At 41.6% G+C, this 72,089-nt stretch overlaps 2 protein-coding genes across 3 annotated transcripts; both read right to left on the reverse strand.

Moving 5' to 3' along the window:
* Positions 1 to 19,272: 19,272 nt before the first annotated feature.
* LOC149298337 (cold shock domain-containing protein E1-like) lies at positions 19,273 to 37,014 on the reverse strand. 2 transcript variants are annotated; one of them, XM_089487459.1, is made up of 20 exons: positions 36,889 to 37,014; positions 35,052 to 35,174; positions 34,142 to 34,334; positions 33,385 to 33,494; positions 31,234 to 31,326; positions 29,399 to 29,496; positions 28,811 to 28,895; positions 28,332 to 28,460; positions 28,128 to 28,253; positions 27,080 to 27,292; positions 26,262 to 26,402; positions 25,840 to 26,004; positions 24,245 to 24,352; positions 23,056 to 23,231; positions 22,417 to 22,529; positions 21,932 to 22,055; positions 21,048 to 21,222; positions 20,570 to 20,733; positions 20,192 to 20,324; positions 19,273 to 19,320 (listed from the first exon to the last, which is right to left on the reverse strand). In XM_089487459.1, the coding sequence occupies exons 1-20, from the start codon at positions 37,012 to 37,014 to the stop codon at positions 19,273 to 19,275; spliced, it is 2,643 nt and encodes an 880-aa protein (XP_089343585.1). The 2 variants fall into 2 exon arrangements, with proteins under 2 accessions (XP_089343585.1, XP_089343586.1); XM_089487460.1 differs by lacking the exons at positions 31,234 to 31,326; positions 35,052 to 35,174; positions 36,889 to 37,014.
* A 14,627-nt stretch (positions 37,015 to 51,641) lies between these two features.
* On the reverse strand, positions 51,642 to 56,287 carry LOC149298338 (suppressor of IKBKE 1-like). The gene is made up of 5 exons (XM_089487550.1): positions 56,129 to 56,287; positions 55,613 to 55,718; positions 54,564 to 54,706; positions 51,838 to 51,951; positions 51,642 to 51,743 (listed from the first exon to the last, which is right to left on the reverse strand). Exons 1-5 carry the CDS (start codon positions 56,285 to 56,287, stop codon positions 51,642 to 51,644), a joined length of 624 nt encoding a protein of 207 aa, XP_089343676.1.
* Between the last annotated feature and the right edge of the window lie 15,802 nt (positions 56,288 to 72,089).

A 72,089-nucleotide genomic window follows, 5' to 3' on the forward strand; every position in this document is an offset into this window, starting at 1 on the left:
GCACAGCGACGGAGTCACGGAGAGTAAGGGGCGCCGAGCGGTTGCCGAGAACTTCACGAGCAACCGCTCGGCGCCCCTGACCGGGACTTAGATTTAAGCATCATTTTTTTTTTAAACTTTATTTAACATGAATGATGTTAAATAAAGTTTTAAAAAAAACACAAAAAAAAACAAAACGATGCTTTAATCTAAGTCCCAGTCAGGCGCCCCTGCAACCATGGCGCCCTGTGCGGTCGCACAGGTCGCACACCCCTAAGGCCGGCCCTGCCCCCAGCCATCCCCCTTATTGATTTTGTAATGCCACAACCCAGCTCCAGCTCCAGGACGTCCTCTGAGCGGAAAGTTTAAAACTCAGCACTGAGCTGTGCTCAGTGCTCAGTTATTGTGCCAAGTACAGCAGTTTAGTTCGTGTTTCGTGTGATCCTGATTTCTAGTGTACCGAACCCAGCTATTCCTTTGACTCTGCTGCCTTCCCTTGTCCTGACCTTGGCTACTAAACGACTTATCCTGATTTCTAGTGTACCGAACCCAGCTATTCCTTCGACTCTGCTGCCTTCCCTTGTCCTGACCTTGGCTACTAAGGGGCTTATCCTAATTTCTAGTGTACCAAACCCGGCTATTGATTTATGGACTTTGCTGAATTTCAGTGATCCTGACCATGGCTATGTGTACTGACCTACGCTTCATTAAGTGGATCTGGCCCTGTTTCTGCTTTGTGCCTTGGGTTATCCTGCATACTCGACTCCATCACCTCCCACACCTTACATAATAACCGAGCCCGCAGGACTAACCAACGCCATCACTACACTGACCCAGCAGGTGGCTGCCATGAACCAGACCCTACAAGAGCTCCAAGCGAGTCAGAAACAGCTGACACAACAGATGCACCTGCTTCAGTTACTACAAAATGTGCCAGCTCCTATCCTGGAAGGGACCTCAGCCCTCGAACCACAGGTTCCCCTACCGGAAAGATTCTCGGGCGACCGCAAAAAATATTGTTCCTTCATTACATCATGCCAGATACTATTTAATTTGAAGCCTAGGACCTATACCTCAGACTACATAAAGGTCCATACTGTGATCTCCCTCCTGTCAGACAAACCCCAAATGTGGGCTGTGACAGAATGACCTGTCATACAGGGCCCCAAGGTAGTCAGAGATGGCTCCAGCCTGGCTGCCAAACAAAGATAGCACAGGCAGGAACTCCATTGTGTTAACAAATCCCATTAAAAGGATTACTGCCAGTAGCTAAAGGGAGGTAAAGGTTGAGTAGTCTACATATACCTGTTTATTAAAGTTAATACAATTATGTGGATATATAAGGCTATGTTTTCCAACAATAAAATGTTCCATTTGTTCTTCACAATCATGGTGGTCGTGACAACTTTTGTGATCTAAGACAAAGATCCATCTATTAGCCTTTTGAGGCTGGAGACGATCCTGAGGGACAGACGAAGGATTCATAGGGTATCTGTTAACCTAACTAAGCAACCCATTACATGGGCACACCACCTTCTCCACAGCCGTAGCTCTCTCCTGGACTCCTGGCCTTCTTTCCATCACAACACCCTCAGCTATCGCTACCTTAAGGTCTCTTAAACAAGGGAGATGACCGGTAGAGGACTATATAACGGAATTCAGGCGGCTGGCCCTCGAATCTACTTGGAATGAGTCGGCCCTCCACGACCAATTCCGTTGGGGCTTATCTGAGATGGTCAAGGATGAACTAGCTCGCACTGCTATTCCTGTCGGGCTAGAAGACTTCATCAAGCTCGCCACCCAGATCAACCGCCGTCTCAAAGAAGACTAAAATGTCAATCCTTCAACACTCCCTGGACCCCTGCTTTGACCTTCACTACAGGATTTGTTCTTCCACTGGAAGAGCCAACGCAAATAGGCATCGTCCGAGAAAAAGAGCGACGCAGAACCTTGGGACTTTGCCTGTACTGTGGTTGAGCAGGCCACGCATTCAATGACTGCAGAAGTCGTGCTAGTTTTTCCAAGGTGGCGTAAGAGGTCCGTCAACCTCCTGGCGATGGTGGACTCTGGAGCTAGTGGCAATTTCCTTGACTATGATCTTGTGCAGTCACTCTACATTCTGAACTCGTTGTAAGAGACACCCTATCTCTATTCAGCTGGTTGACGGCAGTCCTCTGAGGACCAGTCCTATTATACGAGAGACCACCACCTTGCTACTCAAGATTGGAGATAGACATTTGGAGACTATCTGGTTCGACGTCTTACCTTCTCCCATATCTCTTGTCATTCTTGGCCTTCCTTCTATTAACTGGGAGACAGGGGTTTTCCGGTTCACTTCCACTCACTGTAACCAAACCTGTCTGAAGAAGACGGCTGTATGTCTCACCTACATCACCACCTCTCCTCAAGAAATACCTTATAGACGGTTTAAGGATGTCTTTGAGTCTTTGGGGGCTGAAAGACTTCCTCCTTTTCGTTCCTACGATTGTCCCATAGAACTGTACCCAGGAGCTGCCATTCCATTTGGCCGTATATATCCGTTAGCTGAACCTGAACTCACAGCATTAAAAGAATACATCAACGACAGTCTCGCTAAGGGGTTTATATGACGCTCTGCTTCCCCAGCAGGAATCTTTTTTGTCCATAAAAAAGATGGAGGACTATGACCCTGTATTGACTATCGGGAATTAAACAATATCACAGTAAAGAACAGATACCCTCTTCCACTCATACCAGAACAACTTGAAAGTGTGCGAACAGCCAAGGTCTTCACTAAAATAGACTTACGGGGGCATACAATCTAGTGAGAATCCGCAAAGGGGATGAGTGGAAAACAGCGTTTAGATGTCGTTATGGCCACTTTGAATATCTGGTGATGCCGTTCGGATTGCGTAACACTCCTGCCACTTTCCAACGTTTAATTAATAACGTCTTCCGTGACGTCCTGGATCACTATGTCATGGTATACTTAGGCGACATCCTGGTGTTTTCTCCATCCCTAGAGACACACCGAGAGCATGTCTGTCAAGTGCTCACGAGGCTAAGACAAAACAGACTATACACTAAGCTGGAGAAATATGTATTCAAGGTCCAAACCGTTTTTTGGCTACGTTTTTGGGCTACGTTCTTTCTCCCACAAGTATCCAGATGGATCCCAAAAAGGTTAAGGCTATTTTGCACTGGCCACCATCTACGGATCGGAAAGGGGCACAAAGATTACTACCGAAAGTTAATCAGAGATTTCTCCAAACACGTGCAACCTATCACTGCTCTTACCACAAAGAATACCAAGTTCACCTGGACTGATGCCGCACAGAGGGGGTTTGACTACCTTAAGAGTAAATTTGTCTCAGCACCCATTCTCCAGATGCCTAACCCTAAGAACCCTTACACCTTGGAAGTGGACGCCTCCAACACTGCTGTAGGTGCTGTATTGTCCCAAAGGCAAGAATCAGATGGGCAGCTACATCCAGTTGCCTACTTTTCTCGAACTCTCACCCCAGCCGAAAGGAATTATTCTGTAGGGAACGGAATCTATTGGAGATCAAACTGGCCCTGGAAAAATTGCGACATCTCCTTGAAGGTGCACTGTACCCTGTCACTGTATTCTCAGACCATAAGAACTTAGAATATCTCCCTTCAGCCTCAGAAACAGCCACTCTGATCATTAGGGATGTTTTCCGTCTGCACGGATTACCCGATAATATTGTGTCTGACCATGGTTCTCAGTTTACCTTGCGATTTTGGAAGGGTTTTTGTGAGCAACTTCATGTCCAGCGTTTTCTGTCTTCAGCCTTTCACCCTCAAAGCAACGGTCAAACTGAACCGGTCAAACACTTGAACAATATCCCCGGTGCTACACCACTTTCCTGCAGGATGACTGGAATCATTATTTAACCATGGCAGAACTTGCGTACAATAATCACATCCACCGTTCCATCAACATGTCACCATTTTTTTTTGCCACTTTCGGATATCACCTAACAATGCTACCCGGAGCACCAATACCCAGTTCAGTTCCCTCGGTCTCTGAACATGTTAGCAGACTCACCAAAACGTATCTGCTCTTACGTGACACCTTGACCAAGGCTCAAGAGCGCTACAAGTATTTTGCTGAACGCCATCATAGTGTCGCGCCTACTAACCGCCCAGGTGAGAAAGTCTGGCTCTCCACGAGACACCTCAAACTTACATGTCCCACGAAGAAACTAGGTCCTAGATACATCAGGCCATTTCCTATCTTGCGTCTTGTATCCTCCTCAGTGGTGGAATTGAAGATGCCCGGATCCATGTCCGTCCACCCTGTTTTTCATGTTTCTCTAGTCAAACCTTGGAATGACAACGCGTTTCCAGGTCGACATCCGAACCCACCTCCTCCTGTGCTTGTCAATGACACTACTAAATACGAGGTGGAGCAGATTCTGGATTCTCAATACCACTATTAGACTTGTGCATTCGTCTTCGGGCGAACATGAAAACGAGCACGAAGAGGCCGTTTTTTTGTTCGTTCCGAAGGAACGTAGAACAGAATACAGTGCCGGCAAACCGTAGGCGAAGACGAAGACTCACAATCACGAAGAATCGAAGATTCTTCGTGATCGTCTTCGTTTTTGCCGCGCAACCGCCAAAATTTCAAACAGGAGTGAGCTGATCCTCGTCTGTCCAATCAGCTCACTCTTGTGACGTAACGCTAAGGGTCTCGTCCAATGCCTGTGCTGCTGTTTTTTGAATTCTGAAGGCGCCTTTATAAGACCAGAGCTTGCCTGAGAGATCCATTCATTTTTCGCTGTGACTGCTTTGGCAACACTGCTGTGCTGCATCCGAGCGTTACAGAGAGAGATTGTTCTGTTCTGTGTGAGACTGGTAAGCCTTAGCCTGCCATTTCTCACTGTGTACTTCATCCTCACTTCAGTGCTACTTAATTAATATATTTAATAATAATAATTTGATTAATTTAATTTTTTTAAAATTAATTTGTCATCAACTTTAGTGTAAGTGCTGTTGAGTTGACAGTGCACCCAGTGCCTCAGTGGCACTGGGGTGCCCTTGCCCTGGGCTGGCACTAGTGCCTATTGCCTGTCCTGCTTAAATAAATTAAATAGAATTTATAAATTACAATTTAATAGAATCTATAATTTAATAGTTCATTATAATATTATATATATATATATATATATATTTGTCAGTCATATATATATATATACTATAGTATACTAGTGTAGAGTGTACTGTAGACATTCATCTACTAGTGTCTAATTTAAAATCAGTAATATTAATTAATATAATTAATAATTGAATTCATTATAAAATTATATATATATTTGTCAGTTATAGTTAGTAATAGTATACTAGTGTAGAGTGTACTGTAGACATTCAGAACATCTACTAGTGTCTAATCTAAAATCAGTAATATCAATAATTCTCTAATTCTTTCTTATCTTAATAGTTAATTAAATTAGCTATAAATAAAAGTAATAATATTAATTAATTACTACTAGCGTATAGTTCAGCTAATCTTATTAGTACTGGTGCTGCAGCTCTATAGTTTGTGCTTTGTTTTAGCAACAGTAAGAGACCAAGTCAATTTTTCTTAATTAATCTTTCATTTTATTTCATTTGTTTTGCTCACCTCAGTCCATCAGTGAAGTGAACTTGTTGGGCTAGTGAGTGCAGCCGCATAAGTGCTGTGTTTTTTTTTGATCAGCAAGCAGTGACGTTAACTGTTTTGCAAAGATTTTCTCATTTATTTTACATTTTATTTCAATTTTATTAAAAGTACCCTTAGTGTTTTGCTCACCTCAGTCCATCAGTGAAGTGAACTTGTTGGGCTAGTGAGTGCAGCAAGCAGTGAAGATAACCGTTTTGCTGTGACATTTTATTTTATTTCTAATTCTTTTCAAGAAAAATTGACTGTGACGAGCTGTACTAAGCAAAGCTTCAAGCTACTAGCTGTAGTACTAAAATAATTCTAATCTTCTTTAATCTTAATCTATAATATATTATAAATAATAATATTCTAATTCATAATCTATAATATAAGTAATTCTAATTCTAAATTCTAATTCATAATCTATATTCTTCTATCTATAATACATAATATATAAGTAAATTAGTTCTAATCTATTAATATTATATAACTTAATATTAATTAATAAATCATATACTGAATCTGATTTAACCTCACTTTAGCTTAGTGGGTTTGAGAGCGTCTGCCTAGAGGTAGACTTATAGTAAGGAAATATAGCTTTAGGCTAGCATAGTGGTAGGCTAAGCTCTTAGGCCCGTGTAAATTCAAATTAAAAATAAAATACTGCTAGTTATTAAATAGTTAATCTTGAGTTAATAATTTCAATAACTTTAGGATTTTGGCAGATTGCACACAGCACAGTGCAGTAGTGCATAGTTTTACTTTTTAAGCAGTAGCACTGAAGAGAACTTCCTCTAATTTTTTTGTCTTTAATTCGTTTTTCCTTTTTTTTATTTTTTTTTTTTTATTTTTTTTTTTATAGTTTTTTAAACACTACACTACACTACACTACACTACACACACAACACAAAATTTGAAATGGATCCTCCTTTTGGGACTAAGGAGGGACAAGCTCCATCTACCACCACCACCACCACCACCAGCACCACCACCAGCACCACCACCAGCTCTAAGATGCAGCCTTTGCGTCAGTCTAGTCGGCCAAGTAGGCCAAGCTCTCGCTTATCATTTGGGGAAGCATTGCTTGAAGGATCATCAAGTAAAGGAAAGGCACCAAAAGCAGGCAGTAGTAGTGCGGCTAGGCCCACAAGCTCTATGGTTTTTTACGGAAAGCTTAAAGCACCAGAAGCACGTTCAAAGTTAAAGGGTAGCACAAGTAGTACCAGCCCAGTGACTAAAAAGAAGTGCCTTTTGCCCCAAGCAGCATCTTCCCCATCCACCAGCAGCATGCAAGGTACCAAGCAGAGCCAAATTAGCAGCAAGACTCAGAGGGGTCCCAAACCAAAGCGATCTCATTCCTTTGTAGGGAAAACCACCACCACCACCACCCCCGCCTCTACCACCACTAGTGCTGCGCCTACTGTTCCCACTGGTACCGCCACGCCATGTCCTCCTAGTACCTCTAGCAAGCCACCAAGTCCTTACAAAATTTTTGTAAAGACAGTTAGAGAGAGGGCTACACATAGTGGAACTCCACCTAGCGAGGTAGCAGAGGAGCCTGAGACTGAGAGGCCAAGTGCAGAGTCTATTCTTCCTGCTCGCACTACTACTAGTCACGAGTCTCACGACGATATCAGTCTTAGCTCCAGCCTAGCAGGAATTCCATTCGATCTGGCTAATGAAGAGCTAGACTATGAGCCAGAGGAAGTAGAGGAGATGAGTGGTCAGGAATCAGATTCCTCAGGGAGCAGTGTCCAAATGACTAGTGCACAATTTTCCCCTGAGCCTCCACCTTCTCCGCTACAATCATCACCATCACCACCACCAGCAGCAGCAGCAAAACCTAGCAAATCTAAAGCAATTAGCAGTCCCACTATGGCCAGTACTGTTACCACCAGTCCCACCACCACTAGTTCTGCCTCTGTTCATCCACCCCGAGCAGTAAGAGCAGCACCCAAGGCACACTCCAAGGCTATGCGCGCCCCAATTTGGGAGCACTTTGAAAATGTTGAAGAAGGGCGCTATGGAAAGTGCAAACATTGTGGGAAGCTAATAAGCAGAGGGAAAGTGTCTGGCCATTTTACCAGTGCTAGCATGAAGCATCACCTCAGCACTCAACACAACGCTGTGCTATTGGGGAAAGATGCAGAGGTAAAACTTAGTGCAGGCAGCATAGCTGGTGGCCGTGGAAAAACCCCAACAGCTTCTTCTTCTGAGCCAATAGCAGCAGCAGCAGCAGCAGCAGCAACTAGTGCTGGCAGCCAGAGACCAAGGCAGGTTGGAGCACTGCATGCCCAGCCCACCCTGGAAGAATTTGGGGCATTCCACTCCAAGAGAACGATGCCCAAACAGCAGGCCAATAAAGTAACGCGACTTATTGGTCAGTTCATTGCTGTTGGAGGGGCATCCTTCTCCATGATTGAAGGGGAGCCTTTCAAACAATTGATGGCGGCTGTGGCTCCACAATACACAGTTCCGTCACGTTCCACTTTCAGCAGGAACATTGTCCCCTCGCTGTATCGGTCCTGTGTTGCAGCAGTGAAAGAGGAGCTTTCCAAGGCTGCTAGTCAGTGTGTTCATTTCACTACAGATTTGTGGAGTGCACCTAGCGCCCAGCATGCCTTTCTTTCTTTGACAGCACACTGGTGGCAGCCCGGTGTGTCTAAGGAAGTTGCTGCAGCAGGCTACCGATCATTCCTTCTCCATGCAGAAGTGATGGATGAAAAGCACACTTCCCAAAATATTCTGCATGCGATTAGGAAAATGTTTAGCCTTTGGGTGGGAGCAGAGGCGGGCACCAATGTTGAAGTTGGTTTTGTGGTAACTGACGGAGGTGCCAATATGGTGAAAGCGCTGCGAGATGGTCATATTGTTGGTGTGCGCTGTGCAGCCCACATCATCCATCTTGTAGTGAAGGCAGCAATGTCAGAAGGAACTAATGTGGCAGCAGTAGTTCTGTCCCGCTGCAGAAAGATCGCTGGGCACTTTCACCATAGTGTTAAGGCTAGCCAACTTTTGAGGGAAGAGCAAGAGAGGTCAGGTCTTCCCGTACACTGCCTACGTCAGGATGTCAGTACACGGTGGAACTCCACGTTAGACATGCTAGAGAGGATTTTGGAGCAGCAGAGGGCAATCCATAATCTTGCCTCAGAGCACAATATTGGGATTACCTCTCCATTGAATAGGGAGGATTGGACAGTGATCGCCCAGCTAGTGGCAGTCCTTAAACCATTCAGGGATGCCACAGAAAATTTAAGCTCAAACACTGCCAGTCTGGCCCAGGTAATCCCAGTGTTCTCCCATCTAGGCAGCAAGATGGATGTGTTCCTTGGAAACCGTGAGGCTGTTCAAGGTGGCACTCTACATCCTGACGTAGCAGCCATAGTCAGGAAGCTGAAGGATCTGCTAAAAGTACACCTTCGCAAGCGAATGGAAGAGAGTCCCGAAATGATGCTAGCGTGCCTTTGTGATCCAAGAATTAAGGGAAAGCTAGCTTTGAAATTCAATGTTCTCAGTAGCTACCGGGAGCAATTGGTCAACAAGGTGCGTGACTGACAGCGTAAAATGGGAATGCTGTCCGAGGAGGGTGAGGTGCAGGAGGAGGAAGAGATGATGTGGTCTGCTACCCCTAGCAGCAGCATCAGCAGCAGTGCCACAAGCAGCACAACACAGCTGAGTGGAGCAGCTGCGTTTTGGGAAGAGGCACTTGGCAGTATAGTTGGACCATCTGACAGAGCTAGCAGCAGAAAGGAGAGTAGCGCTGCTGAAATGGTCAAACTTTACCTCTGTGAAGTTCCTTCTGCTCCTAATGTTGATCCTCTTAGCTACTGGGATGAAAAGAAGAGTGTGTGGCCTGCACTCTCATGGGTTGCGCAGCAGCTTCTATCATGTCCGCCAACCACTGTTCAAAGTGAGCGCGTGTTTTCTATGACTGGAAACATACTGAGTCCACAGCGCTCACGCATGGCACCTCATCTGATGGAGCAGATTGCCTTTCTTAAATTCAATCTGCCCAAATTGGGTTACCCAGCTCTTAGCATGGAAAGTTAAATTTTTTCTCTCTAATGTTTAAGGTAGTTTCTCCCCCTGGTTGCACTTGCTGCGGTGTGGCAATGCCTGCTACCTCCGCTGGTGTAGCCAATTTACGCTAGGGCCTAGTGTCTGAGCTCTGTAAGTCCGCTCCCAAACGCCTAGGACTGACAGTCTTTGGATGCTTTGCCCTGGGGTGAAACAGGTGAGTGGGTCGTCAATTGCCCACTCATTCACCTTTTTCCGTTTCCAACGCTGCTGCTGGTGGTGGTGCCAGTATCTTTTGCCAGTTCGCTTCCTGGCTGAAATCATGCCTCAGATGTCCCTAATGGAAAGGGTAGTTTCTCCCCCCTGGTTGCACTTGCTGCGGTGTGGCAACGCCTGCTACCTCCGCCGGTGTAGCTAGCTTATGCTAGGGCCTTGTGTCTGAGTTCTGTAGGTCTGCTCCCAAACGCCAAGGACTGACAGTGCTTGGATGCTTTGCCCTGGGGTGAAACAGGTGAGCGGGTCGTCAATTGCCCACTCATTCGCCTTTCCCAATTCTGCTGCTGCTGGTGGTGGTGCCAGTGTCTCTCTTCAATGCCAGTTCGCTTCCTGGCTAGTGTCATGCCTCGAATGTCCCTGATGGTAAGGGTAGTTTCTCCCCCCTGGTTGCACTTGCTGCGGTGTGGCAACGCCTGCTACCTCCGCCGGTGTAGCCAGCTTACGCTAGGGCCTTGTGTCTGAGTTCTGTAGGTCTGCTCCCAAACGCCAAGGACTGACAGTGCTTGGATGCTTTGCCCTGGGGTGAAACAGGTGAGCGGGTCGTCAATTGCCCACTCATTCGCCTTTTCCAATGCTGCTGCTGCTGGTGGTGGTGCCAGTGTCTCTTCTCTGCCAGTTCGCTTCCTGGCTAGTGTCATGCCTCAAATGTCCCTTATGGTAAGGGCAGTTTCTCCCCCCTGGTTGCACTTGCTGCGGTGTGGCAACGCCTGCTACCTCCGCCAATGTAGCCAGCTTACGCTAGGGCCTTGTGTCTGAGCTCTGGAAGTCCGCTCCCAAACGCCAAGGACTGACAGTGTTTGGATGCTTTGCTCTGGGGTGAAACAGGTGAGTGGGTCGCCAATTGCCCACTCATTCGCCTTTCCCAATTCTGCTGCTGCTGCTGCTGGTGGTGGTGCCAGTGTCTCTTCGATGCCAGTTCGCTTCCTGGCTAGTGTCATGAATCAAATGTCCCTAATGGTAAGGGCAGTTTCTCCCCCCTGGCTGCCTCTGTCTGCGGTGTGGCAACGCCTGCTACCTCCGCCGGAGTGGCCAGCTTACGCTAGGGCCTAGTGTCTGAGCTCTGGAAGTCTGCTGCCAAACGTCTAAGACTGACAGTGTTTGGGTGCTTTGCCCTGGGGTGAAACAGGTGAGTGGGTCGCCAATTGCCCACTCATTCGCCTTTCCCATTTTTCAATGCTGCTGCTGGTGGTGGTGGTGGTGCCAGCATCTCTTCTCTGCCAGTTCGCTTCCTGGCTAGAGTCATGCCCAAAATGTCCCTAGTGGTAAGGGCAGTTTCTCCCCTCTGGCTGCGTCTGTTTGCGGTGTGGCAACGCCTGCTACCTCCGCCGGAGTGGCCAGCTTACGCTAGGGCCTTGTGTCTGAGCTCTGGAAGTCTGCTGCCAAACGTCTAAGACTGACAGTGTTTGGGTGCTTTGCCCTGGGGTGAAACAGGTGAGCGGGTCGCCAATTGCCCTCTCATTCGCCTTTCCAATTTTTCAATGCTGCTGGTGGTGGTGGTGGTGGTGGTGGTGGTGCCAGCATCTCTTCTCTGCCAGTTCGCTTCCTGGCTAGAGTCATGCCCAAAATGTCCCTAATTGTAAGGGCAGTTTCTCCTCCCTGGCTGCCTCTGTCTGCGGTGTGGCAACGCCTGCTACCTCCGCCGGAGTGGCCAGCTTACGCTAGGGCCTTGTGTCTGAGCTCTGGAAGTCTGCTGCCAAACGTCTAAGACTGACAGTGTTTGGGTGCTTTGCCCTGGGGTGAAACAGGTGAGCGGGTCGCCAATTGCCCTCTCATTCGCCTTTCCAATTTTTCAATGCTGCTGGTGGTGGTGGTGGTGGTGGTGGTGGTGGTGCCAGCATCTCTTCTCTGCCAGTTCGCTTCCTGGCTAGAGTCATGCCCAAAATGTCCCTAATTGTAAGGGCAGTTTCTCCCCCCTGGCTGCCTCTGTCTGCGGTGTGGCAACGCCTGCTACCTCCGCCGGAGTGGCCAGCTTACGCTAGGGCCTTGTGTCTGAGCTCTGGAAGTCTGCTGCCAAACGTCTAAGACTGACAGTGTTTGGGTGCTTTGCCCTGGGGTGAAACAGGTGAGTGGGTCGCCAATTGCCCACTCATTCGCCTTTTCAATGCTGCTGCTGGTGGTGGTGCCAGCATCTCTTCTCTGCCAGTTCGCTTCCTGGCTAGTGTCATGCCTCAAATGTCCCTAATTGTAAGGGCAGTTTCTCCCCCCTGGCTGCCTCTGTCTGCGGTGTGGCAACGCCTGCTACCTCCGCCGGAGTGGCCAGCTTACGCTAGGGCCTTGTGTCTGAGCTCTGGAAGTCTGCTGCCAAACGTCTAAGACTGACAGTGTTTGGGTGCTTTGCCCTGGGGTGAAACAGGTGAGTGGGTCGCCAATTGCCCACTCATTCGCCTTTTCAATGCTGCTGCTGGTGGTGGTGCCAGCATCTCTTCTCTGCCAGTTCGCTTCCTGGCTAGAGTCATGCCCAAAATGTCCCTAATTGTAAGGGCAGTTTCTCCCCCCTGGCTGCCTCTGTCTGCGGTGTGGCAACGCCTGCTACCTCCGCCGGAGTGGCCAGCTTACGCTAGGGCCTTGTGTCTGAGCTCTGGAAGTCTGCTGCCAAACGTCTAAGACTGACAGTGTTTGGGTGCTTTGCCCTGGGGTGAAACAGGTGAGTGGGTCGCCAATTGCCCACTCATTCGCCTTTTCAATGCTGCTGCTGGTGGTGGTGCCAGCATCTCTTCTCTGCCAGTTCGCTTCCTGGCTAGAGTCATGCCCAAAATGTCCCTAATGGTAAGGGCAGTTTCTCCCCCCTGGCTGCCTCAGTTTGCGGTGTGGCAACGCCTGCTACCTCCGCCGGAGTGGCCAGCTTACGCTAGGGCCTTGTGTCTGAGCTCTGGAAGTCTGCTGCCAAACGTCTAAGACTGACAGTGTTTGGGTGCTTTGCCCTGGGGTGAAACAGGTGAGCGGGTCGCCAATTGCCCACTCATTTGCCTTTCCCATTTCATTATTTTCCTTCTGATACACAACCAACCAAACATAACACACACAATAACACATATAACACATATAACACACAGTGACATCACACATAACACACATACACACACACTTACAATGCACAAAACACAAGGACCTTTTCCTTGTTATTTGCCCTGGCCTTCACTCACTAATAGCATTACATTAACACTATAACTCACACTTCACCCTATAACATTTTTCCATCCACATACCTGCCAACAGACCCAACTTTTTCAGGGACAGTCCTGCTTTTTTCCAGTCCTGTCCCATCTAATTTAGCTAAACTAGGTATGCAAAATGCAAATACACATAGGTAGTTATAGCTCGGTAGGTAACGCTACTATAAACATTTAATAAATATAATCAAGTACTAAATAATAAATCTAACTTTAAAATACATTTAAATAAACCCCTATTTTTTTTAAAAAAAAACCATTAAAATTAAATTATTATTATTTAGACATAATCCATCTTTAACCAAACCAGTGCACTGCTACTAATCTTAAACATAACCGTACATTAACCCTAAGCTATTTTTTAGTTCTTGTCCAACATTTTTCCATCAGCATACCTGCCAACACACCCAAGATTTTGGTGGACAGTCCTGCTATTTTCCAGTCCTGTCCAATAAGTAAGTTGGGTTGTTGCAAAGTATGCCATTGTAAATAGGTAGCAAATGTTAGGCATGTAAAGTGGTCCAAAATCAATTTAAAAATGTAAAATATTCCCTATTCTTTTATTAAACATCTATGGACAGTACACCTCGGTATGTGTGTGCAACTCTATTGGTCGTTTCGGCAGGGGGCTCGCCTGCCATCAACGAATGAAGTGCATTCTGCAGTTCTGCAATTCACTCGTTGATGCCAGACCAGCCCCCTGCCGAAACGACCAATAGAGCTGCACACACGTACCTTCACGGCAGCTGCTGCTGCTGTGATGTGTTATTAACCCTGTATTAACCCCTGCTAGGCAACCAGGAGGAAAACGAAGATTAAACGAGCACGAAGAATGTCCGCGAATATTCCCCCGAAGAGAAGACAGGAACGGGCGAATATTCGCGGAATACGAAGATTTTTTTTTCCCCGAAGACGAGCACGAAGACGAACACGAAGAGCCCCCTGGTGCCCAAGTCTAACCACTATAAGAAATTGGAGGGAATTTGAAAGGAAAATGTTCTGCCTGAATTACTGCATAATTTTCTGGATACACTGAAGGGCCTTGTTCATCTGGAGCCAAGATTTCCCTAAGTAACTTAAGTTTAAAAGATAGAATTGTGGCTTTTTTGGCGGGGTTTGGGTTTATTTATTTTTAATTAAGAAGGCAATATGCATTAAATAAATTGCTACCGTCTTGTACCATGTATTCGTTTTCCTGATAATGAGGTATGGCTGCAATAATTGATCGGCCAAATCCACTCCCCCCCATATGCCTATTGTAGGCCTTGATGCAGGTCAGTTTTCTATGGACCTGCGGTTTGCCCCAGACAGCAACAGGAATGGTGGCATCATCATGAATTGTCTTTAACATGCACACATCCCTCCTGTCCCTATATTTTACAGCCAAAATTTCTTCTTGGTGCAAAGCTAAGGATGCCCCAATTTATTATTTGGTTTCCCTAGGCTGTTTTGGGAACCCTCTTTTGTTTTGCCTTACAGTACCACAGGCCACGGTGTCCATGCAAAACAGCAACTTGAACAAAGGGACACTTGTGTAATAGTTGTCCATGTACAAGTGGTACCCTTTGTTCAGTAAGGGGGCAAACAAAGTCCCAGACAACTTTTTCACTTATGCCCAGATGGTCTGGGCAACCTGGTGGGTCAAGCTTGGCACCTTTCCCCTCATACACCCGGAAGGAATGTGTGTATCCACAACTGCTCCCACATAACTTAACCCCATACCGGGAGCATTTAAGGTTCAAGCAAAATGTATTGCTTGAATCCTAAGCAGCCTTTAAATTTCATTAGGGACTCATCAATACAAATTTCTTTCTGGGGGGTATAAACTGCAGCAAATTTACCTCGGACGTGAGTAAGGGTGCGAATTGCCAGCAAAGAGGGGAACATCTGGGAAAGTGCCAGCTGCAGAGATCAACTCTACAGAGGCATTCAGTGACACCAAACACTCACGTGCTGTGACAACTCTGGAGAGCGGTCACAACCGCCACTGCGAGTGATTTTGCCACTTGCAATATGGCGGCACGTCCTTTAAAAAAAATCTGGCTCCACTTGCAGGTTGAACACAGGTACTGCATTCAACTATGCAAGTCAATGGACCCCAGCTTTCTAATAACAATGTGATTAGTAAAATATTTTAAAAATAAAAAAAATTAAAAATATGGGAAAAAAGAAAAGTTTAAAAAATTGGTAGCATTTAAAAATGATTATGCATCAGAGGAACCATCCAGTTGCAGTAAAATGTAAAAAAAAAAAAAAAGGCCAAAATGTGGCCTTTTAACCCCAAACAAACCCATGCATGGATGGTATCACTGTAAAATAGTTTTCAAAAATATATGGTTTGACGAGGTAAATTGAATTAGCCGGCTTCAAAGATGGCCCTATTAGGACATTGGGGCAGTAAGACCAGATGTTAAAGTTCCAAGTTAAAAAATGCGCACTTCCTAAATGTGCTGTTTTACCTCCCAAACAACCCAACAAACCCATGCATGGAGGTATCACTGTACCCGGGAGATATTGCTAAACACATATTGGGGTTTTGTTTGAAAGTGACATATACCAGGAGCTGTAAACCCATACCTGAAGTGCAATTTTTGAGATAAAAAAACCCACAAAGTTTGACAATGGGTGGTAGCAGAATGAATGCATGGAAAGGGTTAAAATACCAGCATTTGAAATACCGTGGGGAATTTTCAAAAAGAAATGGTTTGACGGGGGTAAATTGCATTGGCTGGCCTTAAAGATAACCGAAATAGCACATTTCGGGAAAAAATGGTTTTAAAAAAAGCAAAATGCTATTTGTACTTATTGCCCAATAACCTGCACAAACAAGCAAAAAACCAAAAACATTGGGTATTTCTAAACAAATAGTAGAATCTATTTAGCATTTTTCATTAGCATTTTTGGATGAGTAAAGGATTTTTCAATTAAAAGTGAGATTTTTTTTATATATATATATATATATATATATATATATATATATATATATATATAAAGCACTTTCAAAAGATGGTCAGCACTCCAGGTCTTTAAATTAACAATTTCTCTTTATTCAAAGTCAAGTCGACGTTTCAGTCATTGCTGACATTCATCATGTCCTGAGGAGTCAACAATGACTGAAACGTCGACTTGACTTTGAATAAAGAGAAATTGTTAATTTAAAGACCTGGAGTGCTGACCATCTTTTGTTAACAGCTTGGTCCTTAATGGGTTAAAGGTGGCGTTCTCTTTTAGTTGCTCAATTTATTTTACCAGCAGCTGCTGCCTCCTTTGTGCCAGGCATTGGGGCTGCAAAGCGTTACACACAACACTCCACAGATCACATGGAAGGTGACAGTACTTTTTAAACAAAAACATATGTTTAAGTGAATCATATAGTGTACAAGTAAGAAAGGATAAAAGAAAAAGAAAAGAAACACGAGACTGGTAGATTTCCAGTGCCTGGCATTATAGGCATATGAAACATTTCTTTGTTTTAGGATTGTACCCCTTAGGGAGAACATCCAGTATGGCCACGGGAAGGTAAAGTTGCAGCTGGTTACCAATGATAACACGAAAAATGGAGCTCCAGAAAGTGAGAATGGCCCCACCATGCCACCTAGCAACTCATAACCTTTATATCCTTCTTGCATCCCCAGCAGGTGTTTGAGCTCTTGGGTATATTCCTACTATTATTGTCAGGAACCAGTAACAAAAGACCTTGCGATCAGTCTCCAGGTGGTTGCTCTGCTCCATTGTTTGCTGGTAAGCTCTGTTCATTTTCTCATTGGATCGAGTATGTCCGATGCCCCCTTGCGAAGGTCATAGATGGCATACGTGGGCAGCATCTTGTCCAGGGTAGGTATTGCCCCAGTGATTTTTATTCTCATGTACAAGAACCAAACTTTAGTAAAGAGATGCAATGTCTCCAAGGACCGGGTCTATTCTTTCCACTATCCATAATTGGCCGATAGCGCAGATCCCCTTCTTGCTTCACTGAGTATGGATAAAGTCAACAGTGAAATGTGAGAGCATATTGAGTGTCACATATTGTGAGAAGCTCACATATGTTATAATCTTGGGTACAACACTTCTCCAGACTATACTTGAGTAAGGAGCGCATCTTGGGCTGGGAAGAGAGTCATCAGTTCCAGGAGGTGGAAATACATAAAAGCATAGATTCCAGCTCTACCCAAAGCATTGCTTCAGGAGTTTTGCAAGTCAGAGTAGTTGGGCCGTTTCTCCGAATTTGCTTGAGTCATTCTCACACACACAGTTGCCTTATCTCCCCCACCAATCTTTCACTTGCATCTTCCTGTTCTGTCTTTTGTTTGTCCGCTTCCCACCAGTATCCGCACTATTACCCAGGTACTTCCACAAAAGTATGAAGGTTCCCCTTCTCCGCTGATCAGAGACAATATATTGCAGATGGATTCATGGAGAAAGAAGCATTTCTGCACCTCTTTCTCTGCAAATGCGCCAGCTGGTGTTGTACTTCTGCAGAAGGGTGAAGCCATGGCACATCCCATCGCTACAGAGGAGAAGCAGACAAAGATGTGGAAAAAGACAGGGAAATGGAAGGGGTTGGCTTTCAAGTCAGGAAATGTATGCAAGTGAAAAACCCTATAGGCGTTGTAAATCCTTAACCCAGTGAAGAGGTGTACACATGCAGTTGTGCCACATTACAGCCATGTATGTCCTCCTACATCACCATTACACTAAATTGTTATCAGAATTGCATTTAACTATTTAAAGACCTTCCAATGCAGCTTCATGGCCTCAAATCTGCAGAATTCTTGCGAGGGAGGGCAGTTTTTACCTTCTATGCCACAATCACATTTCTCAGAGGGAACGTATTACCAATCCAACCCCCTCCCACACAATCTAAAATCTAAAGAGATCACCATAAATGCATTAGGGATGTTGTCTTTTTTGCATTCTGTATTTCTTATGATTCCATTGTAAGCAACAGAGGCGGGGAACAAAATCCAAACACATGGCATTTCAAAATTGGTAAAACTTTATTCTAATTTTTCTTTTGTTGCCATTAAACAAAAATTGGAGCCAAGTCTTGTTTTACAAAGGTAATGCATCTTCTGCAAAAAGAAAATCATAGAGGTGGAAAAAACCCTCTTCCGTAAATCCAGTGAATATAGGTCTGGATTGAAAATTTTTGACCACATTTTGTTTTGTCGATTAACAAGGGGAGGAGGACCTGCATGAAAGTGTAAATGTATTATATATATATATATATATATATATATATATATATATATATATATATATAACATTTATACAGATGTTAAAGTAGATGGATAATGAAAAATAAATGGTGCCAATGTCCTAAATTCATCTCGTTGCAAGTATCAATACAGCTTCCAAAGCCTAAAGAATTTAAACAGTATAAGATGTTGATGTAAAGAAAAGTTTGAGGCACATTTTTCTTTTTTTAAACATCAGAAACTCTGCACTGTTGAAGCAGCAAAGAAAAAAAAAAAAAAAAACACTGAGTTTTTATACATGTTTAAGTTCATACAGATGGCACTTTACCCATACAGAATTCTGCATCTTCAAAGCCACATATTAACACTAAACTGATTTTGAAGGAAACAAGGTGCTTTGGGAAGTTTAATAAATGGTTTTGATTGGAGAAAAAACAAAACACATCTGTCTTTAACCAAGAAACAAGCCTAAAAACCATGTGCCAAGAATTGCCTTAATAGGATATATTCCACCTTTAAACATGTGGTCCTCTGGGGTTGGGGGCATCAAAGCCCCAAAACTGAAGAAAATGAAGACATACAGGCAAAAGTAGAACTATGTTGCGGCAAAGGAGGTAGAATATATACAAAACAGTACGAAGTGCAGAATTCCATTGGGTTAAAAATCACGCTTTGTTACCATATCTGACAAATAGGAAAAAGTTTATTTTAAGATGCACCATTCAAAACAAAGCTTATTTAAAATATAAAAACCATACTATAAGGCTTCAACTGTAACTCCTCACTTACAAATGTGCATAATTAAAAAAAAAAAAAAAAGTTTCATCACCTTCCTGGTTTGAACATAAAGGTGTTAAAATGTAATAGTTATAAAGAATAAGATTTAGATTTATGGGCATTAAAGATGATGATGATGATGTTGTTCTTCACAAGATCCCTTGTTTGATCATATAGTAGGTAATGTGCTTCTGCAGATGGAATAAAATCAGTCGATGACACCAGCTTGACGGAGCTTTCTCTCCAAGACAAATCCCTGTAGGGAAACAAAGTAGGAGATAGGGTCAAGTAACGTTGGACATCAGGGGAGGGCTGGCAGCCTGGAGGGCAAGTCAAGTGAAGTGGCTCCTTACACTCACCTTTCACCCCTCACGCTGCTCCCATCACTATGCGGCCGTCAGACCGCTGGAAAACTTATCTAAACAGCCGCTGGGTGCGGATACCACCGGCCAGGGCTACTTTAATCCTTTTTTTTTTTTTTTTTTTAATTTATTTAATATGCCGGATCGGCATATTAAAAATAAATAAAGTATTAAAGTAGCGCCAGCAGGCAGCATCAGCACCCAGCGGCTGTTTAGATTCGATTTCCAACAATCTGATGGCTGCATAGTGATAGGAGCAGCGTGAGGGGTGAAAGGTCGATGCGAGGGGGCGGAGCTTTCACCCCTCACGCTGCTCCCATCACTGATGCCGCCGGCTGGTGCTGCTTTAATACTAATTATTTTTTTTTCCATTTAATAGCCGATCCAGCTTGCCATATTACATTTAAAAAAAAAAAAAAAAAGTATTAAAGTAGCGCCGGCCGGCGGCATCAGCACCCAGCGGATGTTGGACATCCACTATTCACATCAAGGTCCCCAGGAGCGACCTAAACGACCGTATTAAAAATAAGTCTGTTAGTCAGGCATTATAAGCCCAATTTAAACTACATCTGCCACCTTTTTTCATCTGATCCCTATCCATCTACATCACATCACTTGCTATTACAAGTGTTTCGCATTGCCATGATTAATACAAAATGCGGTATTTAGAGCTAGCAGTAAAAAGGATGACCATTCAAACACAGGGCTTTCTATATCAATATGATCCGCTTTTATCAAGTGGCAACTTTTCTCCGTTTCCGTTACCTTTGTGTTGTCTGGACCTTTGGGCTGACGTAGAACCATGAGACGGGGTGCATTAGCATCATCCAGGGTTATGCTCTTTAAACGATTTACTAATCTGTCAGGACGAGGTGCTGCCACCATTTCAGGGCCCCTGCTGCAATAGAGAAGTTTGAGGTTAAATGCAAGTAAAAATAAGTGGATACCTACAGAGGCCTCATATTCTGTAATGGTTTTACTATAAAGATGGACACCCTAAAGCTTTTAAATACAAGCCCAACTATGTTCCAGGTCTTCCTGTTTTCAATCTCTCTCTCTCTCTCTCTCTCGTTAAGAGCCAACATTCCAAAACCGCCATGGCCCGAGTAGATGTATAATTCGTGGGTCACCCACAATGCTTACCTTATAAGTTTAACATTACAACCGCTGCACTTCCCAGTACGTTGATTCAAGATAACTGAGAACTCTACTTCATCTCCAGCCTGCAGCTCCACCCCATCCTGAATCTCCTTCACATGGAAGAAGAGCTTCTTGCTATCACCTACTTCATAGTTTATGAAGCCAAACTGAAACATAGAAGAAATATTAGTGGGGACAATTGACACAGTTTTAAAGTAATTGATATTTCATACCCAGAGAACCGGTTAGGCTTACATCTTACTATTGTAAAAAGCTTAATGGCTCAGACAGTGGAATTGCATCCACCACACTGAGCTAGGCTTATTTATTCCAGTTGAACTGTCTAGACACATTTTTCAACCCTTAAAGCCCTAATAAACTAGGTGTAACAACTGCAAAATGTAATTTACTCACATACACATTACAGGTAAGAAAGCATTTGACATGGCTAAAAATCAATAAAAGCAGATGCGGTACCCACCTGATCCTTTACACACTCCACAGTGCCTCTGCGGAGGGGCTCGATGTTACAAGCCATCGTTTGGCTATTCTGCCCCAGAACAGACAGCTGGAACTTAACGGACTCTCCCTTTTGAAGACAATCTGCTTTATTTGCCATTCCAACAATTCCAAAGGGGATGTGGTTTCCTTTCATACTAGCTAAAATAGAGAGACATGTTCTTAATCAAATTGTGCCCATAGCTGGCTGAGGTACAGTAACAGCAGACTGGTGTTTCACATGCCAAACCATAAGACTACATAGACATCTCATCTCAAGTAATGCAGAACCTGTCATCTTACCATCCCACCGCACAACTCTCACAAGCCCCCACATGCAAATGCAGAAAGCCAACGGGATGGATTCCATGCTGTTGACAGAAGTGGCATGTAAGCATCCAATGGCTCCACATTAGTAAAGTGATTTTTACATTACCCTTAACAATTCACCTTCACACTTAAAGGACACCGACACCATGCAAGGCTGAGGATGTCAGAGTCAGCAACACATTAAGACCCTCATTTGGTAAAACTTAAGCATAAGATTTACTGTCCCAATGGAAGCTGCATCGCTTAACCGCTCAACTACAGGACAGTATTAGATCAGTAAAGTCGCATAAAACCAAGGGAGAAAATCCTTACAAAAATGTTTACCTTGTTTGTTAGTTTCCACGTCCAGGTCCACGTCTGCGTCTGCTTCTGAATCTGCAGTTTGCTCATCAGTTTCTTCTGTAATCTTTTGCTTATCTGAAACTAGTTTAGAAATAGAGATGAAGACAAAAATCACATGAAATTCTGGCCAGACAGACCTTATCCGACCCTTTATCATAAGTCAGTGACAGCTAAAGAAATGAAAGGGGAACAAACGTACCCTCTTCAAGAAGCTCAATCATGCCTTGGTATTCAGTCTGTGTAGGATCAACACTTCTTAGTGGTCTGATCACTCTACCCCAATATACTGTTGGATCAACTTCATCATTTGAACCATTTACTAAAGACAATGGAAGAAGAGATCAGCATACAATAACTGAAATTCCAAATACAAGCTTAGAAAGCTCAAAGCATAAGCTTTGGGAAACAGATCTAGGATAAAAAAAAAAAAGCTTGCATGTCCAGTAAACGCAAAATGTGATTTGGAAAATACCGACACTGCTGAACAATATAGCCAAAGAAACATTAGATGTTAGTTTTGCAAGAACTCGTATTAAGATTTTGCATGTGACCCAAGCGACAGGGCAAAGAAAAGAAAGTTAACAGAAGTGCAGCACAAAGTAGATGTCATTTAGAACAGCTTGTAAAGTGTACTCCTTACATAACCATAGGTACAGGAAAGCCACGCACAACTATCTTACCTTGGTGAACCTTTGAGATCCTCTCAGCGCTGACCTTGTTCCCCTTTCCTTTGGACAAACAGTATTCAACCATGTCTCCCAGGTCTAGCTTATCCACATCACCAGAATATTCGCTGAAGAGAAAAGACAATTGGCCATTATTTGAAAAAGACCGGTAAACATGTTCCACTTAAAAAGTAGGAGTACTATGGCTTCCAGCCACATCTCATTTCAACACTGAGCCGTTTGCAAACTCATCTCTTCAGACTCTACAATACATGGTAGCAGGGCAAGTATGGAGACCAGGAGGGATTTATATAAATATATAAAATAAAACCCTGATAGATTAGAAACACTTAGCATAGCTACCTCTACTTAGACACTTAGTATGCTGATCCCCAGGAGACATTTCAAATTAGTTTTGAATATATAGTTAAATAACTAAATGAATAGGGCACGCGGATTGTGTGCTCAAGAAGTTTTGGCGGGAAGATCTTCTATAGCGGCTACACTGCATGTGGAATTGGCTCTTACATAGGAACGTTACCATCTTGAGGAGGAATAGTCAAATTCTCAATTACCGGGTATTCAAAGTAACAGATCAGTGAAATCAAAGAAGGAAATTCTAAGTTATTATGGCAACATAGACCCTTACGATACCTGTAATGAAAGAATATTTCTTTATCATGGTTAGCAGTTTCGATAAATCCAAAGTTATCTTTCAGGGTAGCCACATAGCCAATAAACCTTTTGGCATTAGAATTTCGCCCAAGAACTTTCATTGAAACTGCACTTTGTTGTCCAGTCCTTTTAGTTTCACAAATGCTGAACTCAACCTGCAGGGGGAGACAGAACACATCATGAACAGGAATTATACATTCATGCACGCTTCTTCTGGCGTTATATTGCATTGTGTAAACACTTGCGGTCACTCAGCTCTATTTAAAGGTCAACACCTAAGGAGTCTTGAAGTGCTCAAAAACCATAAAAACCTTCAGATTAGAACAGAATTAGTTTTTTTTGAGCAAAAATGCTCACAAGAAATACGTACGAAACCGTGTATCTCCTTCGTAAACAAGGATTGAAGAACATTTACAGAAAAAAAAAAAAAAAAAAAAAACCACAAGTAAAATAATCTGTGGGAATTATGTCACAGCCCTTGGTCCAAAATAAAATTCACGTTTTATAGGAATATCTTGGTCATGTAAGAGTTGCGTTGTATATCCTGTCATTTTGTGATGGTACCTTGTAAGTCAACTCCAGGGTGATAACATTCAACCTTATGAACTATATGGTATTATAAACATTCAGGTACCAAACACATCTACCTGTTATCTAAGTGACCCACTTTTCTCACCCTCCTGCCAGGTTTTCCATCATTCAGTCAGCACACAGAACATCTTCATGTTATAATTCTGTTATTGAAATGCAAACATAACTCTGAAGATACTAAGTGCTGTGTTCTCTGTAGGACACACACAACCCCCCCCCCCCCTTCGGAGATGCCCTCCTTGGATGCTCTTCCCGCCTCAGTTTTATTATGGGGCCTGGCCAGGCTTCAAGAGATACGTCAATAAATGCCAAGTAAAAATTTCTAGTATTAACCGCATTTTGCACGACACTGTTCGATCATAGTAGTTTTATCACAGCCCCGCTGGTTTGTCAGCCCTTCGAAACATGTGAATTAAATAGCATGCTTTGCAGATTACATGTATTCCAGTCCAAACCTGCATCTCTTCAGTCATTTCTTGGGAGGGATAGATTGCTACTAGGTGCTTAAATAAGTGTTTAGCTAAACAATGCAAATTGGATTTGACAATACTGAGAATGTAAATAACGACAATCCCACCTTATCGCCTTGTTGAGGTGGAGAGGACCCTTCCAAATCCTTTATATGATAAGAAACCGTCAGCCTTATACCACAGTCTTCATAGGAGATGATTCCTTCCTCACCCTCCTAATACAAAGGACAACAAATTGGTTTAACTGAAGACCCAAAACCCTTGGCTATTGTTCAGGTGAGGTACACCGTTAGTGGACCCATGCTCAACCGGCCATTACATTTAGCATTTAACCTCCTCTAATCCACTACAAGAAAAAAAAAAAAAAAAAAAAAAAAAAAAAAAAACAGTACAGATTTGGAGAAAGCAATAACCATAGGGCAGTAATTACATGGTCAGGGTATTCCCTCTGCAATGCCAAAGTAAAACGAAATGCAGGGGGGGGGGGCTACATATGCTGAATGCTAAAGGTTTTGCCGCCTGAGTAATCTGTTTGGCAATTAGAAGAGATATATAATGCAAAAACATGTTTCATTGGATAGTTTAGCTTTCAGAAACAGAACATAAACATGCATTTAAGATTTTTAAATCTTTAAACCAGCACAGGGGTGTCCAACCTGCGGCCCTCCCACTGCTGGACTACATCTCCCATAATGCTCTTTCAGCTTAGTGGCAGAGGAGTATGGGAGATAGTGCTGCAGCAGCTGGAGGGCCAAAGGTTGGACACCCTTGAACTAGCACATCTATGCTGCTAGGACTACAGAACCACATTGCAGTCTCACGTTCCACAAATACATTTACAAAGAACTGCAAGAATGCTAGCCGTATACACACCCAACCCATGAGAAACGGGCCGTTTTCTATAAGGTGCTGCGCAACTGTTACTTGTTAAGGAGGAGACCAAAGTGAAGCTGTTAAGTGCATTTTCTCATGGCTGCCTAACATTAAGTTCTGTGACAGGCAAGTAGAGATCAGTTAAACCCAGTTAACAGACAACATGGAAAGATCCAGAGGAAAAGTTGACAGACATTATCTTATCTACTCAACTGGTGCAATGCAAAGGCAGACTAAAACAATGGCTTAACATGGGGGGGGGGGGGGGGGGAAGACACATTATAGAAGTATGCAAACAACCAAGAAACCTTGGTAACCCCCCACAGTGGAGGATATTTAACACCCCATGCTTAACTGCTTACCTTTTCCTTTTTCTACTCAATGACCACAAGGTAAGTACATGTAGATTAGAGAAATCAGAAATTACCCAAAGTTCTGGTTTTAGGTTGAAGTTGGCACGCCAATAATATTATGGAAACGTTAACCAGTTTTGCAAAACAGAAAGGTTCCTAGGTAGGCCATGACACTAATCAGTCTACCTATTGTGCTTGAAAGATCCAGAGCCAAAATAGCTTCTGTTGGCACCATTTCTGATAGAAGTGAAATAGGGTCATTAAAATTTAAAGAAAAAAGTTCCCTGTCCTGCAATCAAAGCATTTTAGACCGGGTAACACAAAACAAAAAAGTAGTCTAGCTACCAATATGGCCTGCACACTGCTTGGATAAGGAAAAATAATGCTCTTTGGATGTTTCCTCTCAAGTCCACAAATTCAAAGTATTTTATGTTAAAAAAAAAAAAAAAGTTTGGGAAGGGTGTATAATAGATTACCTTTTCCTTCCCTTTGTTGGGGCTGTTTGACTTTGTGCTGGATGCGGTTGCTTCTTTTTCCACAATGCCAACAAAGCGGTGGTCTGACTGGGTGTGAAAGGAGACTGTTCCCTTTGGAAGCTTTTTAATTCTTATTGCATGATTTCTCTGGGCGGACAGCATATCCTACAAGAAAGCAAAGAAGGTACATTACATATTAAGTCCACCAAGGTTAGTTTGCTGCACTAGGGTGTGGATCGCTATTGGTTAGAGACATCCTCTGACCTCTACAAAAAACCAAGATGGTCCACATGCAAAATATATGTTTTAGGACAAAGCATAAAAAACAAAAAACCTTCACTAAAGGGGCACAATCATTGCTTGTTCTGCTAAAGGAACGTGAGCAGACATAACTGTACTCTTAGTTAAGAAGGCTTACTCACAGGGACAACAGTAAACTCAACTTCATCAGAAATGTGTAGCTGGTTTCCATCCAGGACTTCACTGAAGTGAAAGAACATTCTGGCATCCCGATCAACACATTTTATAAAACCAAACCCATCCCTCATTGCTGCAATCACACCCTGTAAAAGGGAAACAGCAGTATGAATGCACTGTGTAGCTCTGCAGCCGTTCAGTGTACAACTTTACTGTGCAGTGTTTAATGGGTCAGGGTCATGCAAGACAATGCGGTGCTAATAATAAGTGGGTTACATACAAGTACCCACTGGTTGGTTTTTAAGCAGAGACGAACTTGGAGACCATAAAGTGGACAGATCCTAATGAAGCCTCACTAGTATAGCTTATAACAGGGGTGTCCAAGCTGCAGCCCTCCAGCTGCTGCAGCACTACATCTCCATACTCATCATCCAGCCCCTTAGCATTATGGGAGATGTAGTGCTGCTGCAGCAGCTGGAGGGACGCAGGTTGGACACCCTTGGCTTATAACATTCTCCCTGAAAGTTTATTTGCAATGAGTCAGCTGGCACTGGCTGCAGAAATAAGATCAGACTTCATTAAGGAACACTGGGAGCATAAATGTAAACTTACCTGGCAGCTCCTCCCAGGACCAGTCAAACAACACTAAAGTCTGGTGGCGGACATTACCAGACTGCAACGAGTGCACATTTCTCTAGGTCATTACTAGCAAAAAGACTTGTGCCATTTCTCTTTGCCGTACAATACACAATTCCCACATTAACTTCATACTCTCATCCGACACTATAAAGACCGGGGGGGAAAACCCATTAATGGTACTAACCATCTCTCTAGACTCATCCGTGTATTGAAAGCTATCTGTGAGGACTTCAATGTTAGTAGCGCGTTCCAGTTTGTCCCGTCGATCTGTTGAAATGTTGAATCTCACGTGATCACCTTCCAGCAGAGTAACCTTGGACTTTGTATCTTTGTCACCAAATGGGAGTTCTTTAGGAACCATAAAATCAGCTTTGATTCGACCTGGTAAAGGGTCATTCTGGCGAGAAATTGAGATCATTAAATTTGTTCTTATTCACATATCCAGGATTTCTGATATTGTTTATAGGTGCAGTAACACAGTTAACATTAAAGCTTAATTCATAATGTATTAAATTAAATTTATATAGCACCAGCAGATTCCGTACGGCTTTACAACCAGAGTTTGTAGGATATATTTAAAATCAAACTGGTAGAAAAAGGAGAAGGCGGCCCCTGCTGAGCTTACAATAGAGAAACCAATCAGTGGCGTAACTACAAGGGTAACAGGCGCGACAGGCCCGTGCTCCCAGGGGGCTCCTTGTTCGGCCCTTCCTATTCAAAACTATTTTGAACCAGCACGGGGACATGTATCATGATCACGCGACCCCACGGTGAAATTAAGGCTGCTGGTGTGCGAGTAAGCTGGAGAGGTAAGTGTGTGTAAGATGGGGTGAGATGGAGTGTGTTAGTATGAGTACGTGTGCTTACATGTGTATCAGTGCATGTTGGAAGGGGAGGGCAAAGGCACTCAAGCTGTTCAGGTGGCACGTTGCCTGGTGAGGTTGAGGGGCCCTGGGCAACGTTAGCACCAGGGCCCGGTGGTTTCTAGTTTTGCCCCTGATTTCACTACAGATGCAGCAACAAAATATTAAGCCAGTAGGGAGACAGCCTGCCATGATCTCTATTTTGTGTTCAAGAGGGAAAGGGAAAAAAAAGTAAACCTACTCTCTAAAGCTTGAACAAGTGCTGTACTATGAAATTAAGTTACGGCTGTTCTATTAAGGATCTTCCATCAAACAAGCTCTAAAAAGTACACCTGTTTAACGTATGCCAAAAATTAATTAACCCCACACCTGGTTTTTGTTGGGTACTTTAGGGATAACTTTGGTAACAGTTCCTTCAAAGTGTTCAATGCTGATATCTTCAAATATAACTGTTCCCTGAGGCAGCAGCCTCACGTCTGTTGCCACCTCCTTACCCTGCAAAAATAAATTATAAAATCACTACACCAACAGAAACGAGCCCAAGAGGAAAACAAAAAAGGCTATTTAACCTACATTTCGCTCCTTGATTGTAAATTCAACATCATCACCAGGCTGTAAGGCTTCGAGGTCACCTTTAAATTCGCTGTAGTGGAAAAATATCTCCTTGACTACATCACCCCTTTCAATGAACCCAAAGGCTTCCTATCAAGAGAAAATAGCAGAGCAAGCATTTATAACAAAAGCTAAAACTTTTACTCCATACATGAAAGCAGAACAAAATCACTTTTCAATTTCTAACCCCTTGGTTATGGAAAACAAGCATTACTGTAGAACAGCTCTCAAGAGAAGACGCAAAATTAACCAATTTGCTAAATCTGCATGAGGCAGACCTTAAGCCATGTGGCAGCTTTCTCTCAGACTCTCTCTCTCAAAACCTGGGTGACCTTTTAAAAGGATCTGGTTCTATAATACTCATTGACACGCATATACGATTTTAGGATTGCTGAACACCGTTGGACTATGATTTGCAACCTAATATATGAAGAACTCACCTTCATGGCACAAACCACTCCTTGACAACGCATTTGCTTTCTCTTCATTAGCAGCATAATACTACGAGCGCTAACGGCACCAGTACTGTAAAGAAATAAGAAAAACAGCTTTACAAAGATATACAACCGACATCAGTTTATCTACAAAAATTAACTTCTAAAGGTTACTCAAGTATTTCAATTTTGATCAATTCCTAAAAACAGCTTAAAAAACAAATACGTCAATATGTCAGAACAAGGGGATTAGGAGCAACCAGCAATTCTGGTCTGAAGTGTGGTGTGATAACTATAGAACCAACGGAATGTGCATGTCAATAAATTATATTATGCTCTTTATAGATAAATCTTATAATCTCTGAAAGATTACACGTAAAAGTACCTGTACACACGATGGACCACAATGACGAACCTCACCAGAAACAGAAGAGTCCATTTAGCAATCCATTCTTTGTAAGCACTGTCCTTTATTCATAGACAGTGGGGAGCTTTTGTGTAAATGCTATATCAAAGAGCCCTGTATTATACCACATTGTTAAACTATTGGACTAGCGATTAAAATGTTACCTGCAAATGTTTTATGCCACTTACTGTTTGCTTGTTTCAATAATAAAACTTATTTTATCTCCAGTTTCCAGCTGAATGTTTCCATCTACATCATCCAGGGTGTAAGTAAGATAGAACACCTCCTACAAGAATAAAAAAAAAATTTAAAAAGGCCATGCCAAGAGATATTTTTATTGTATTCCTGTTTCTTGGGGTACTAAAAAGCCCTGTAGTGAAGGGGTTATTGCAAGTGAAAAATTAGTTTACATATTGTTTAGCCATGTTGACCAATGCCAAGGGAAACATTTGACTGCCGTCGGATTGTCTGACATTATGCACTAGGGTTCTGCTATGAAATTACCAATCTTTGTTGTGGGTAGGTAATTTAGTTCACACTGACAAGCAACATTTTTAATATATACTTTATGTATTTAAAAAAAATATTTTTTTAAATAATTTAATCCCTTAATGACAAGGCTTTTTTATACCCTTTGGGACAAAGGCTGTTTTAACCTATTTGCAGCATTACCATTTAGCTCTAATTTTCTTCTGTTATAGTAAAATAATGGTATCTAATGTGTGTGGATGTACAACATTTATATACACACACACACAAACTGAACAAAAAAAAACCGGACATATTTGAAAACTTTTACTCGTCTGCAAAAGCTAAGGAAAAATCCTGCTGAATAGATTTACCACTGTCATTCCGCCCCCCCCCCCCATTAGGTACAATACCACGCATGCATGGGTCTATCATGTTTGGGAGGTAATAGGGCACATTTTGATACGAGGTCTACACCCAATGATGCAATAGTATAAAACTAAATCCTATTTTATCACATTTTTCTCTGGAGAGCTCTAGATCAAGCGCATAAAACTAGGATTTCCAGAGTATTATCTTTAATAAATATATATATATCTGCTATGAATAATCCATTCCTTCTGAATGTACCTGCGAGTCCCAGTAATCCCGCAAGGCTTTCTTTGTGTTGCTCGCACACAGCGTCTTGTTCCGCCCAGGAACCCAGCAGAGTCACGTGAATTTACATCTATGACTGTGCCCAGTTCCTGCTTCCCCTGGGCGGGACAAGAGAAGAGATGCTGTGTGCGAGCAACATGAAGGCAGCCTTGCAGGAGTGCGCAGCAAATCTGCAGTTCAGGTAAGGGGGTGGGGGAGTTGGAATGAACGAAACAGTCCCACGCAGAACTCTACTTGGTTCAATCTCCCATCCATAAATTTGATGGGTCCGATACAAATAAACATTACAACATGGAAATTGGGACAGTATCACATTTTGCAGGAAAGCAGAGATCTAGGTCTTGTTAAAATGGAAATTGTTTTTTTTAAAGAGCTCTTACCAATAAATATAAGACATACACTATTGACTTCTAAACCATGTTAAGGAACTGGAAGTGCACAAGTGTTTCTACTGGATAGACATTCGACATGTAAGCTAGCAATCGCATGTGGAAAAATCTATTTGACATAAAAAAAAAAAAAAGGTATGATGTCTGGTCCCAATAGGAAGCATCAGCAATAGCTAAAGCCAAGTTATAACCTAGATGGGACCATCAATTATATTACGACCCTGAAACATTTTATACTTACCTAGGTAAAAGCAACCATTTTGTAGATTCATCTTTTCCATCCTTTAAGACTCTTGTTCCGCAGGAAACCCAATATTTGTACGTTGAATGTTATATGCAGCCTGCTGTGATCTATATCACTTTTCTTTATCAAGAGTGTGAACTAGCTACAACACTAAATACCTTGTAAGTCATATAGTAAAAGTTAGCTCTGGCTTTCTGTTTAGTGGCACACTAACAATACAGTTTAAGCTGCCATAGTAATAGGATGTCATTTTAAGATGGCGTACCCCATTGCGTTCATAGCACACACTCCCTGAGGGACTCTGACCCGGAGCTGCTGGAGATTTGCTTTCTAAGTTATGAGGCACAGCGCACACCACCTGCAAAAGAGAAGGCAACCATTAGACTAGCAAGTTGTCATTTTTCATATATTCTTTTTGATTGAAGCCTTATGAGATTTTTATTTCATAAACAATGACGGCAAAGTAGTATCAGTAACCCTCCAACAAAGTTCTACATGAAAGGTGATGTTCTGTCAACTCTGATGAACGTTCTATTAACCGAAGTCAGCATTAAAAAATTGGGCCCTAGTACTGCTCAATACCCAAAGCCATCAATGAAACAATCCAGCCAGTAAATAGTAAAAAGGAAAAAATACTAGAAATGTTTCACAGTAAGTGTACCGATACAGTAAGGATTTATTTTGAAATTCAGAAATGCAAGAAATTGTGAGAGAAAAAAAAAAAACAAAAAAAAAAAAAAAATTAATACATACCAGTTTTATTTTTAAGCTACATAAACACACAGCTAGAGTCAATGCATAACACCCAAAATATATTTATTAACTTGCCCTGTGCAGGATATACCCAAAATGCCCAGGAGCAAACTAGATTTTTTTTTGTTTTTGTTGCTTAAGCCTCCCTAGGTATTAACCCCTTCAATCCCAGGGGTTTTTGGTACCTCAAAGCCCAGAGCAATTTTGCCATTTTTGGGGTATGTCGGTTTAGCGATGATTCTCTTTTCCTGTGAATAGTGTACGCATGTAAACTATATATTGTTTATTCAAGGAGAGATAGAGCTTTCGTTTGATCCCATAGTTGGATGATTAGCTGAAAATTTAGAATGAGAAATTTAGTAAAGACTAGCGAAGATTAGAAAATTAAGCTAATTTTTTTTTTACATTTTCCCTCTGAATCCTCACAAAATTAGGTAAAGTGATGGAAAATCCCCTCCAAGTTTATTAATTCAGGTGTCCTGATTTCAGAAATACCTAATTTATATAGATTTTCCAGACTTTCCCAGCACCAGGGAGCATACTATAAGGTGTACAATTTTGTATAATTTTTATGCCTATGGCTTAACGGGTTTGGGGGTTGTGAACGGGGGCAGAAGGGTTATACTGGCTAGATGTTATGCTAGGGCAATGGGAAGTAAGGTTTTTTTAATAATTTGTTTATCATCTTTTTTTATATATTTTTTATATATTATTTTTACACAGAAATGGTTAGAGGTCCTCCTAGGGACCTCCTGAACATGCCAGTGATGTCACAATGACATCACAGCTCACAATTTTTTTTTTAATATATATTTTAATGATTTATTTAATATTTTTTAAATGAACTAACTTTTTTTTTCTGCTTTTCTCTTTCACTCCCCTCCCCACGACCCCCCTGCACCGATCACACTGATCTCTATGCAGGTCCTCACAGACCTGCATAGAGATTGCAGCGTCATCTTTGTGGGCGTTTTTTGGAAGTCCCGGTACGTCTATAGGGGAATGAAGGGGTTAAAAGCATTAATAAATCTCTGTGGCAGAGAACATATTGGGGCTGTGGGGGTAAATAGGTTTGGTGTTAAGGTGTAGCTGCACGAAGCCCTGATGGTTTTTACCATTAAGTCTTCACACGCATGTTTCCCCTTAATGTCACGTCGAGAGCAGCAGGTAGCTGTTCCTGCGCATGTAGGGGCTTGCAAGATAATGAAAGCCCTGGGCTTTCCAGAAGGGCCATGTTGACAGCAATCTTTCTAAGTTGGCAGTAACTTTGTTTTGCATTTTTCACACAATTTGTAATTTGGCTTTTTATTTTAGAAAATGGGCAAATGCATAAAACCAAAAAAAAACCAAAAAAAAAACCACAAAACTTACGTTCAATAAAATCCTCTAATATAGATTCTTATTACTGGGACTGTTAAGACATTAGACATTGGGTGTATGTTGTCTAAATTTAGACAACCCTGATTTAGTTTCTTATATATTTACTAGGCGTATGCACCTGACACTTTATATAGCCAACCCTTTATAAATTAGGGAGAAGATGGAGTAAAGTGCAATAATGCACCAACAGATTTATTTTTTCCCTATTCATAAGTGAAATAGCCCACAAATCACACAAGCTGCTAGACTACTGGATTTAACACAAGAGTCACATGTAGTTTACCTGACCATTGATCCTTTCTTCAGGTAAAATTTCTGTTTTTATTTTTATTAGTTTAACAGCAATTGGTTTGCCAGTTCTTCGATCAGATGACACTTCAAATTCAACATCATCTGCAGAACAAAACACAGAGCACACTTTTTCACTTCCATATTCCCAGTGAAAACACAGATTGCTTCCAACTTCCTTTCTAGTAATACGCTGATAAACACTAAAGCAGTTACAGTAAGCTCGAGCAAGAAACAAAGTTCTTGAGAAAGGGACAAAAAAAATAAAAAATTCTGGTAGGGACAAAAGCTATACATTAACAGTCTGCAGCAGAAGAGTAAGTCTGAATCCAAGTGATCAGTACTTTACTCCAGAAATGGAGAATTCTTTTCTTTGGCCATCTTTCAGCAGCACTGGTGAAAACCCAAGGCTTTCTACCCAATGTGTTTTGTCTTTGTCAGTTCTAGTTTTGTCATACACCCTGAAATATATATATAAATAAATTGTTGTCACTATATAAAAAGGAAATATGTTGTCGCAGAGGACATGAAAATTCATGTTTATATGCTCCCTGTGTTTCCCATAACAGCAAGGCTTAACGCTGAACCCGTTGGCATCCATCAAGTGTAATTGCATGCTTGCCTGCTGAAGACGACAAAGTTAATTTCTTAGAGCCAAGGAGGTCCAGTGTGCAAAGCGTGGAGGGTTGCTCTACTACAGTTTAATTAAAAGGAAATAAATATTCCAGTACTTTCTAGTTGAAAATCCTTACCTCCCACTTTCAGCTCCTGGAGGTTCCCATTATACTGAGAGCAGTGGAAAAAGAGCCTTGCTTGACGCTCCGAGCATTGAATAAATCCATACGATGTCAGCAATTTCTCAATAACGCCTGTTTCACGAAGTGAAGTACCGTTGGGGTATCCGTTGTGTCCATTGTTGTGAAGAAGGTTTGGGTCAAAGCTCATCTAGGTTTAAAACAAAACAAAGTTGGTTACTTGTCAGTAACAGTCAGGGTTAGCATTTACACCACAGGCCGACATTGCGTGCACACAAGGAAATGGAAGACATGGAGGTTACATGATTTATGAAGAACAAAAACTGCAAGCTCAAATGTTATGTTGGGGGTGGGGATCTAACACTACAGGAGTAAACTGCCTATAATATAACCGTTCCTACCACAATGCGTAACGTGTCAAGACCAAGAACAGCCAAAATTCAAACCCCAAGCCAAGACCAGGTCACTGCTATTAGCAAACATCGCTAAGCAAAAATATGCCCACTAACAAAGTGTCTAATCAGTTAAAAGTTATGGGCATCATTTGTAAACAGAGCAACCCCACAATTACGACAGAAAAAAAAACCCATTTAAAACTGCAATAGACAAAAGCTGGCAAATATCTTCCAAATCTACAGTTTTACAGGGATGTGTTCGTTAGAATAAAAGTGCCCTAGAGATTCCAAACACATGCTATTATGATATAGCTTAAGTAATTATCAGGATGAGCATCCACACAGCAGACAAGTAGTAAATAGTAATAGCAAATACAAACCATGTGTGCTACAGGCATTTGGAAACAAGACTCAGTAGGTTAGGATTAGTTTGGTTGTACTCTGTACAGCACACAAGGTCCTGCCGAGGAGGAACACCATGCCAAGAGGTGCCAACCAGTTCCCCGACTTACAGATCTTTGGTACAAGGGGGTCCTCCTCTGTTTTTTAGACCCACAAGAAGTAGTAAAAGGAGGGCCAGCAGGAGAAGGCGTGAGAGGCTCTGGCATGGCATATATTTTCTCCATCACATACAGCTGTGATAACACAGGGCACCGTTAGATGTACAAGTCAGCAGGGGCCATTTAACGATATTAAAGGGATTTAGGTAACTGGGATACAAAGAACTACTAAAAAAAAAAAATTATATATATATATATATATATAGACAGAGGTTTACTACTCAATGAGATCATTTTTATTTTACAAAGTGACAACGAGGGGGGGGCGCAATAAAAAAAGTGCAATTTTTACGTCAATTACCCCCCCCCCCCCCAATACACTCACGGGGATTGGCCCATCACAATGTATTAACAGCGTGCAAACACCCCTTTCCTGCTTCCGCATGTTAGCAGATAGCTAGGTGGGGGCGCACACGTGCTCCAGGTGGTTTTACTCCTGGCGGTAAGTATGCATTAAATACACAATTGCCATCGGCAGATGAACTTCTGGCTGGGGTACTGACCTAAGCAGAGGGTGGGCCGCATTAACAATATTTTTAATATAAAAACACATGGGAATTATAGGAGGTTAAACAAAATGAATTACTAATTCTACAGTAATACTATATATATATATATATATATATATATATATATATATATATATATATATATATACACACACACAGTACTCTACGGGCGAGCGCTAGGAGTCTGGGCCCAAATTCTTCAAAGAGAGTCAACGGTGTCTAGCTTCCTCTTTAGCAGTTTTGTCTCTGCTGTTCTTCCAGCCCTCACTATCCATACCCGCTGCAGCACACCACCCTGACCACACATACATACATGTCACCACACACACAGACATGCTGCAGTGACTGTACTACAGCGCCTCCAACACCCTACACGCTCAGGTTCACCTTACTTTATAACGGAGGCACTAAACGTTTGCTTTATCAAGGCTACAGTTAATCACAGGCAGTCACGTAATATTTTGGGCAACTTCTCCTATTCACATCACGCACAACTGCGTCTTCATGGCAATACAAAGTTCTGCTTATCCAGTTACATGCTTTGCACAATAGACTTTCAATAATCAGAACACCTGTAAGCCAAGAAATAAGCAATTCTATTGTTTAGCTAAAGGCACATGGGTTGAGATACATCATGGTCTTTATCATAATTAGTTGTTTGGCAGCAGGGACTTTAAGCCCAAGATATATTCCTGAAGGCCAGTTATCCAACACATTGTTTACAGCAACTGAGCATGCGTGTCTGTACTGGCAAGAAGACATGTATAGCCACATGCATCTCCTGCAAGCCAAGAAGCAGAGGAAACACATAAGGTGTTCTGATTAATCCCACTGTGTATTTGTAAGGAGGGGAGACATTAACTGAAATGTTATATTACACTCTCAGATGCATTAAAGTGCATGGGATGGCCAGCTTGCTGTTATTCAATAGTCTACTATCTACACTACTGAAGACATTCTGTAAGGAAGAAATTGAACAAGAATATTACTACGGTAAGAGATTTAGTACTAAAATAAGCTGCGTAAACAGTTTTGTATTAAGCAAACCAGAGGACTAAAGGAACACAACCTAATGCTAACCAGGGAGTGGCAAAATAAAAATGCTAGGCGGTGCCAAATAGATAAGAAATAAAACTACAAAGATGGTTACTATGAAGTGTACAGGAGGCGGAGAAAAAAGAAAAAAGCCTTGAAAATAACGGAACATCAGGCCCCATCACGGGCTTGCCCGAGTTAGGGATTAATAAGGAGCAAGGTTCTAGTAGGGTGAAATAACTTACTGATCGCCCATAAGGTGATAAAGTCAGTCCAACAGGAGATGAATTGCCCAGGTTGGCGCTAGCGTATGCAGTAGGGGGAGAAGACGGCATGGAAAATTCAACAAATTCTTTCCAGGTGCTTGCCATATTCCTACGCTTGTTTCAATTAAATTTTATAAGGCTGCATGTAACAAAATCAAACAAAACAACCTGATCAATTGACGTGCGGTTGGAAGTAAGAATAAGTTCTTTTGATACCCTAGGGATGGCATCCTTCAAAACGGGTTATGACGTCCCAAAGCGTGCTTTAAAATGAAATCAGTAAAGCCAAGTCGTATTCATTTTACTGCAATTACCAGTAAAGACAGGCGTCACAATTCAATACCTTCAGTACAACTAACAATCGTAAGCTGCATTTGTAAGGCTGGATTCCATCAACATCCTAGCATTTTTAACAGGCATGCAAACATTTGACAACACGCAAATTAAACCAGTTACTTTGTAGATAACTTGTGTAAACTTGCTTTGAATCAAACAGATTTGAAGGGAGACTAAAGGGTTTCACGTAACTAAACATGCCGAACAGCTCAGTTTCTCTACAGCTAGAAGCAAGTATTGCAGCCATAGCCAGAAATATATTGGCAGCTTATTTATAAACCTATGCTGTATTGCTATAAAAAAGTGGAAACTAAGGGGGAGCTCTTCAAGCCAGTTAGGTGTTAATGGACGCAAGGTTTGGCCCTGCATACTCTTAAGGCTTTAATCAGTCATTTAGCTTGAACTCAAACGTCTCAACTCAGTTTTGTTACTAGGAAGTAGCATTGGCATCACAGTTACATCAAGTGTCAGGCGAGCAAAGCGCATCTGGTCAACAAGCATCTTGTATCCAGCTACTGAACCACCTTCTTTAAAAGGTTCCACTTAGAAAGTGTTTCAGCAGAGCAGCACCTTTACAGAGGAAAACCCGAAACATGCATCCCGGTATAGCGTAGGTACCCTAGAATAAAACAATAGATTAACAAGGGCACATCGACTGCTTCGCTTTTAGGACAAAGCCAATATATAGGGAGAACATTTGAAGCCTACAGGAAATGTGTACATTTACACACATTTGGCTATTATGTTGCTAGATTTTTTTGTTTAAGGCAACAATCCCATTAAGAAAGATGTCTTCTGAATCCAATTCACGTCACATCCAAAAAAGATACAAGCTTTTGGTTTATCCATCTACCAGTCAGAAAAGGTGCCACGATAGCACTGAACTGTCGACAAATACATCCCCTTCCAAAAATAGGCACTTAAGGCATAATTGTGATGGAACATTTAAATATATTGCTATGTGAATAAGCTTCAGAGCACGCAAAGGATGTTCATTGATGGCACTAGTCTCATTAACGCTACTACGGGGTGGCCCCTTTCGTAAATGTATGTGGGGGGGAATTCTAGACAACCCCCCATATCTGCTCCTCGCTCCCTTGGGGGGGGGGGTGTTAGCGGTGCAGGCATAGGTCCGTACATATGTGTGGAAAGCACTACTGTTGATTCGGATTGGGAGCACTTTCCTGCCACCGATTGGCTGGAAAGAATCTAAATATGGAGGAGAGCCGCTGCAGTTTTGGGGGAGTCCATAATAAAGTACTCACAGAGCACAAACATTCAATTGGCTTTAGAGGGTCCATCAGGCCCTTTAAAAAGGTAAAAGCCATTAATGCCACGGGCATGACAGCTTGCAATCGTCATGATAAAAATCTGTTGACGTATTAGCAATGTATAAGGGTGGGGCAGGTTTTGTTTTTCTTCAATTAAGTTTCCAAACAACCAGTATAGTTTAATTTATACAGACTACGCACGAACATGGACCACAGCTAGCAACAACATCAAGGCTTATGTGCACGCTCTTACAGATTCTTCATCCATGAATCAAGTTACTGCACCATTTGGCATACCCGTTCTTAACATCATTGCATACATAGGGAAGAGTTCGAATGTATGTCACAAGTAACATTAGAACATGGATGTCCACACCAGGCATTTGTCATCGACATAGCCTTAGCCATTAAAAGGATACTAAACCACCTCATCAAAAGGAAAATGACTACATTTAAAAAAAAAAAAAAAAAAAAAAAAGTCACTTGAGAGGTTTGGGAAAGAAAAAAAAAAAAAAAAAAAAAGACTTAGCGACCTCCACCATTTCTAGCTGGAACCCTGACCCAGGTCTAAAGCCAGTCTCTCATCATACAGGAGCTGGACGTCTGAGCCTCACCTAGCAGCGAGTCTCCAGCAGCTATTTAAGGATTACAGCTCACTCCAGTAAAAGGTCAGAGAGCAGCTTCTACAGAGAAGACCAGGATTGAGGTTGCAGGTGAAAATAAGCATTGACAAGTAGAGTTTTTTCCCCCCATCATACTAAGGGATTGATTCTGCACACACCTGAGGGAAGCACAGAATGGTTAAATTGTAGTGAAGATTACAAATTAACTATAGTACTAAGGACTGTAATTGTTTCCTTAAGAGCCAAAACACACATATCACGAGAAAACATTCACATTTATGAATGTTTTATGTACATTAAAAACTGTGAGAAACTTACCTTGAAGAGATTCAGGTATTGCACTCAGTAGTATTTAATTTGTATTTGTTTTTTGTTTTTTTTATTTGTTTTTTTTTTTTTATTTGTTTTTTTTCCCCTGGACAGCGCACACTTCAAAAGGTTGCTGATTGCTAGTATTTAAACACAAAAAAAAAAAAAAGATCTATCAAGCGAGGAAAAGACAACTCCCGCTGGACTATGCAGTTGCAAAGTGCAGCACTGAGAATAAAACAAAGACTATTAGCAGCGTTGGGAAGTGCTCTTGTGTAGCTGTTGAGTAGGCACAAACTTCTTGTTTCAGATCAAGCGTTGTGACTTCAGCGCAAGTTCTCTTCTTTGGTCTTGTTGGTTACTATCGTGGTAGGTGTTCCTTGAATGATCTGAACTTGAAGCAGCAGTTTCAGGTGGTAGTTTCTGTTCAGTTATACTTCATACTAGAAAACCAAAGGAAAAAAAGAAGGAACGTCAGGACAGAAAAGTACAGGCACAAGATATGCAAATAAAATTACCTTATATACAACAAAAACGTGTGGAATGCCACCTCTGAAGAGCAGGCTTAGAATAAGCAATACGCATTCATCCTGCAGCCAATAAAAAAAAAACTAAACCCATGTTACGTGGCTACTGCAAAAGAAATCAACTTCTTGCAAACAGTTCAAAGTTATCTAATCACCTGCCTGATTTTGTGAGCTGCTGTACACTTGTCACTGAAAGTTTTAAGATCAACCAAAATCTAAAAAAAAAATTGGCGCTTCCTTCTCCCAGTTTTTTGTGCTCAAGGTAATCACACAGGCTAACCTTGGCGTCATATTTTCTCAATGATCTGTCCACAGTGAACATGAAATATGCAAGAATGCAGACAATTACATTACATAAGTGTTCTAGCACAGGTGTGTGTGTGTGTGTGTGTGTGTGTCTATGGCTTCAAAAGGATAGACCTATTTGTCCTAAAAAAGGATGTCCGCTGTAGATGTACCCACACAAAAAACCTAGACTAACCCAAGATAGGGTAAATGGATAATGGAAGTCTCAGGTGTACATTTAATCACATGACTTCCTCCCAGGGAAGTAAGCGCTGCCATCAGCCTAGCAGCCAATTAGTAGTTCAGAGACGACAATGTCATCGTAGCGGGAGTCCACTTTGCAGAGCACTTTCAAAACACACACAATTGGCACGGAAAGTGTTAAACATTCAGGACTTGCACAAAAATGCTATGAGGCAATTTGGTAGCTTTAGTTGCCTCACAAACCATAAACTACTAAACCAGGACTCAGTAAAACCTAAGCGGGAGGTGAGAGCAAGGTTTCATCCGTGGACACACGAGCCCGCTTCAGATAGACAAGTCATGCCCAGCAACCGGCTGTACCCAGAGCCAACATCACATGACCCAGCAGCTGTCGTGTGGCCCCCTCAGGTGGAAACGTTTGCCGAGCCCTGGATGTAAAGCACACCGTCTGGTTACCATCTTATGAAGAGTAGACATTTGGCAATAGCTGTACTATGGTGACCTGGACCATTCCTTTAGTCTTTACTACATATGGCAGGAGCGTCCAACATGCGGCCCGCGGAACCTCGAGGTGCGGCCCGCGCGAGATCCACAGCCAGGATCGCAAGAGCCCTGCTGCTTACTTGTGGGAGGGGCTATTCTCTGCCCCAGTCCTGCTTCCTCTGTGGGGAGAACGAGGGAGGCCACGCCCCCTGCTGAAGTCTGTGAGCAGCACCGAGAGGTGTAGCGCAGGTAAGGGGGTGGGGGAGGGTGTTTAAATGAGTATGTCTGATTGAGGGAATGCATCTGTGAATTTGTGTGTGTGATAGCATGGATGTGTAAGTGCTGGAACCTAGGCATGATGGGACTGTGATTGCTGTTAGAAATCACACTCCTATCATGCTAAGTCAGCCAGTACATGCTGAAACCTGGCTAGTTGCCCCCCTTGTGTATTGATGCTGCCAGCAGTAAGGGGTCTGCACTTACAGCCACCCTGTACCAGCATATACTGGCTGACTTGGGATGATAGGAGTGTGATTGCAAACAGCTAATAGCAATCTGCTAACAGCAATCACAGTCCCATCATGGCTAGATTCCAGCATTCACTGGTTGCCTACGTATAAAAAGAGTGCCAAGTCATATTGTTGATTTTTTTTGTCCAATTGTGGTGTGTTACTTTTAATAAAAGTGTGGTTACACACTAAAATTGGACAAAAAAATACAATGCCCAGCCAACCAGTACATGCTGGAATCTGGGTATGCCTGAGATTGCTGTTAATCATAATATATAAATTTTTTGTACAATTTTGGTGTGTAACTTACTGTTATTAAAAGTGTGTGTGTGTGTGGGGGGGTCACCTTCAGTTTCGGCTAAGTGAACCCTGAATTTTCGGTTTTGGTCCACAATTTTCATTTTAGTGTATCCCTATTTTTTTATTATTTTTTTTTTACTTATCCTGAATTTGTAGTCACAAAACTTTCTAGGCCCAGAAATCGGTGAGGAAAAGTAAAGGTTTTGTGTCATTTACTTTATTTTAATCTGCATATTTTATTAAAGGCCATATTTTCTCTCAGTGAAAGATGAGTGCGGCCCTCGCACAGATACAATTCTGATGAAGTGGCCCACTGCAGAAAAAACTTGAACACCCCTGACATATGGGTTTCTCAAGCCTTTGACGCAGGTTGATCTTGGGTTACATTGTTTGTTGGGACTTCACTTGTCGTAATGAGGGGGTCTCCAAAAGAATATCTGATAGAGTACTTTACTTACATCTGGTTTAAAATACCACAAATGGAAACGGTCAAGGCGCGCACCGGAGAATTGCCTGCAATGCCTCAGGAATACAAAGCCCCTCTTGGACATCATAAAAAGTGCAAGTCACTGTCCCAGAATAAAGAAGCTAGAACACATACTCGGTAGGCACGATGCTATTAATAGGAACTCTGGCAGTCAGCTACAACAGCTGCATAAGAATTCCCCAAGTGCTGCATTGGTGCAGCTGTTCAGAGATGCATTCCTGATGAGCAGAGAGGACAGGAGATGCCATCCACCTCTTCACTGCCTCAGGGCCACCACCAGGAGCTTGACTGCTGCGTGAGGATCTACAGGCAGAAGGTCTGCTTTTACATAGGGTGATATGTTGCCCGTTATGCGGGTTGCTTTATAGTAATAAGACGATTATAGGCAAGTTGTAGAGTTAAGGGCTCATATGAAGACTGCTACGACTACAAAAAGGCCAGTTAAGTTTCTTTTCAGTGCTAACAGCAGGATTGCAATGCAGTGATTACTTAAGTGCCCTGAGAAAGAAAACTTGCAAGACCTCTAGTAGTAGGAGATAGTGTCAGATCTAGAAACGTAGCTTCTGGAGCTCGTATAGCATGTGACGCCTCATGATCAGATGCTATTATGGTTCTTTCTATGGTAGTAGTTCTTTAAAGCGGATGCGTAGCTTCCCCTAAATTCTACGTTTTACACTTAACAGTTACGGCGTTATGGATTTAAAAACTGACTTAATGGATATCCTCAGGATTTTTCCTCCCGGTTTGTTAAATTGCCGATTGGTTCAGGTAGCTTTTGGGCAGGTGGGTGAAAAGGGAAAGTTCAGAACAGGAAAGGGATCAGATAATGCAGGCTGTGCCACATTGAGTTGTAAATCACAGGTTCCTTTAGGTTAATGTTTAAACTAAGTATCTTAACAATTACTTGGATTGCCAAACAAGGCATACACTAAGGGTATAGTATTAGCCTTCCAAGTAGCTGTAATAGCAACAGTTTCCCTTCAAGAAGTATGAACAAATACCTCTTGTGGCAAATGCATATGTAGTATTTAATTGTATCTTTTCAGAGGGAGAGCTAATGAAGGGTTAAGTAAATTGTAACATTGGAGTAAATTTGGTGTAAATTACTACATCATATCTTAAGAAGCATTACTACAAGTTACTCGATGTGAGCACCATGGTGCAAACCTACTTAATCTAACACAGGTAATGGGGAGAAAGTCACCATAAAGATTACAATTACCTCAAATTTCATAAAGTAATTTGATAATTCAGATCATCCACAGTTTAATAAATTAACCCAACTTTAAATAACAAATTTTCACTTTCCAAAGGTAAATCTTATTAGTCTTGCTCACAGCTTAAGGATGAGAAGTACCAGGTTATATTCCTTAATGTATGTAATAAAGATTGCTTGCATGTCACATCTCATGTCCACGATGATTTACTTTCAACAAACTATCGTGCCAGATATTATTTACGAGCATTTATGTTATAGAGCCAACCAGAACAGCGGCAGTAGCTTCAATAAACGTTTTGGGTATAAAGAACCGTTTCTTGCAAATTTCCACTATCTACTTAAATTTAAGGCATTCTTCCCCAACCATAAGTATAGCTCCAACTTAAAGACATTGATTAACGCCGACTAGAGCCCAGAGGAGAATCAACAAATATTGCGACACCAGCGAGAAGGGAAAAATGAAGACTGCATTTCACAAAGCACGTTCCTTAAGCTAGGAGCTGATGCACGCCGGGTACTGTAGTTCCCCCCGTAGGTTTCTAGTAGTCTATTGGCATTGTAAAACTACAGCTCCCAGAGTACTCAGCGACACGTCTCACGAACCACCCCATCGCGTCCCAGCCCTCAAGCGACGGATACGGCGCTTCCCCCGCGTTCCTATTGGCCGCTGTATGCCCAGACCCATCCCCACCACCTTCCACTGCATTGTGGTACCCTTTGTCCGCCAGCTCCCTTAATCAGCTAAAGAAAACTGTTACAACGTACACGCACTCTATATTACGCGGTGCAAGCGGGTGAGGCACCGCGTTTAAAATGCGACACAATATTACACAAAATAGATACAAGTCGCGAAATAACGAGAAACCTCACAGCACAAATCGTGCCGGCTTTCCGGGGCCCACAGTGGGCCTCCAATACCGTCCCCGGACAGTCACACCGCAATAGGGTATCTAAAGGAGATAACGTAACTCTCTTTTTACCACACCCGCAACTCCCTTTTGCATAATACAGCGCGTACGCCATTCCCTGGCTTCAGGAGGTCTAAAGAAACCGACACGTCTACATTTTTAAGCCAAAATAACCCCTCTTCAAGTAAAACTCACCCCAACAGCTCACAGCACCATCACCAGCGCCGCCATAAGCAGCACGGCACATTACGTAGGAATAAAACATGGACTTCTCGCGAGATCTTGTAACCCCGCGGGAGGAGGAAGGGCTCTTGGGCATGCGCAATGAATAGAACTGAATGCGGCGCTTGGCTATTGGATTATGCGCATGCGCGATAGGCAAACTGTAGTGATGTAATACTATTGGCACTGAATCAGGCCATTTTAACCTTTGCCCTGCACTGATTGAGTTTATGGCCGGTATTAGAGATCTCTGTTTGCAGTCTCTGTAAATAATAATAATATCTAATTAATTCCATGATTTCATAAAGTCACCTTTTTTTTTTTTTTTTTTAATATACATTTGATTTACATCGGAGCAGGACAAAACAATTCTAGCTGAAAGTTATTACAGAGAAATGTATCCTAACTAATGTGTAAATATTAAACATTTACCAGGAATATGTATCTGTGCATATATACCAAAGCCTACAAACTGTTCCACTTGGATGCTTTAAGTTAATTAGCTCTGTTAGGTGGGCCTGTTTAATTTACCTTGAAATTGATAGACAGAGAGATGAAAAAAAATCCCGCTGCATTTTCTCACCACAAGAAGATGTTCTATAACAAAAAACATAGAATTTAACAGCAGATAAGACCCTTTCGGCCCATGTACTCTTTCCTGATGTAAAGACTTCAATCGGTCCTTCGTCTCATCTTAGATTTAAGGTAACTTTCTGCCTGTCCCATGCATGTTTACATTCCCTACATGTCACAGAGGACTACCAACCATAGAGGCGTAATCAGGCCTGGGGTTACCACCCTTCCCAGTTATTATTATTATTATTATTATCTTTTATTTATATAGCGCCAACAGTTTACCCAGCGCTTAATACAATACATATATTCAAGGGGTATGACAAGACAAGAATTGACAGACTAAGACAAACCAATACATTAGGTGGAGAGTTTCACCGGGACAGTCCCAGAATAAGGAGGTAAGTCCCAAGTACCAAACTTACCTCTTTCTGTCCCAGAAACCGTTGGACTGGTGACAGAGGCAGGGTTCAGCATGGTCATGTAACGTCTCATACCACCCTTCTCCTCTCATTCGTCCCTTCCCTTCTCTCCTTTCCACCTCCTCGCATGCCACCTTGGTCCCATCTTCTTTCTTTTTTCTCCCCTTTCTTTCATCTTCTGCACTGTATCTTTCTTTTAATCTCTTCTTTTCTCTGATCACTGAGATCCCTTTATAGTTTATTTATATTTTTTATTTCATTAAAAAAAAAATCTATTTTTTACTCTCTTCCCTCAGCTAGAGTATGACTCTATAGCTTTGCATTGCTGATTACAATGTGTGCAACCCCTTGCTGGCGGATTGCACACATCGCTGATTGCAAAGTGCGCAATCAACCAGCAGGTGGAGCAACAAGCGATCCCAACAGAGGCTTTCTGGTAGGTGTCCGCATTGACACCTACAGGGAGGGAATGCCTGCTCCTGTAAAGCACCATTGTACCGGATCTTAAACGACTATATATCATTTGACAGGCTGATCTCCCAAAAAAAAGGCTGGACATACTGGTACGTCTTAAGGGACATCTTGCCACAGCGTTTTTGGACGTACTGGTAGCCAAGAGGTTAATGCTGACATAGAAGGATAGGGATATCACCATAAAAAATAATCTTGGATGTTTAATAAAAAGTCAAGTTCAGAACTCAAAATAGTCCATCTTGTTAAAAACTACTGTGAAGTATTTCACAATAAAGTACAGTTAAGACAGTTTTTACTAAAAGGGCAGTTAAGTCTTTTGTGTTTTTTTTTCTTTTCTTCATTGCTTTATGTTTTCAGTAAAACGCGCTACATTTCGCAAAGAAACACCACTTGTTTACTTTGCTGGCAGCAGTTGCTGGTCTCTCGATTGCCTTTCAACGCATTCTTCTTTAACAGGAGGATTTACTATCATTGCCACAATGTATACAGGCCAAAAACATGCTAGTCTGCTGATTAGACTAGAATGGCACCAAAATAAAAGGGGCATGCAAGAGAAGTCTCGACAAGACTGCTCATTTAAGTTATGCATTTACTTTGGGCATCATTTTGAAAATCAATATGTAAATGACTTACTGTGATGGTAATTTTAATACAAAGTTTTTAAGCGTCGTTTACTGTAACAAGTACAGGCTTTCGTAAATAAAAGTTGTAGAAAAGTTATATTTGTTACAAAAGTAATGCTTCAAACATGATTTGTTAAAGTTACATTATTATTTTTTTTTTTTACATATAAAGAGACACTCCAGACACTGTATACGCCATGTGCGTGAGCCTTTCTCCAGAAAGATTTATTTTAAACCAGACGATGTCTTTTTATGTCCTTGTTTGATCAATTTGGTACATTAAACAGATCAAATATTCAGCTTCATGAAAAATACACTATGCCATCTTTGAATGACAGGTTTATGTTAACAGCTGGTCTGTGGCATAAATGATCAGTTTCGATGCCAGTAATGTAAATGAGAGGAAGCCTTGCCTAAATATTCATATACATGTTCAGTGCAGTGAAGTTAGACACTTTACCCTCCTCTATGTTTAAAAGTCATTTTAATAACATAATAAAAAGCCATCAGGTACCCAGATGTTACCCTAGGACATCCGTTATATTTAAGACTGATTATTTCATGGCACTTCCATGGCCACATGATATGCCTTAATAAAAACGACTGTGTTTGTAACCTAGTTACACTGACAACACAAGACAACTGCCCAGGGTTTTTAGAAGGTAAACACTGTCATGTGAGGCTACTCTAAAAGTAGCCAATGCCAGTCCCGTGACCATTACACAAACTCTGTACTGTTTGGCAGTGCAGTAAACTCATTCACGCAAGAACCATTCACTCACAACTGCTTGTAATTACAGCCATAAACATGAAACAGTGGGAATGGAAATATCTGCTTACAATTTAAAGTGCATGGTATGATACTGTGAATACTGAGTTTTCATCCACCAACTACAGAGGATGTGCTGTTCTTGCGCAGTATACAGTATGTTTTTTAGAATTGTGTACAATACTGGATATTGTGTACAGTACTGGAGAAAGTATCTCAAGAAGGATATAAATATGTTGGATAAAGTTCAGAGAAGAGCTACTAAAATGGTTCATGGATTACAAGATAAACCTTACCAGGACAGGTTAAAGGATCTTAACATATATAGTGTGACGGGACGCCTTTTACCCAGACCGGGTACACTCGTCAGCTGTTCGTTGCTTCCTCCCGGAACCGCAAGGGTTAACTGCTCCCATCGCTAGACGATATTGTGAGGAAGGGATTGGGAACCAGCTCTGTATCCTCGGTGTAGTAGCACCGTAGCCTGCCAAGACGTAGCCAAATACGGTGCTGTAATTGTCCTGAAAAGGACAGTGAGTGATATAGCCAGTCCCTTAATCATTAAACGAGACTAATGTCAAGGTGAACAAAAACAACAGTTTATAGAGAAACACACAGCCTTTTATACACCACTCTAACAATAAAAGGACATAATCACATTAACACAACAATACCCTGCCCAGACAGCCTGGCACCATACTCAGGCCACCAAGCTCCGCAATGTCCGTATAACCCCAAACCGATGTTTTCCCAATGGATAGCTCTGGGTCCCTAGAATATTCTGTCCAAAAAGCAACACGATCCGCTGATGGCAGCCAGAGCGGTAGCAGTGTAAAGTTTCCCCAGGATGGACCGCCATAGAGTTGGGCGTGCGCTCCATGACCTCGCCAGCTGAACCCCGCTCGCCTGGAATTCATAGAAACTGGGGTTCCATAGGCGGCTCCCTCTCCGAACCACCCCTTGTCTGTACCCCACCACATGTGGGTTAACTCTACAAAAGAGTGCCCTGGTGGGGTCAATGGTGTCCGGGTTATGATGGGTTAAAGTCAGCGGGCAAGTGCTTAGGTCCTAGCCGAGAAATAGTTCCAGAGGATTATGGCCAGGACCCGGCCAAGCAAAAAGAGTATGTGTGAACAAGGCTCCAGCGTTACAGGGATGGGATATAAAGGGGAAAACAGAAACCACATCACAACAAGTAAAACAGAGGGATCTTTGCAACCCAGGTTCGTGACATATAGTCAGGGCCGACCTTTGGGGTGTGCACATGAAAAAGTTGTTGGCAACCGCTCGGCCCCCTTTGTCTCCTCTGCTCCCTACGCTGCCCTGACTGAGGTGGTGGAAGCGCGAGGCCTTGGTCGCGGTGCGGCGCTTCATGATGAGCACCGGGATATGACATCATATCCCGACACTCAGCAGTGAAGCTGCGCATGGCAGGGCAACGAGACTGAAGCCTCGCGCTCCCACCACATGGCTTCACCAGGGTAAGTGAACTGCAAAGGGGGGGTAGATAGTAAGAAGGGGGGAGAGGGAAGGTAGATAGTGAGTAAAGTAAGGAGAGGGGGTAGATAATGAGAAGGGGGAGAGGTAGTAGATAGAGAGTAGGGGGGAAGAGAAAGTAGATAGTGAGAAGGGAAGGAGAGGGAGTAGATATATGCACTAATGTGTAGATGAATTGTGTGAATGAAAATAAATGAATTAATGTCTGTATGAATTGTGTGAATGGGTGAGATAATGAATGAATTAATGTGTGGATGAATTCCATGAATGAGTGAGAGTATAAATTATTGTGTGGATAAATTGTATGAATGAGTGAGAGAATGAATGAATGTGTGGATGAATTGTGTGAATGAATTAGAGAATTAATGAATTAATGTGTGGATGAATTGTGAGAATGCATTAATGAATATTTGTAAATGATTTGTGTGAATGAGAATGAAAAATTGTGAGAAGGAATTGTGTAAACGACAGAGTGAATGAGTGACTGTATAAGTGTTCTGCGACCAAAATGGCACGGGCAGGGTGTTTATGGGACGAAGATGGCACATGGCGGGTTGCTTGGGGACAAAGATGTCTTACACTGGGCTGTTTGGGGACAAAAATGGCTCACGCTGGGCTGTAATTTGTGTGTAATCTGGGTCAAGGTCAGGTTCTATGTGGACACCAGGGCTGGCTTTGGGGTGTGCAACCTGTGATCTACACCTGTAATTTAGTTTTTTTTTTTTTAATCTGTACCTTTAATGCTGAGTTTATAGGTGATTTTCAGTTGATCTATACCTGCAAAGCCGGATTTGTGTGTTATTCTGTTGATCTACAGTAGCTCACATTTTTGTAAATATTTTATTATATCTTTTCCTGTGACGACACTGAAGAAATGACAGTTTGCTGCCCCCTCAAAATAACAACACATTAATGTCTAAACCTTGGCAACAAAAGTGAGTACACCCCTAAGTGGAAATGTCCAAATTGGGCCCAAAGTGTCAATATTTTGTGTGGCCACCATTATTTTCCAGCACTGCCTTAACCTTCTTGGGCATGTAGTTCAATAGAGCTTCACAGGTTGCCACTGGAGTCCTCTTCCACTCCTCCATGACAACATCACAGAGTTGGTGGATGTTAGAGACCTTACGCTCCCCCACCTTCCGTTTGAGGATGCCCCACAGATGCTCAATAGGGTTTAGGTCTGGATATATGCTTGGCCAATCCATCACCTTTACCCTTAGCTTCTTTAGCAATGCAGTGGTCCTCTTGGGGTCTTTATCATTTTTGAATACTGCCCTGCGGCCCTGTCTCCAAAGGGAGGGGATCATGCTCTGCTTCAGTATGTCACAGTACATGTTGGCATTCATGGTTCCCTCAATGAACTGTAGCTCCCCCGTGCTGACAGCACTTATGCAGGCCCAGACCAAGCCACTCTCACCGCCATGCTCGACTGTATGCAAGACATCCCCATATTTAATTTTTTTTTTTGTGATCCCTGGGCATTTTTACATCATTCACCTCAACTGCAACATATATACCATAATAAAGATGAAATGTACAGTGAACAAGAATAAACCACACCCTGTCTGATGTGTTATTCTTCAGCATACTAACCCCCACCACAATGTTAATTTGTTGCCATGGGTATAATATAACATTGATTGACATTTAATGTTCTCTAGTTTTACCTTTTGTCAAAAAAAATAAAAAAAAAGACAACACATTTGTACAGTTTATTCCAAAGTCCTATGTGTGGCTATAAATCTATCTTGGAATGAATCAGCAAAGATCCCCGGAGGAGGGATGCAGACATCATCATATTTGGTGGCGATGCAATCCCAAATGCTGCTGCACTTCAGAAGAAAATAGATTGTGGGTGGTAGTTGAAGATTGTCAACATAATCAGTTATAGAGGTTTGAAGGGGAGTCGTGTATCTCTGGTCCGATCAGGGAATTTAAGCTGGACCTTGTTATCCATGTAAGCACAATTTATTTGTGGAATATTAGTTTTTTTCCCTATGTTCCCTCTTTAAAAGGTTCCATTGATGAGCCAGGTCTGATTTTATATGGATATTTCTTTAGGGAGATTGTCACCAAGCACCTTTTAGGGAAGTTACATAGGCTGAAAAAAGACATGCGTCTATCAAGTTTCGCCTTTCCTATATCTGTTAATTTGTTGCTGTTGATCCAAAAGTTATTAGCATTTAGTTAGTACTGGTGGGATCATGTGGTTTTCAAAAAAAGAGAATTTCTCTCGATTGCAGACTGCCTTTAAATATACTAGCATCGATGAAGTGAACATTAACTCTTACTTTATCTGTTGTGACAATACATACAAGTATATATAAATATATATGAAAAAGCTTGTACAGGTCACTTAAAACACATAGTTCCTTTTATTTAGATATATCCATCTATATTTAAATAAAGAATTTACCACCGAGATCTCTTTAGATATTAAATAGTTTCTATTAAACATACTCTATCTTCAATGTTTTGCGGCACCACACCTATAAAACAGATGTGCTCCACATATCCAAAGCCCATGCACAACCATCAATCTGTGCTTCTGGGGCAGTGAAACAGAGGCTTGTGATATCGCCCCAAACTAACATTTTTTAAAAGTCAAATTATGGCCCCTAAACATCATAAATTAGACTCAATTGAATACTCTAATAGTGGCCTAGGCTTTCGCAGCAAGGTAGACAATCACTGTGTTTTCTCTGATGCATTCCACTCAGATTCCTGTTTTGATGAATGCAGAGACTCCTTACTCACAGAAAGTATTTCCCGAAGCTCCTTGTTTTCTAGCTGTACAAAGATATAAAATATAAACATAAAATTTAGGAATGGGATGAAACATACAATGTTGTAAACACAGTCATAAGCTTTTGTTTTCTTTTACCTCTAATTGAGCAAGTCTCTCTCGAATCGTATAGGCTTGGTCTTCATCCACCTGTACGGCTTTTCTCATTACTTCCCCCATCGCACAGATTCTGTCAATCTGACCCTCTATTTCCTGTACAAAAATAAAATGGTGCTATTGGTATACAACACAGAAAAGCTATAAGTTATAAAACCAGCAAACTGTTTCAACTGGCCGTTTAGTACATAAGCCCCAAATGTAAATTTGTGCTACTCTAAATCCATATTTTTAACCCAAAAAAACCAGAAGGGATGCTACTTATATAGAGGAAATGGGGGGTCATCTTGAGTATAAAACTAGCAAGCAACAGCTTTTGTGTTGACCCAATAATAATATAGCAATATACATGAATAATCAACAGTATCAGGATTTAAAACAACAATTTAAAGGATTCCAACTGGTACTAGTCATAACACTTCCAGATTTCAATTGTTATTAAAATTGGTGGGATTTTACACATCACTACTCCTTTTGTTAAAATAAATGCTATAAAACGATTGTTTTCAATTTTATCTAATGTAATAATTTTGTACCTAAGACCACCAAAGTTCTTCTTTATTCATACGCTGCCCCCAATATGTTACGTAGAAGGCAGCAATGTTAAAAGGTCACGTCACAGAGTAGATAAGTAGAGCAGCTTTCCGGCAGAAGTAGTAGAGGTTAATGCCGTGGGGGAATTTAAATATGCACGGGACAAGCATTTTACATAAGGGTTACATAGTTATTTAGAATTCTACATTTCTAAATTGGTCACAAAGGACTTATTTATCAGCTTATGTTCACCATCATGAATTAAGCTGTAAACACTGTATAATGTTTTCTTGTACTAGCCTACAACAGATAAAAATAAATGTACAAGAACACAATTACAGTGCACATAATGTTCATATCTATTTACATATCTGGAATTTACTGCACACATTAAAACTAAACGGGTATTCTAAGTAGAAGACTTTGTCCCAATCTGGATAAATAAAAACGTATAAAAAAAAGTATCGGTTATAAATGTAAAATTGTAAAGAGATCTTGTCCTATCTGGCACTGAAGCGGTTAAGCATTTGGGCTTCTAGATAATCCTAAGGAATAGTTTTACAGTAGTTGGTCCTCTAGCTGCAGAGATCTGTGTTTATAGAGAATCTCTACAAACTGATAAGAGCAAACACCCCAGACATTGCACAGATGCTTGCGTTGGACTGTTACAATGATACTTCTCAGAGTTCAGAGACGGCATCTGTAATTATAGCGGAATACAGAAAACCTAAAAAGGCAGATAATCACTGCAAATATTATTGTATAGGCTTTCATCTACAATCAAGGAATCTGCTTGAAATTAACTATTTAGATACGTTTTAATTACAAAAAACAAAGCAGATACTTCATTAGGTAAACAGCACTGATCAATGTAAAAGGTATAGTTTAATGTCCAGAAGAAACCCTTTAATGAAGAATAAAAAGTATTTTGCGAGTGTCCATTCTTTAAAATGAAGGGGGGAAAAAAAAAACAAAAAAAAACCCAATAAAAACATAGAAGCTACAGCCCGTAGTCTTTCTACTCCGTGGTCTGCCATTTCTTGCCTCTGATTGGATGCTAATCAATGGCAGGAAAACGCTCCCATCAAAATCAATGGGTTTCAATAGACCCACAGCTTTCACCAAACCAGCACTGTATCTGACCAGCAGTAAATACCATATTTGCTCGATTATAAGACAACCCCCCAAAGTCTGAATACTAATTTAGAAAAAGCCTGAATATAAAAGACTACCCTATAAGAAAAGTTTTACTAGTAAATATTCAGTCACATGTAAACTATTTTTTCATAGTTAATAAAAACTGAGTGAGAAAAATGCATTTTTTGTTTTTATTTCCTTTTATTTACCAACCTACCCCCAGTTATGCACATCTGCCCCACAACTTGCTACTCTGCCCTTTACGGGAGAGTTGTGGTTTCCACTTGCTCGCTCTCTAATTGCTAGCGTTGACACACTCTTTTTGGGTATATTTGTTCCATGCAGAAAGTCTGGTTTGCAAGTATACCTAAGATTGTTAACAACACTGTGCAAGACTGCAGAATATACAGTATGTAGATGCTGGCGATCTGTAACACAGATCAGCATTCATCCAACAGGAAGTGAGTATGGTGGACACTCTACCATATGTTCCTTTTGGTGCAACCCCATTTCTGGTTGAAATTGATTAGATAGAAATATATTTTTTAGATACATTGGCAAAAGAAGAAGAATAAGGATGGGTTAACAGGATTTCAGTGTGAAACAAATAGGACATAACGGACAGTGCATCGCAAAACAGTTTGGACTTACAGAAACAAAGGTTGAGGAAGGCCCTGTTCCAAATCAAGTGCTGGGTGTCCGGACATGTACAACCACTGGTAGCATGAATATTTTCCTCATGTGGCTGATTTTATGATTGATAAAAGTGGTATCCTGCACAGATACCATTTAAACACGGACTGATCTCTTCAAACATCAGAGATTCACACTCTTTATGGTGGATGCAGGAAATGTAGAAATAGCTTACATTTAAGAAATAAATAAAAAGGTATTGGACATGTCCGTTCCCTTAAGAGCAATGATACTTTCAAAGTTCCTTTACATGTTTACCAATTTGCTGGAAGAAAACTCCTCTCATACGCTTCCTAATGTAACAATCGGAAAGCACTACCAATGTGATGGCATACAAGACTTACAGTAGAATAGATTTCATGAGCTTCCAGAACTGGCTCAGTCGGTGTAGGCTTCTTGTTGGCTATTAATTGCAGCATTTGCCTCCTGTACTTGCTCATGATAAGCTCCAAAGCATACTGATGCTCTTCCAAAGACAGCCACAACTCTGCAATAAATAAGTCAGCTACATTGGGCATTGACACGTTTGGTTTGGCTATAGGAGCCAGTTTTTTTTTTTTTCTTCAGATGATATTTAAAAGTTTCAGTCATATCTCCCCTATACTCAAATTCACAAGTCCTCTTAACATAATAGAAATATCGTAGTAAAGAGAAAATGTCTTATTCTAAAGACAAAAGGTATTGCACAAAATATGCCATAAATAATAGAATAAGTTGTTAATAAAGTATTGATCGCTTTTCAGTCCGAATACCAAAGAAATGAACATGGCGGCGGCAAAATGTACACAGAGACACACAACACATTATCTTCGTGTTTGTCTTCGTTAATATCGCCCCGGTCCCTTCCCCCTCTAACCTACCTTGTCTACGCAGCGGTTAACGGGAGCAGGAATCCATAGGATCACGCAAGGAGCTAAAGGTCCGTGCGAGTGACTATTGGTCGCCTGCAGGCGCTTTCTCTGGCATCAACCAATGAAGGGCAGCTGCCCTTTATTGGTTGATGCCAAAGGAGGCCTCTGCAGGCAACCAATGGAGTCGCTCTCACGGACCTTTAACTCCTGGAACCTCCCAAGACCAAGTTCCGTCATCAGGAGTTAAAGGTCTACACGAGTGACTTTATTGGTCGCTCATATGGACCTTTAACTCCTGAAGCGGGGAGACCAGTAGTCTCCCTAGGCAGAGTTTCTCCATCAGGAGTTAAAGGTCTGTACGAGCGACTCGTTTGGTTGCTGGCAGGGAGCTCCTCTGACAGGATACAGGATATACATAATTACTTCATGTTAAAAATAAAAGCAAACATTAAAACATTTATTTTTTTTCCCACATCCCTTAAATTACTTTCTCTCTTGTCATAATGATTTGCTACAATTTTTATCCCAATTAGAACCTGTACCTTTGTTTTCTTGTTGTAGGTCTCTGATTTGTGTGTTTTCCTGACATAAGAGCACATGAGGTTTGTACTTAGTGGTGTCCTTTAATTCTGCAAAGTCTTCCTGACACTTCAACACAAAAAAATAAATAAAATTCAGCAAAAGTACAGTATGACTAGGATCACAAAAACATGTCGGTTTATGCAACCATACCAGCTTCTTTAGATTAAAGGTTAGAATAAAGGAACTTAGATTCCCCACCTTGTAAATGATAAACATTACAGGGAGAAATACTGCATACAGTTAGATGCCAGATGGCAAGCCTTATATGTATACAGTCCTATGTTTCTCTTAACATACACATCAATGCAAGCTTATTTTTCTATCAGTGGAAAAACCAGAACGGTACATTAAGCAGACCAGCTATGTGCTTAACAATAATTTAACTTATATCTGCCCAGACAGACATCTTTGCGTGAACAGATGTAGACTCCATGCCCCTGCTATAAAAAAAAAAAAAAAAAAAAAGATAATTGTACCTTCTCTGGCAGCGCCGCTCCAACCTCCTTCATGGTTTCCACGCGTTTCTTAAGAGCGCTTGATTGGTCAATTAGAGACTCTGCAGCATTGTCGTGGTCTTTCAGCCTCTCCAACAGTGTTTTGGCATCTTGTAGAATCTTGTCTATGGTGCAAGTCATGGCTACTAAAAACAAAGATTGGTAACATCACATTAAAATATTCACAAACTGTGACAATGTGGGGATGAAAATAAACACTCATCACAATACACATAAATAGAAATGAGATTACAATGCACACACTTGTGTTAAGGAATGCATATAGGTATATTTATTAACAGAAAATTCCAAGATTCTACCTGACTGCTTCACTGTATCCTTCAACAGCCAAAAATAAAAGTATAAAAACTAGATATTTTTTTTAGCCCCATGTGACACGCAATTTATTTACACGGAGGGCTATGTATAATTTAAAAGCATAAACAAGCCACAAGGATCCTATTAAATCTAAAAGCAAGTTTCCAAGCAGCACACATCTGATAAATAAGCCCCATGCAACATAATCAAAAAAGGTTTATTTAAAATAACTTTAGAAGAAAGGCTCTACAGAGAAGTAGCAGAAGATATAAACTTATTAAGTACTTATAGACACACACACACACATATATATATATATATATATATATATATATATAATGTCCACCATGATTGGTACGTACCATGATTATGTACACCCTTCAGCTCCCATATATTATCTGGCCACAGACACCCAGCACCCTAACACAAAAACACTGTTGTATAACCTCCCCACAGTGTTCACGAGTGAGTATTACATGACATGTGGCCGACGTGACGTTAAATTACCGAGAACCTGCGTTTCTCGTCAGACATACAGTAGGGCAGTTTATTTATGCCTGGCGCAGCTCTTTATAACGTCTGAAAGCAAACCGCCCTCACCTCAGTCTGTTACCTGTCAATGCCTTACCTACCCCACACAACAAGCCAGGACCCGCACTTCCGCCTCTTCCTACCGGAAGCCAGCAACGTAAATATCTTTACCCTGAGCTATCTCTCTGATTGGTTAAAGCGAACAGCGCGGCGTCGCGTAGGGGGCGAATCTTAAAGGCACAGTCTATTTTACTTCTTTAGCTGAACTTTTCGTTCTCAATACGCGCTAAGGGAAATCCGGCGCAGGTGTCTCTCCGCATAGCCGCACGTACATGTGTGTCTCAGGCAAGACGGATTGCCGAGCGGGTTGTTGGTTTACATTACGAGAATCCATACTTCAGATATTGCAATCGGGCAAATAAGGACACTGTTCTTTTAGGGCGTGTGGTTAAGGGCGTGGCTTTCAATACTTTTAATGAGACTGTGACGTAGCAGAGCTAAATAAAGTAGCAAGTTAGAATATGAAGAAATATCTTGTTACATATTGATTCCACGCTACACACAGACATAGAACTTGATGGCAGCGGATAACCTTTCTGCCCCTACAGTCTGCCCATTTTATTCAAACCTTGTTTGGCCATTGGGCACTATTTTATCAAAGGGATGCTCCCCAGAGATGCTTTGCCCTGCCAAGTCATTATGCCAAGCACTGGGATGATGGGGCACCCTAGCAGAGAATGCACTTAGAGCTTTGCAGCCAACATATGCACTTTAATGCCACATGATCTATTTACTGCCAGTCAGCCCCAGGTCTGGCTCTGCGAGTATGGAAGGGTTTTTCTGACACTTATTGGCTGCTTCAAGACAGCAACAAAGAGTGCTGCTGTGCAAGATCACTGGCTTAGCCGTGATCAGTGACAAGGAAGTCTTCCTTGCCAGTGAATATGCCAAGGAACATCATTGGATGTTGCTCTCAGGGGGAGAGACGGAAGCGATCACACATGTCCCCTACGTATTTTTTGTGTTACTGAATGCCTTGTTTTGCTGAAAAAAGGTATCAGTGATTCTGATCCTTTAAAAATAAGTTATTATGGCCCTTTTAACCCCTTCGTGACAAAGGCTGATTTTACTTTTTGTACCCTTCGTGACAATGGCCTTTTTAACATTTCTGCGCTGCTTGTGTTTAGCTGTAATTTTCTTCTTTCCCGTTTACTGAACCCACACACATTAGATATTGTTTTTTTCAGGACAAGAAGGGCTTTCTTTAGATGACATTGTTTTGATTGTATCATATTATTTACTACTAAAAAAAGTATAAAATATGGTGAAAAATTTAGAAAAAAATGACTGTTTCTAACTTTTAGTTGAAAAATCTTTTACTCATCTATAAAAGATAATGAAAAAACCTGCTAAATGGATTCTACTATTTGTCCTGAGTTTAGAAATACCCAATGTTTTTATGTTTTTTTGCTTTTTTCTACCCATTATGGGGCAATAAGTACAGGTAGCGTTTTGCTATTTCAAAGCCATTTTTTCCAAATCTGGTAATTCTTCCCCCCATGTGCCATTTCGGGTATCTTTGAACCCGGCCAATGCAATTTACCCCATCAAATCATATATTTTTGAAAACTAGACAGCCCAGGGTATTCCAAATGCTAGTATTTTAACTATTTCCATGCACCATATCTACCACCAGTTTTTGTCAAACTTTGTGGTAGTCATTTTTTTGCATTTGTTTTGTCACACACATTTTACTTCAGGTATGAATTAAAAGGTTCTCGTTTATGTCACTATCACAAAACACCCCAATATGTGTTCAGCAACATCTCCTGAGTACAGCGATACCTCACATGAATGATTTTGCCTGGCTGTTTGGGGGCAAAAGGGCCACATTTGGGGCATGCGCATTTTTAAATGTTGAACTTTGGCATTTGGGGATCCACTGCCTATGCCCTATTTGGTACATCTTTGAGTCGGGCCATTTCAGTGTGCCCAATAAACCCATATATTTTTGAAAACTAGACACCCCAGGGTATTTCAAATGCTAGTATTTTAACTCTTTCCATGCACCATATCTACCACCAGTCTTTGTCAAACTTTGTGGTAGTCATTTTTTTGCATTTGTTTTGTCACACACACTTTACTTCAGGTATGAATTAAAAAGTTCTCTTATATGTCCCTATCACAAAACACCCCAATATGTGTTCAGCAACATCTCCTGAGTACAGCGATACCTCACATGAATGATTTTGCCTGGCCGTTTGGGGGCAAAAGGGCCACATTTGGGACATGCGCATTTCTCAATGTTGAACTCTGGCATTTGGGGATCCACTGCCCATGCCCTATTTGGTACATCTTTGAGCCGGGCCATTTCAGTGTGCCCAACAAAACCATATATTTTTCAAAACTAGACACCACAGGGTATTTTAAATGCTGGTATTTTAACTCTTTGCATGCACACATTTTACCACCAGCATGTTTTCAAAGTTTGCAGTAGTATTTTTGTGTGTGTATTTTTCCCACACACACCTACTTTATGTATGAATTTACAGCTCCTGGTATATGCCGCTGTCACACGACACCCCATAATGTGTTCAGCAACATCTCCTGAGTGCAGTGATATCCCACATGCATGGGTGTGTCATTTTTGTGGGAACTAAAAGGCCACATTTGGTACGTGTGCATTTTTCTAATTGGAAATTAGGTGTGTGGCCATCCTTCCCCCGGTGTTAATTGGGACGTTGTTGAACCTGGCCAATTCAATTTACCCCATCAAATCATACCTTTTTTAAAAGTAGACACCCCACGGGCATTTAATATGCCAGTATTTTAACTCTTTCCATGCGAGAATTGTTTTAAGCTAATATGCTAATTTTAGGACTTGCTCACAAAAATATATTTTTTATATATATATTTTTTTTTTTGGTCTTTTTAAAAAAAAAAATGTAAAAATTTTTTTCAACTTGGAGGTTCCCCTGATAGTGACATCAGTGGGAAATGATTTTTACATTTTACTAGTTTTTTACTATTTTTTTTCTAATTATTATTAATTTTATTTTATTTTTTAATTTATTTTTACTAATCACACTGTGATTAGAAAGCTGGGTTCCATTGACTTGCATGGTGAATGCAGTACCTGTATTCAACCTGCAAGTGGAGCCAAAGTTCTCTAGATGGTCTGGACCATCTAGCGAACTTTTAAAATTTGTTGGTTCCTGTTACAGGGCAGCGGCCATCTTGCTTGATGGCGAAGATCATCGGCAGCTGCGGCTGTGACCGCTCTCCGGAGCGGTCACAGCCCATCGAAAGGTAAGTGTTTGGTGTCACTGGATGCCTCCTGATCGAGGCATTCCAGCGACACCATTTAAGTTTAGGAGGCGATCGTCGATCGCCTCCTAAACGCTTTTAAAACGGGCGTCCGCCGCCATACAAAGTATGGCGGATGTTGACGCCCCGTGGAGGGGCCAGAGATGGCCCCTTCGTTCCGATAGCGGCGTTGCTGAATGCCTCGAGGTCGAGGCATTCAGCAACGTTTTTTGGGTGCAGAAAGCGAAAACAGATCGCTTTCTGCACCCGTTTAAAGACGTGCCGGTCCTGGCACTTCAATTGTCGTAAAGCACATGCTTTTCCGTGTCGTGCCAGGACCGGCAATTGTCGTTAAGGGGTTAAATATATGTTTAAAAATTTTTGGTTCTGAAAGAATGATATATGTAGATACAATATGACATCCTGTAGGTTACCTTGGTTTAGTCCCTATTCCTGAAAAGCAAGGATCCCAGGTTCTGATCAAAGAGGCATACGCATTTCCAAGAGCAGGCCCTAACGTTTGTCTCTCAGTTTCATTTATAGTTGCCAAATTAAAAAAGGACTATCGCAGCCACTCATCGATATGGCACGCTGTTTTACATTATGCTATCACACTCACAAAACGTTTGCTCTCCAGTAACAAAGAGATTAAATACATACACAGGCAGTTTTCACTCCAGCATTGAAAAGGTTAACTACATTTGTTGTGTACTCCAGGATTAACTACACCTTCCAACAGTGAAACATAATAACAGTGTGTAGTTAACCTGTTTAGTGTTGGGAGAATTTTGCTCTTCAACACTAAACAGGTTAACTACACACACACACAGAACTTGTACTTCAGCAGTAAAGAGTTTGACTACACATGTATGACCTTGTCGGACATAGGGTGACCACATTTTATTTTTGCCATTCAGGAGCACACTATGAAGCGCACGAGATTACACACACATGTGTATATATTACGGCATATATATATATATGTATATGTGTTAGACATGCATTTTTAACTGCATAATATGTATTTATCTCTTTGAAGTAGAGACCATGATTGAAATATGATTTCAAAATAACAGCTGAACTGGCAGTTTTCATTCTTTAAAATTAGCCCCTGCTGCCAGTACATTTAATATTGAAGAAATTGTACCCTACACAAGCATTTCCTTGGGCCCCGCTCCACGCTACTAGCATGCACCCAAAATTTATATTTGCCACACGGACCGCAGATTAGGGGAAGACTATGAGGGTCAGAGCAGTCTTCCCTCCTTCTGGCCCTACCGTGACATTGAGAGGACCTCTCCCCTGTAATCATCCCCTTAGTCCCTTTGTCCCCCCATTCACTAAACCACACCTCTCTTTTACTTACTCCCTGTAGTTCAGGTATAGAACAAATAAACAACATAAAACAGCACTTGCATGTATAGATCAACTGAATAAGACATACAAACCCTATATTTGCAGGTATACATAAATAATGTATGGAAACATAGCATAGCAGGTATACATCAACACATTAACACACAAACTTTTCATGTATTGAACAACTGAAATTCAAATTTGAACTCAGCATTGATCAACAGAATAACACACAAACCCAGCTTTGCAAGTATAGATCAATTGGAATTCACATAAAAACTCAGCATTAAAGCTATAGATAAAAACCCCTAAATTACAGGAATATATCACAGGTTCCACACCCCAAAGCCAGCCCTGGCATCCACACTGCCCACATAGAACCTGACCAGCACCCACATAACACACATAGGACTTGCTATCTTTGTCCCCAAAGAGCCCAGCCTGTTCCATCTTTGTCCCATAAACAGCCCGGCCTGTGCCATCTTTGCCTTTTCACAAATCAATTATGCATCATTTACATAATTCATTCACACAATCATTTATTATGGCAATCATTTACACATATTCATTAATGCATGCATTCTGACAAATTCATTAATTAACTCATTCAGACAATTCATCCACACATTCATTCATACTCTAACTCATTAATGCATTCTCACAAATTCATTATTTAACTCATTCAGACAATTCATCCACACATTCATTCATTCATACTCTCACTCATTCATACAATTTATCCACACATGAATACATGCATTCTCTCACTCATTCTCACTGTTTATTTATTTCAATATTCTTACCACCCCTTTCTCACTAGCTACCTCTCCTCCCTTTTCTCACTATCTACCTGCTCTCCCTCTTCTCACTATCTACCCCTATCCCTCTTCTCACTATCTACCCCCTCTCCCTCCCTTCTCACTATCTAACCCCTTTCCCTCCCTTCTCACCATTCAGCGGCCCCACTTTGTGAGTGTGGGTGGTCTACTGCGTTGTGGCTGAACTATTGTTACTTCTAGAGGCTTCCACTTCACAATAATACAATAAAAGCACTGGAGTAGATCTAGTAAGGCTGAAATTTAAGAAACCGACTCATGCCATGTTTAACATCACTGACCTCTTCAGTATGGACCATGTGCTTGATTTAATACGCCTGTTAGCCACTGGTGTGGCTGAAACATCTAAATTCAATAATTAGAGGGAGGAGGGTGTCCACATAGTTTTGGTCATATAGTGTAGTTCAAGGGACAGTTTAATGTGCCATAAAGCTTAACCAACAAAGAATGAAAGTATTTTGTAAGTACTTCTATATTATTCAATTTGTAGGGTGAAGATTAGTTATTAGGTTTGGTCATACATAGGGTGACCACAAGAGTGTGCAACTGTGCACTTATCTTTACCTTATCTTTCTGGCAGTGATGGGCCAGCTATGACAGCTTCTACACTCAGATGGTAGATCAGGCTGTCAGAAGACAACCCTTTCTCTTCTAAAAAAGACTATATAGAGTCAATCAGGGTATCTGCCTGGGAACAGTCTTGATGTTTCCCATTACCCCGCAAGCCTAAACGCTAATATGGAAAGGCAGGAAAACATACAAAACTGAGGAAGTCAAGGACTACATGCAGCAGTGCATGGGAGGTGAATAATTCTTCAGGAGCACTGTTTCCATTGTTGCTGCGGTGTTGGCTGATGATGCACATGTAGCTGCCTTAACATACTGTAACAATGGGCAGGTGTCCCTACTTGCACACAGAACTGGTGGATGAGCTACAAGATGGTACCTTCTGCCGGCATTCTCTCTTCATCATGGAGATTTTTCCTGCCTTTTCTAGTTAGCTGTGAGGTCTACTTTACTATTAAAGGGAAACCATTGCTGTCTCGGTTCTTAGCATAACTAACTTCATATACTAAATCTGGAGATATTTAGTTTAAAAGTACAGATTGGGAAATGAGATCAGCAGCCTATAGCAAAAATATTATTATCCAATTAATTTTCTGCCCTGAAATTATGACTCCTCTCCTGTGAAATGTAGACTTTGGGAAAGATCTGCATTAAAATATACCGTATATAGTTTGATAGCCCTCTAGTGGTAGATATTCATTTGATTTTGAAAGGCCTGCCCATGCATTTAATTTCCATTTGAAATATGAAAATACTGCAATATTTTCTTCAAAAGTCATGATTGTTATGACACTGAAAAGGATTGGCCTAGATATAGTGTTGATGGTAATATCCATCCTAAATATTCTCCAAAGTAGGTTAAAAGTCATCAAGCATCAAGTTCCTCCGCCTACAATAAGGGGTCATTGTCCATTTTTGTCAGATTCACATTTAGATAATGAATCAATTTTAATATTTACCTCCTATGAGCTCAGCCTAGGAACAGTGGCGTCGGCAGGGGGGGGGCCAGAGGAGGCCATGGCCCCCTCTACATCATGCTGTGCCCCCCGGTGTGCCCCCCCAATTGAAACGCCGTCTTTTTTTTTTTTTTTAATAGACCCGGAGGAGAGAGTGAGAGGCGCCGAGCGGTTGCTGAGGAATAAGTTCTCAGCAACCGTTCGGCGCCTCTCACTCTTCTCCGCGACCGCGAGGCCTCTTCCTGGTTCGCAGTGCCGGCATTTCAAGCCGAGCGCCGGTATATGTCGTCATATCCGGCGCCCAGCAGTGAAGCCGGCAGAACCAGGGATACAGAGACCTCGCGATCTCACCGCTGGACAAGCCCAAGGTAAGTGAACTTCAAAGGGGGGGTTAGAAAGTTAGGAGGGGGTTAGAGAGAAGAGGTAGATAGGAAGTGAGAAGGGGTAGATAAGGATAGATTGGGAGGGAGAGGGGGTAGATTGGGAGGGAGATGGGGGTGGATGGGATACATTGGGAGGGAGAGGGGATAGTTAGGATTGATTGGGAGGGAGAGGGGGTAGATAGGATTGATTGGGAGGGAGAGGGGGTAGATAGGATAGATTGGGAGGGAGAGGGGGGTACATAGGATAGATTGGGAGGGAGAGGGGGGTATATAGGATAGATTGGGAGGCAGATGTGGTAGATAGAGAGGCAGATGTGGTAGATAGGGAGGGAGATGTGGTAGATAGGATAGATTGGGAGGGAGAGGGGGTAGATAGGATAGATTGGGAGGGAGAGGGGGTAGATAGGATAGATTGGGAGGGAGAGGGGTAGATAGGATAGATTGGGAGGGAGAGGTCTTTATGGGACAAAAACGGCGTATGTTCAGCTGTTTGGGGACAAAGTTGACATAATGTGTAACTTAGGTGCTGGTCAGGTTTTATGTGGGCAGTGTGGACACCAGGGCTGGCTTTGGGGTGTGTGACCAGTGATCTATGCCTGTAATTTAGGGGGGTTTATCTATACCTTTAATGCAGAGTTTATATGTAATTTCCAATTGATTTATATCTGCAAAGCTGGGTTTTGTGTCGTTCTGTTCATCTGTATCGGCTATATTTCCATACATTATTAATGTTTACCTGCAAATATAGGATTTGCATGTCTTATTCAGTTGATCAATACCTGGAGTGCTGTTTCCATGTGTTGATTATTTGATCTAAACCTTCAGTGCTGAGTGTACGTGTGATTTCCAGTTGATATATACCTGCAATGCTGGGTTTGTGTGTTCTGTTGGTTTATACCTGCAATGCTATGTTTCCATACATTATTTATGTATACCTGCAAATACAAGGTTTTTTTTAATCTCATTCAGTTGCATGTGCTGTTTCCATGTGTTGTTTATTTGATCTATACCTGAACTACAGGGTGTAAGTAAAAGAGCGCTATGGTTTAGTGAATGAGGGGACAAAGGGACTCTGGGGATGATTACAGGGGAGAGGACCTCTCAATGTCACGGTGCAGTCAGAAGGAGGGAACACTGCACTGACTCTCACTGTCTTCCCCTGATCTGCAGTCAGTGTGGCAAATATATTGGCAGCAGGGTCTAATATTAATATATATTGGCTGCAGGGGCTAATATTAATATATATCGGAAGCTGGGACTAATGTTTATATATATCGGCTGCAGGGCCTATTATCAATAAATATTGGCTGCAGGGGCTAATATTTATATATATTGGCTGCAGGGACTAATAATATATATCGGCAATAGGGGCTAATATTAATATATGTTGGCAGCAGGGTATAATTTCTATGTATATCGGCAGCAGGGTATAATATAAGTATGTATCCGCAGCAGGGGCTAATATTAATATATATCCGCAGCAGGGGTTAATATTAATATATATCTGCAGCAGGGTCTAATATTTCTATATATCTGCAGCAGGGTCTAATATTTATATATATTGTCAGCAGGGGCTAATATTAAATAATGAAAAATAACTGTCACTTTAGCTGTTATTTTGAAATCATATTTTAATCACAGTCTTTACTTCAAAGAGATAAGTGCATATTATGTAGTTAAAAATGCACGTCTAACGTGTGTGTGTGTATATATATATATATATATATATATATATAGTGTATATGTACCGTTTTATAATTGGCCCCCCTACTTTGGTCCCCTGGCCCCCCATGTGCCCCCCCTAAATATGAAACCTGGAGACGCCACTGCCTAGGAACCCATTGTGTATGCCTTCTGTCCTGTGCTTTACTACTTTGGCGGTGATTTCATGACCATTTTTGCAGCTGTACAGATAAATTCAGAGATGACTTTAACTTATGTGACGTGCTAAACTGCAAAACTTGGATGCCTAATGATTTTCTAGGCTGGCACAGCTTTACACTTTAATAAACCCTAAACAGTACATATTTTTCTTTGGGGGGGGGGCGGACAGGGCCGGCCCGACAATGGAGCCAAGTGGGGCAACCGCTCCAGGCGGCACTTTTGAAGGGGCGGCATTTTGCCGCCCCAAGCGAAAGAGAGAGAAAGGGGCGCCGAGTGGTTTTCGCTTACCAAGCTGTCAGTACCCGCTCGGCGCCCCTCTCTCCTCTGCGGCGAGTCTCCCTGTTCGGTCTCGGTGCCGGCTTGTAATGCTGAGTGCCAGAAGATTACCTCATTTCCGGCGCTCAGCATTACAAGCCGGCACCGAGACCGAACAGGGAGACTCGCCGCAGGACTGCTGAAAGGTAAGTACAAGGGGGGGGGTAAGGGTAGATAATAGGGAGGGAGGGAGAGGAAGGGTAGATAAGGGGGGGGGGGCGGCATTTTAAAATTCGCCTCAGGCGGCATTTTGCCTTGGGCCGGCCCTGGGGGCGGATAATGCAACATGACAGTCTTTCATGTAAAATGTTACTGACCTATTGTGAAATAAAATGACGGAAACTCTCACCCGTAATTTATTAATTACATATATCTTGTGTTTTTTGTTCATCAATAAATGTAGATGTTTTTACAGAGGTTTGATTTAGATTAAAGTGGTGGAATAATAAAGTTAATTTACCGGCAGGCATGGAGGCTGCCACTGTTGCCAACCATGTGATATATTGGATGACTTGGTGCTTACACACCACACTCAGCTGACTCTTTACGGCAGTGATAATGAAGTACTGCTTGTACAATTAAATTATTTCCTCTGTAGACTTTCATTAGTCAGCGCATCAGGCTGGGTAACTGAGAGAGAGCTATTCGGTTGTCACCACAAGGTAATATGATAAGTAGTCAGAGTGTTTGTCTATTAAATTAGGCTAAAACACATAAAAATGGCTAACATGCAGCTGTCTGAAACTATTATATTGTGCAAAAAACTAGAACTTTTTTTTTTAAAGAAAAGGGGACAATACTTATTTTTTGCTTGATAATATACAAGGAAATATATATACAATATTTTTTATGCCAAGTAGGTTCCTCATTAGAAACCATAGATAACAAAACTATTAGTGCTAATAACTAAAAACATATGATGAAACAGTAAAAAATAACATTTGCTTGCAATTTTGCTTAGGATTACTTCTAGTGTAATTGTCACTGTTGAACAATAACTACTTTTATGTTCAGCAACATCCCCTGATTACAATAATATCCCACAGTTTAATATCTGCAACAAAACCAACTATTTTTATATTGCTCTGTTACATAGAGCCCTCTTTTGTATTTTGAGGGATTTAGTAGCAAAATATATATTTGTTTTGTTATTTTCTACGGCTAATACTTCTAGTAATAGTGGTTCATGTTATTGGGGCACTTTTTTATAGATTTTATTTTCTCCCCCTATTTATATTATTATTTTTTTATTTTGCACTTCAACATGGGTAGTGTTGCCTTGAAATCTCTATTTTATCTTGTGGATCCATGTGATTTCTTGACAACATCACTGGTATCTCTATAATTATATTTTTTGTCATTTATATAAAATTTTATTTACTTTCTTTCTTCATATTTTTGAATTTGAGAGAAACATTGTTTGTCCCACTGATCTCCTCCATCCTGGGCATGCTGTGATCGGGTAGAAGGGCTCCATAGCTCTGCAATGCTGATCGCAGTACCTGTAATCAGCCTTCAAGAGGCATTCTCAGAGATCCCAACAGAATCCTGACAGACCCTCTTGGTTCTCTGTTCGTAGTGTCATTGATCAGGGATTCCAACAGCGAAGATTAATATTTAAATTCCTTCACTGTATTAACCACTTCTGCTGGAAGGCTCTTCCAATTATCTACCACCCTCTTGGTGAACTAAAAATTTATTTCTCATCTCTACTTCTGCTCTTAAAAAAATTCACTGAAAAAAAATACCACCACTAATTTACAGGAAAAAAAGGAGAACTTATGGGAACAAAAGGAAATTTTTTCCTGAAACTGCAGAACAGTGAGATCGTGGCTTGTCAGCCAGCAGCCAGATGGTCAGTCTAGGCCTGTCCCCTGCTCCATGGGTGTATTACTGCCTTGAGGATATTCTTGTTTTTTTCCAGTGTGAGAGAAGCTGCTGATCAGTCTATGATCAGGTACATGCACAACATTCTGCAAAATGGCAAACCCAATTTCATCTCTTAAATAACTTTTCATGTATACATTTTTTAGCCAATTGGTTGGCACAGTGTATATAATATAATGATACCCTACAAAGCCACATCTTGTTACTTTTCAATGGCAGATGCACTTTAAGTTCCCGTTTCTATGCTGCATTGTGTAAGTTTAGCCTTAAAAATGCAGCAGCCTTTTGGATGACCAGTAGCCCATCAGGATAGGCTTGATAGGCAGGACACTATTTGTTCTTGGTAGCATCCTTGACCTAATGTGATTATGTCTTATCAGAGCAAACACCCCACTTGATAAGGTTTGGAAGGGGATCTGTTGATCTATCATCTTATCTGTAATATCTATTTTACTGTAAACATCCTCCACTTAAAGCTGATGTGGCACTTTGGGCTGACTCCCTCCAATGTTACTAATTTGCTAAGCAAAAGTAGCAAGTACTGTAGTTTGAATGTAGTGGTGTGTAGAACCCAGTTGTTCTTGATGTGAGTGGTTTCTATAAAAGAGAAAAGAGCTGAAAGTTCATCAAGTTTATTATTTTAACATGTGCTGTTTATTATTGTATTATTTTTATAGTGAATAAGGCTTATTAGAACAATACACAGGCTCAGCTTCAGGCAAGCAGCATGCCCGGTACTTTGGTGTGCACGATTACCTATTTTTTCATCAGATGCAAATGCTCTCACTGATGCCCTTGTATCAGCTAAATTAGAGTTAGGTCACTTAAACAAGCTGCCCAGTTTTTCCGTGGATGTGAAATAACTTAACATGCATGTACAGGCATTGGTAGTATGCTTTCAATGTTTTTTTCCCCCAAGACTGAACTCTGCTGGCATCCCTCTTGGCTAATGGCACAGAACCATTCTGCAGGGCTATTAACATACCTGAAAACTTCTGAGCTACGGCTACCCGGTGCCTTCCCTTGCGGGACGTGGCCAGGACTGCCCAACAAAGTCTGCGGGCAGTCCCGCTGACGTCTGTGGGCGGTCCAGCTGACATCTGTGGGCGGTGGCGTTGACATCGCTGGGTGGTCACACTGACGTCGTGGGCAGCCCCGTGGACGTCATGGGTGTTCCCGCTGATATCAGTGGACATTCCTGCTGATGTCAGTGGACGTACCTGACATCGCTGGAAACACCCCCATTTAAAGAGGAAGTGGACGGGGAGAGGGGTGTGTCAAGATCCCGCTCCCGCAACCTGGAGGATTCTGGTGTTGACCCGGAGAAGCGCTGATCTCCCGGTCAAACCTGGAGAGTTCCCAGGTATGGCTATTAGATGAAGAATAAAAGGATATTCCAGCCTACCTATTGAATTCTGAGTTTCTTCAGAATGCCCACTATGCATTTGCTCTTTCCCTACCCCCAGCTGCAGCCGAACGCATCTACTGTATGCATGCATAGTTCTCATCCATGACTAGCTCCATAGCTGGATCGTGAAACGCCCGAGTTAAAATGACCACATTCAGCAATTGTTCCAGGACGCATACACACTCACTGGCCAATTTAGGTATCCAACAAAAAACAAACTGGAAAAGCACCAAACTATAGCAGATCCCGCGTCCAAGCCAAAATCAATACAAAACAAAGATGAGGAAAAAATAAATCCAAATAACTCCACCAAATTCCATACTTTATTGGGTAGGTTTAAACATGGGGGGACAATAGACAGGGAATAGAACAAAAGCCTAACACGTTTCAAGCCTTATGGCCCTAAATCATAGGCTGTTCAATTGCTTGTTAACACAAATAGCTGATCAGTCAATTGCATGGCAGCTCAAGGCATTTAGGCATGTAGACGTGGTCAAGACAACTTGCTGAAGTTCAAACCGAGCATCAGAATGGTGAAGAAAGGGAATTTAAGTGACTTTGAACGTGGCATGGTTGTTGGTGCCAGATGTCTGAATGTTTCAGAAACTACTGGGATTTTCACGCACAACAATCTCTAGGGTTTTTTAATGCTGTATTAATATATGTTACTCTTTGATTTTTAGGGATCAACAATAAGGGTTTATATTAGACAAAGTACTTAGGTACTCTCCCGGTTGAAATTGTAATTATGTTCATTAAAGGAGGGGGAGAAATCCTGGGCTACTAGCCTAATTTAGGTTTGGTTTTATTTTAAGCTGCAGTTACACATATGGCCACACAGGGGCACCTAGATGGCTTGAATAATTAAGGCTGATCTAGTCATTGTTAAAATGTTGAAGCTTCAACCTACTGTAGGTTGAAGTTTTATTTTTTTAACAATGACTAGATCCCCCTTTTAGCAAATACCAGTTTAAAAGCATGCGGGTAATATAACAAAATGGTATAAAATGCAAGCCACGTGGCCTGGTCTCAGTGGGCCTTCCAACATACCATTTTCTCAGGAGGGTCGATGTTGTGAAAATAAACATTCTTACTTGGATTCTTTACTCATTTCAAACTATCCCTACCTATTTCCCAAAATCTTTTTCCATAGCACTCAAAGCGGCAATAACATGCAGGTATGAAGAACTCTCAGTTCACGCCTTCCTCAATCACAAATGGGGACTCTCTTTACTTAATGTGCAGATGTACGACTATGCTAGCGATTTGTCACAAGGAGTAGAGAGCACTATGTATAGCCTAGATAAGCTTTTTCTTTTGGGTACATCCACACAAGCAAAGGGGGCTACTGGCATCCACCACTTCTTGGGGTCTCCTTTGTGGATCTGACATTCCAAGGGAGGTATGCATGGCCCTGTCCTTATATCCTTGCCTTTTGCTCCTGTTTCAAACAGCCTAAATCTACCAGAGGGCAGGTAAGGCATTAATATTCCCACAGGTTAGCCCCCTTTACAGGTTACACAGTGCCAGGTAGACGTAAGAAAACTCACAAAATTTGACAAAAGATGTTTGGGACAGATATATATTTGGTCAATTGATTGGGTGAGACCTATGAGCTGAAAGGTGTCCATCTGCCAACAGTGGGTACATTTGTAATACTGCATAATGTATCTTGGCACTATTTTTTTACACATACACAGATACAGCTTCTTGGTATTTGGTAGCATTCTACTAACCTGACACATTTCCAACAGAATAGCAGCAATTACCAGAAAACAAGATTCATCACAGCTGTCTTATCTCCCTTCCCATATTTCTCTCTGTCCTTATGACAATGCTTTACAAACGTTTTCACCTAAATACTTCCATTGTACACATCTGGCTGATTAGACCCACTTACCCCTTCTTGTGCAGCTAGTAAAAAATGGGGTCAGTATGGGTTAATGTTCTAATGCTTTTAATACCTTGAGACAACCCACTGTATTTTGTCAGTAGGAGGGTGAGCTGCTTGGCAGGAGTTGAAGATTGATGCATGTAATGCATCTTAAAGAAACATGTGAATGGTGTTCTGTTTTGTGATAATTTTATTTATTTTTAATGCTATTTTATTTTATATATAAACACAAGGTATACCAATCAAATGTAAGCTTGCTAAATGTTTTGCTGATGTTTTGCTAGCATCCATATAATTAACTG

This window comes from Sceloporus occidentalis, unplaced genomic scaffold (assembly GCF_023333645.1).
Source record: "Sceloporus occidentalis isolate IW3139 unplaced genomic scaffold, rSceOcc1.0.p SCAF_33, whole genome shotgun sequence".
Taxonomy (NCBI): Eukaryota; Metazoa; Chordata; class Lepidosauria; order Squamata; family Phrynosomatidae; genus Sceloporus; species Sceloporus occidentalis.

Excerpts from the sequence above, each read along its gene's own strand:
- LOC149298338 (XM_089487550.1), bottom strand. The coding sequence starts at position 56,287 with ATGACTTGCACCATAGACAAGATTCTACAAGATGCCAAAACACTGTTG. Across the intron at positions 54,707-55,612 it reads CCTACAACAAGAAAACAAAG|AGTTGTGGCTGTCTTTGGAA; the intron begins GTACAGGTTCTA and ends TATTTATTGCAG. Across the intron at positions 51,952-54,563 it reads CTCATGAAATCTATTCTACT|GAAATAGAGGGTCAGATTGA; the intron begins GTAAGTCTTGTA and ends ATTTTTGTACAG.
- LOC149298337 (XM_089487459.1), bottom strand. The coding sequence starts at position 37,014 with ATGGCAAGCACCTGGAAAGAATTTGTTGAATTTTCCATGCCGTCTTCT. Across the intron at positions 29,497-31,233 it reads TGTGCTATGAACGCAATGGG|GAGGTGTTCTATCTTACTTA; the intron begins GTACGCCATCTT and ends TTATTCTTGTAG. Across the intron at positions 28,254-28,331 it reads TTACAATCAAGGAGCGAAAT|GGTAAGGAGGTGGCAACAGA; the intron begins GTAGGTTAAATA and ends TTATTTTTGCAG.